This window comes from Lissotriton helveticus, chromosome 6 (genome assembly GCF_964261635.1).
Source record: "Lissotriton helveticus chromosome 6, aLisHel1.1, whole genome shotgun sequence".
In the NCBI taxonomy this organism is placed as follows: Eukaryota; Metazoa; Chordata; class Amphibia; order Caudata; family Salamandridae; genus Lissotriton; species Lissotriton helveticus.
Genome location: NC_136067.1, coordinates 1,483,557,273 through 1,483,629,361, shown reverse-complemented (window position 1 = coordinate 1,483,629,361; position 72,089 = coordinate 1,483,557,273).

Sequence of the window (72,089 nt, the reverse complement as noted above, 5' to 3'; positions counted from 1 at the left end):
TCATCTGATGCTGAAGGGGAGTTCATTCCAGGTCTTGGCCATGATGTAGGAGAAGGGTGGGCCTCCTGTCTGGTTCTGTGGATATTGAGGATTTTGGCCAAGGCCTGGTCAGCGGTGTGGAGGTTTCTTTTGGGGGTGTAGAAGGAGATTGAGGTATTGGAGTCCGGTGTTGTGGAGGGCTTTATAGGTGTGTTTTAGCAGCTTGAAGGTCACTCTTTTTTGACGGGAAGCAAGTGGAGAGCTCGTTTATGCTGGGTAATGTGGTCTTGTGGGATGCTGAGGATGAGTCTGGCTGCGGTGTTCTGGACAGTCTGAAGTTTATGGAGTAGAAATGTGTTAATTCGGGCATAGAGGGCGTTCCCGTAGGCCAGCCTGCTGGTGATGAGTGCTTGGGTGATGGTCTTCCTTTATTCAGGGGTGAGTCTATTTGAAGGTCTTGCTGAGTATGTGGAGGGTGTGGAAGCTGTAGCGTTGGCCTATGGGTCTGTCACATGAAACATGTTTATCCACTTTAAATCTGAGTTGTGGAGACTTACTGCTGTGGTAATATCATTTGTGGCACACAGCATGTAATGATTTGAATTTTACTTGAATAGAAGTATTTAATATTGATAAACGTTTTCCTAGCATTCTGCTGATAACTTCGCCTGGAATTTTATGGTGGTTACTACTGATAATATTGCTTTGGATGGTCATAGTGTAATGTTAATTCATACTCCCAGTACCACCCCTGCACTTCACAAACACCACTACACTACCCTAAACCCTACAACATTACCCCCTGCATGAACTTAAATATTACATAAACACCACTGCACTACTTTAAACACTAAAACACTATCCCCTACAGTAGGCGAACACCACTGCACTATTCTAAACCTTAAAACACTACCCTCAGCACGACCCCCTACACTACACAAACACCAGCGTACTACCCTAAACGCTAAATCTACTACCAACACGACCCCCTACTCTACACAAAGAACAATGCACTACCTTAAATCCTAAATCTATCGCAGCACAACCCGTTCAGTACACACACACCACTACACTACCCTAAACCCTAAAACACTACCCCTAACCCTTATACAAACAGCACTTCATTTACTCATATAGATAGTAACTCATAGTTAGTGTTATAAAATCACTATTACAAGTATACCAGTATCCATACAGGTATTGATGCAATCACTGAGTCATATGTATACTTCTTTATATACAACAAATGTCACACACACTGCCTTTTATTTTTGTACTTTATTGCACATGTACCATTGAGAGATATATTTGCTCCTTACCACACCCATAAAGATATTAACTCACCCAAACAATTGTTATAACATGTAGTCTTAACTTCATATACCTACTGAATCAAATATTCACACATCTTTGGGCAGTCAGACACCCCCCAGCGAACCACACACACACATTCACTCTCCCATACAAATACTCAGTTAATTAATCAATAACTAATATAGACTTTCACGTAGTTAGTAACCAACTGGTGCAGCATTTTACAGAACAACTGACAAAGTAATACAGATATTCACACAGTTTGGTCACTATCTAATATATTTAGTGAGACACTATAAATTAGTCAAGTAAACAATCAATTACACTGCTACTAAAACCTTCATCCAGACACTTATACATCCACTCATTCTTCAATGCAGATTGCTATATGTATAATACAAATTGACATATGGAACCAAACCACATTCACTGGATGATGTCATCAGTGATGTTATTTGAGATGTCATCAGTGATGTCATCAGTGATGTCACTGACCATGTTATGAATGATGTAATATGTGACATCATCACCAGTGGATTGCGGGCCTGAGAGTTACAGTTAGTACAGTTAGTACAACTAACTATAACGGAGGAATTTCAATGGTTTTGTATGAGTGAAATGTCCAGCTAACTATAACACCCCTAAAACCTATGGTTTTGTCAGTGAAAAAAATAATATATATATATATATATATATATATATATATATATATGTATATATTTATATATATATATATATATATATATATTACCTACTGGCGGTCGCCAGTAGGTATATATAGTTAGGATTTTTTCTCTATGGGTTTTTTGAAAATTCTATGTCTAATAACTTTGGCGTTTGTGGACGGAATCGGCTGAAATTTTCAGGAAAATGGCACATTTTGTTTCTGAGCAGCCCTTGAAAATTTGGGGGGGGTTCGTCCAGTGGGGGCCGAGAAAAAAGGGGGGTCCCAAAACGTGTTTTTAACATTGAGTTTTCCATAGGGCGGTTGGCCTCACTTTTAGCCCGAACGGCTGAATGGATTTGCACGAAACTTGGCAAAATTGTAGGGACTGGTAGCCCGATGTGCCTTTTGTAGGTCTCAATATATGTGCTCCAGTGGATTTTGAGAAATTAACGTTTAAAAAAAGATATATATCTGTAACAGCGGACCGGTTAGCGCTCTGGTTCGCGGACTTTTCGCGCAACGGAGCTTTGTGAAGCGAAGCTGATTGGTTCTCCGGCGTCTGTCAACATTCCAAACAGTCCGTAGCGGCCGCCATCTTGTCTCTCGGTAGGATCGAGAGACAAGAGGAGGTCAATACAAAGGGGGAAATAACTATAAGGGGGCATAGTAGATCCTCGCTGACCCCCTAGGTTTGATGTGGAGGTTTTAAAAGGGCCCCGCGGGGCAAAAAAAAATAATAAAAATAATAATTGAACGGCTGAATGGATTTGCACGAAACTTGGCAAAATATTAGGGACTGGTAGCCCGATGTGCCTTTGCTAGGTCTCAATATATGTGCTCCAGTGGATTTTGAGAAATTAACGTTCAAAAAAAGATATATATCTGTAACAGCGCTCCGCTTCGCGTAACGGAGGTTTGCGAAGCTGATTGGTCATTCTGTCACTGGGCTATAGTTGGGCTACATCTGGCTGATATTTGGGCTACATTTGTTTTTTTGTGTGTCTGGCGGCCATCTTTGGGCTACATTGGGCTACATTGGGCTTCATTGGGCTACATTCGGCTAATTAGCAAATAGCTCATCGCAAACTAGGAATGGTAAAGAATCGCTATTTATTCCTTAAAGTTCGCTATTTAGGAAATGCAAATAACTTTGATGATACATATGGCGGTTCATCTCTAACAAGATAAGAAGCATAGGGATAGATTTATGATGACTGGCGCATCACCAGGGATGTGTTAGTCATTCTGTGCCGCTGTTCCGTCACCTATGGTGTGCTGCATTTACAATGCGGCGCATCACGGGGCAAAAACAGCACAGATGCGTGATGTATCTGTGCCGTAAAGGTGGCGCATTGCTGGAGTTGTATCGCAAGTGTGATGAAGCTCCAGCAAGGGTCGGGGGTGCCCCTGTCGCAGGGTTTCTGTTCTCACACAGAACTGTGGACAGAGGATTGGAACCTCGGCGAATTAGGGTGTCCCAAAACTCACGTTAGTAATCAAAAACTATTTAGCAAGCTAGGTACAGTGTCACATTGGATATAACAAACTCTCAATGTTTAGACAATCCAGAATATGAACTTATAGTACCTCAGGATACGTGGAACTCATGAACAGTCGGTCGTTATATATTTCTTAGAAACCAGAACATGGAGTTAAGAAGAACACATGTGTATTTGAAATGTTTATTTACTAATGCCGTCTTCTCAGGCGTAGTACCTTAGATAATAAAAGTACACATATTATCAGTAGCAAAATTACCAGCATAGTTACTAGTACATAAAAAGTGAATGGTGATAGTATGTTAACATGCTGTAAATGAATAAGAGTTAGCAACACTTATAAGCAGCCGCGGGCCGTGGAGGGAGTTACGGTGAGGCAGGGAGGCGGGGAGGGGGAGAAGCAGGGTGGAGAATACAAGTACACATATTATCAGTAGCAAAATTACCAGCATAGTTACTAGTACATAAAAAGCGAATGGTGACAGTATGTTAACATGCTGTAAATGAATAAGAGTTAGCAACACTTATAAGCAGCCGCGGGCCGTGGAGGGAGTTACGGTGGGGCAGGGAGGCGGGGAGGGGGAGGGGCAAGGTAGAGAGGGCTCCACCCTGCTTCTCCCCCTCCCCGCCTCCCTGCCTCACCGTAACTCCCTCCACGGCCCGCGGCTGCTTATATCTCACCCTCCCTAATACACATATTATATTATTTGCTAAGAAGGTCTCTTTGTGTTGGTTTAGGGCGTGCCCATACTTTAGTGTCTTAGATTTGAAGGAATCACATCAGCATACACCAGCTCTCTCTTCATGTGAACCGCATCAACTGTTGTGTATGTGTGTTCGGCAAAGCAATATAAAACCCGCCTCATGCCCAGAATTGGCAGAAGTTGCACTTATGTTATGAGTATGAAGTCGTGGAGATCAGACCTCATAACAATTCTGTATCGTGTTGTTCTTGAAACTTTAGCACTCGCTGTACAGATATAGTTTAACAAGTAAAGCAGATAGTAGACCAATAACATATTATTCTCATGTAAACCACGATGAACTACTAGGTGGAAAGCTAAAGCAACAACTAAATGTCGTGTGCAGAAGTTGCAAAAAAGGAAAAATGGCGTTTAAACCGGTAATGAGCCCATGCTAACTTAACACGGTGTAAAGATATCCAGGACCTAGATGACACCTCCCCATGATCCGGAAACGAACTGAATAAGATAATAGAAGTGCCATCTCATGAGAGCAGATTGCAAGTTTATATGTGGACGGTCCGCAAGGTAAAGCATTAAAAACTAGGAAAATTCAATGCTAAAGAAAAATAAAACAGCCAAGTACTTTATCGAGTCTTAAGCCAATAGGCAAGGTAAATAATAAAAACTTGACAATTAAGTCAATGAATTGTCAATGAAATGCTAGTACTCAGCATATGAAACATGAAAAAGGTCTATGACATAACTGTGTATGCAAAATAAGCTGCAACAGCCTCCAACAGGAAGTCACCGTCTTCATCCGAAAACAGTTCAGCCATCCAATTTAAAAGCGGAAAAGAACATACGTGCTCTCCCAGCACCGGATCCTCTATCACCATCAGAGGACAGCTCGGTGGGTTTTCAAGAAAGCTGTGTTCCAAGAAAGACTGTGCTGCCGCCAGTAAATTCCAGGGACCAAGTAGTCCATGCATCAATGCCACAGCCATAATCCTTTCGCCAGGACAAACCAACTCGTGAGTAATGATAGGAGTCATCAGCTGATTAAAGTCGACGTCAGGAGAAACCGGTCCGCAGAGACACAAATCAATGGCCCAATCGAAATCACAGGTCAGGCAGTGAAATACAGGCTGGACACAGGTGAAGTAGGAGAACCGAAAAGATAATCCATATGCCGTGCTTAATATCGCCAACGGCATTGTGCCATAATATTCTAGCATGCGATTGCGGAACAGTGTCAGCAGCTGCAGGGTCGGAGGTTGCATAGGAGGGACATCCATATTTAAAAATGTAAAAAAGCACAAGAGCGTCCGCTGGTAATGCAAGTAAAAATGCAATCCACGAACCAGAGTGGAGAAAATGGAATGAAAGGGAGCAGGGATGACTCCAAAGATTTTCTCAAATGAAGTCACGAGACCACTGGTAACAACTTTAAAAAAGTGTGCCAGGGATTTTGTGGAGGATGCGTTAAAGATAGTCGGAAACATGTTGCTGAAATTGAAAGGCAAACCTGTGTACGGGTGTTTGCTATGTGAAGTACGAAAGTTTCACGGGCCGAACTCAAGGCCACCTCTCTCTGAGACAAAAGAGCTCTTATTCTTGTCATGCCGTTGAAACGTGTCCCAAGGTTGGTATTTGTGGCCAGATTGAAAACTCCCTATGTTCATGTGTGGGAGGAAATAGAACATTTCTGCAGCAAATAACCCGTTCACTTACTGTTACGATAAAAGGAATACTTTTAATTAACTCAGAACAATCTTCATTATTGAGCATCAAATAACTACCATTTTCCAACAACTTGAACGTGGGGATGATAGCAGGAACTGGCGTGCCTTGCAACACGCAAGCCATATTTGGTCGGTGTTTGTTGCATGAATCGTGTAACTGTATGTGCCTACACATTAGTGAATGATCTGGCGTCTCAGTGCATTCCTCTCCATTCAGATAAACTTCTTGATCATCTTTGAAACATCTGTATGTGTATGGAAGCGACCAGACCTCATGAACAAAAGCACTACCTAAAGGTTCATAAAGACCTATTGGTATATATTTCATACAATTTGAAAACTTATATAAAGCAAAAGGCAGCGTTATTAAACCGTGGATAAGGCATGTTGCCAAAAAACCCGCAATCCTCTGCTGATGATGTCACTGAGCATGTCATGAATGATGTAATATGTGACATCATCAGTAGTGGATTATGGGTAATAGTATCTCTAGTTTACTCCCCTATAGCTGTCTTTCTTTTAACATAAGTGTGTGTTTCCTTCCCTTATACTTACTGTTTTTGGTTCGCTTCCAGTTCGCGTACCAGCGAGCGAACTAGGAAGCGAACTAAGAGAAATAGAGGTTGGCACAGTTCCAAATATTGTACCAATTTTTTAATAACGGGGAGGTAGTTCTGAAAAGAACTTTTTTTTTTATTTTTCTGAACATTTTTTTAATGTTTTTGAATTTTTCGGAACAGTTTTATATTTTTTTGGGTTTTTCTTGGAGGGGGCAATGAAAACGATTCATTGTAAAGGGCTCAACAGGAGCAACAAAACAAAAAAAAGAAGTATTTATTATTTTGGGCGTTTCGGACAAACTTGCATATGATAGTCAATAGCTCTGTTGATCAGAGTGATGCTTCTTTCTCCGTAGGAAATGAATCCATCGCAAAATACGCAGGTGTGTTTTACTTCACCAAATCTCATTTGTATATTTGGCACCATCTCCCTGCCCTCTGGTCCCGTTACTTCCGGTACAACAGATCTTCTGGCCATAATAGGGAGATTATCTAGGTCGTTCCGAAACTGTGCAGCACTGTAGTTGTTAGGATGCCACCTAGTCATATGGCGATGCATTGTGTAGTTTCCGAAACTGTATTTTTTGTCGGTCCCTCTGGACAGTCTATCTTGACATATAAGGCAAGTTACGTATCTTGCATTTACTTTTTTCTGACCTTTGGGAATTTTAAAAAATTGCCAAATGAAGTTTTCTTTCCGGTGAGACGTCCTGGGCTGCTCAGGCAAAAACTGCCTCTCTTCGTGCTCGTCCTCCTGTTCCTCTTCTTCTTCTTCTTGTTGAATTACAACTTGAGCAGGTGGTCCTCTCTTCCTTGGAGGTGGTCCTCTCTTCCTTGGAGGTGGTGGAGGTGGTGGGGAAGCACCAGCTGAAGCTACTAAAGAAGCCATTGCTCAGTGATCACAAAGGGTCTTTCTCTCACAATGATGAAAGTCAGAGTGAGGAAAGAAGGAGGGATTTTCATCATTTGGGAAAAACAAGAGTTCTCAACCAATCAAAAGTGTTCATTTTAGATTATATGACCTAGTCTTACATCATTAGGAAACCAAAAGTGAAATGAACCAATGAAAAGTGTTATTACCAAGTCACATGACTTGCTGTGTTTACGTTAAGCGCTTTGCAGGGCCTCCCGGTTTGCTTCCAGAAACCTGCGCTTTGGCACTCGCTTCGCGTACCAGTTCGCTAACGTAGCACGTCATATGACGTATCACGCGACAACGTGGAACGTCATGCGGACGGGAGGCGTCACGATGTTGTTTTCTAACGCGGCACTTGCGGTAAAGAAACGTTTACCGGCTCGCGGTCTATTTCGCGGCATCAAGGTCAGCTAACGGGAAGCTTCCCGATTCGCGAAGCGGGAACGAAGAAAAAAAAATATTTAAAAAAAAAATTATTCATAAACATATAAAATATATTTTTGGATTTAAAGAAGAATACATTTTACAGCTACAGATATTAGCTGTTAAAAAACCAATGAAATTCACAGAAAAAACCATAGGTTATAGACCATATATAGTTAGGAATTAGCATTTACAAAACCTTGAAAATTCACTGAAAAAACCATAGGTTATAGACCATATATAGTTAGGAATTAGCATTTAGAAAACCTTATTTTACTCACACAAAACCATTGAAATTCCATATATAGTTAGTTGCACTAACTATATATCGCGCACCCGCAATCCACTGCTGATGATGTCACATATTACATCATTCATGACATGGTCAGTGACATCACTGATGACATCACTGATGACATCTCAAATGACATCACTGATGACAACATCCAGTGACTGTATGTTTCTGTAAAGTTAAAATATGTCTTAGATATTGAAGAATGAGTGGATGTATAAGTGTCTGGATGAAGGATTTAGTAGGTGCGTGACTGACTGTATGAGTGAGTGATTAAATGTGTCTCACTGAATGCATGGGTTAGTGACTAAACTGTCTTAATTTGTGCATCATTATGTCTGTTGTGATGTAAACTGCTGCATGTGTTGATCATTAGCTATACGAGAGGCTATATGTGTTATTAATTGGTTGCCCAAGTATTTCTATGGGAGATTGAGTTTGTGTGGGGGTGGCTGGGAGGTGTGTGACTCTGTGCATAGATGTGTGAGCAGTTGATTCACTAGGTGTATGAGTTCAAGAGTGCATGTGGAAAAAGCTACATGGGCGGTTGACTGTGTGCATGAGTGTATTGATGAGTGAATGGATATCTCAATGCTACATGTCATAGTAAGTACATATGTAAAACACAGTACATGTGAGAGTTGGCATATATAAATAACTGTGCATGAGAGCCACTGAATGTGTGAGTGGCTGTATGGATCATTGTGAACTTGTATCAGGGATTGTATAAGAGAGTAAATATGTGTTAGTATATGTTTGAATAAGTAAGGTGTGTATAACTGTATAGTTGAGGAAATGGAGGTGAGATTGTTTCTTTGCATGACTGACTAGGTGTGTGAGTAACTCCATGGATGAGTGACAGTGTGTGAGTGTCTGTATACACTGAGTGTATCTAAGGTTATATTAGAGTCTGAAGAGGTTTATCGTATTAGCACAAGAATGATGTCAAATGAGATGTCATCAGTGATGTCATCAGTGATGTCATTTGAGATGTCATCAGTGATGTCATCAGTGATGTCACTGACCATGTCATGAATGATGTAATATGTGACATCATCAGCAGTGGATTGCGGGTGCGCGATATATAGTTAGTGCAACTAACTATATATGGAATTTCAATGGTTTTGTGTGAGTAAAATAAGGTTTTCTAAATGCTAATTCCTAACTATATATGGTCTATAACCTATGGTTTTTTCAGTGAATTTTCAAGGTTTTGTAAATGCTAATTCCTAACTATATATGGTCTATAACCTATGGTTTTTTCTGTGAATATATATATATATATATATATATATCTATATATATATATCTATATATCTATATATATATATATATATATATATATATATATATATATATATATATATATATATATATATATATATATATATATATATATTCACTGAAAAAAATACATAGGTTTCAGGGGTGTTATAGTTAGCTGGACATGTGATCAAGGGCGCAGGGACGCACGAAACGCGTAAGGAGAAACTCACCGGCATGATAAACATTTGTGCTTTTACAGTGTTCGAGCTTTGTTGCCTTATTGGAGTAAAGAGCCCTACCAAGTGCGTGGCCTCCCAAGTCTGGTCTCTTCTTTGTCATATTGAATTGCGGCCTGCCAGGGTCGCGGGAGGCCCCCCCGCGCACACAGCGGTGTCCAGCGCCTCACCTTACAGCGCAGCATGGAGCTTGGCTGGATCCCTCTTGCCTCCGGGATTACGAACATTGCCACAACTGCAGAATTAACAAATACCTACCAAGGTGAATATACTGTTTTACTGTGGAGCAAGCAGCCGTTTTCATGCAAGTACTATACTACCAGTAGAACTCCAACTACCAGCATGCAAACTGCAGCCACGCCCCCGGGCGGGGTAGAAAATTTATTAGCTGGAGGAACGGCATTCTGCCCTCCACTTTGCCAGAGTCCTGTGATCAAGGGCGCAGGGACGCCCGAAACGCGTAAGGAGAAACTCACCGGCATGATAAACATTTGTGCTTTTACAGTGTTCGAGCTTTGTTGCCTTATTGGAGTAAAGAGCCCTACCAAGTGCGTGGCCTCCCAAGTCTGGTCTCTTCTTTGTCATATTGAATTGCGGCCTGCCAGGGTCGCGGGAGGCCCCCCCGCGCACACAGCGGTGTCCAGCGCCTCACCTTACAGCGCAGCATGGAGCTTGGCTGGATCTCTCTTGCCTCCGGGATTACGAACATTGCCACAACTGCAGAATTAACAAATACCTACCAAGGTGAATATACTGTTTTACTGTGGAGCAAGCAGCCGTTTTCATGCAAGTACTATACTACCAGTAGAACTCCAACTACCAGCATGCAAACTGCAGCCACGCCCCCGGGCGGGGTAGAAAATTTATTAGCTGGAGGAACGGCATTCTGCCCTCCACTTTGCCAGAGTCCTGTGATCAAGGGCGCAGGGACGCCCGAAACGCGTAAGGAGAAACTCACCGGCATGATAAACATTTGTGCTTTTACAGTGTTCGAGCTTTGTTGCCTTATTGGAGTAAAGAGCCCTACCAAGTGCGTGGCCTCCCAAGTCTGGTCTCTTCTTTGTCATATATATATATATATATATATATATATATATATATATAGATATATATATATATATATATATATATATAGATATATATATCATGTGAACAAGGCTACGTTTAGCCGAAACGCGTCGTGGCGGACTGGTGCTGGGTTTGAAAAGAATAAAATAATTTTGCACCACATCTTGGGTCTCGTTGGTTCCTGTTCGCGTGTGTGGCAGATTGCAGCGCTAGTGGGCGAAGGAACTTGACATACCTCATATATATATATATATATATATATATATATATATATATATATATATATATAGATATATATATATATATATATTCACTGAAAAAAAAACATAGGTTTCAGGGGTGTTATAGTTAGCTGGACATTTCACTCGTATAAAACCATTGAAATTCCCCGTTATAGTTAGTTGTACTAACTATAACTTGCGCGCCAGCAATCCACTGCTGAGGATCTCACATATTACATCATTCATGATATGGCCAGTAACATCACTGATGACATCTCAAATGACCTCACTGATGACATCACTGATGACATTATCCATTGAAAGTGGTTTGGTTCGTTATTTAAATATGTGTTATATATATATATAGCAATCTGCCTTGAAGACTGAGTGGATGTATAAGTGTGTGAATGGAGGATTTAGTACCGTTGTGATTGACTGTCTAAGTGAGGAATTTTAAGTGTCTCACTAAATATATGGGATAGTGATTAAACTCTATGAATACCTGTATCACTCTATCTCTTGTTGTGTAAACTACTACATAAGTTGGTTACTACCTATGTGAAAGTCTACATTAGTTATTAATTAGTTAAATGAGTATTTGTATGCTATAGTGAATGAATGTGTGTGTGGTTGGGTGGGACGTGTGTGACTGTGGAAAGATGTGTAAATAGTTGATTTAGTAAGTATATGAGGTTAAGACTGTATGTGGAAACAGTTGTTTGGGAGGAGTGAATCTCTTTATGGGTGTGGTGATGAGTAAATATATTTCTCAATGATATATGTCCAACAAACTAAAAATATAAAAGGCAGTGTATGTGACAGTTATTGTATATAAATAAGTATACATAATACTCAATGATTGTATGAGTGATGTATGGACAACTGTATACTTGTAATACTGATTTTATAACACACTAAGCATGAGTTACTATCTATATGAATAAATAAAGTGGTGTTTGTATAAGTGTATAGCTAAGTAAATGTAAGTATGATCAATTGTTTGCATAAGTGAGTAGGATGTCTGCATAAAGGAATAGGATATGTGCTGGTGTGTTGTGTCGATGTAGGTATATAAGTATATTTAATAGTGTTCTATTGATCTTTGTTAGCATGTATGAGTGAATCTATAGGTAAGTGTTTAGATGTGTGTGTAGATGTAGGAATCACTGAGTGGGTTTTTAGAAACTTGTACTGAAATGTCAATGTTTCAAATATGGTACTTCATATTTTATAATGTGTGTTAAAAGATTATGCTACTGTATGATCAGGTGTATCAGCTTGTCACATGGATGATGTCATCAGTGATGTCATCAGTGATGTCATTTGAGATGTCATCAGTGATGTCATCAGTGATGTCACTGACCATGTCATGAATGATGTAATATGTGACATCATCAGCAGTGGATTCCGGGCGAGCGAGTTATAACGGGGGAATTTCAATCGTTTTATACGACCAAAATGTCCATTTAACTATAATACCCCTGAAACCTATGGTTTTGTCAGTGAATTTCTAAGGTTTTTTAAATGCTAATTCCTAACTATAACTTATTTGAAACCTATGGTTTTTTAAGTGAATTTTAAAGGTTTTTAAATGCTAATTCCTAACTATAACATGCCTGAAACCTATGTTTTTTTCAGTGAATTTCAAAGTTATTTATAAATGCTAATTCCTAACTATAACAAGTCTTAAACCTATGGGTTTTTTTCAGTGAATTTCAAAGATTTTTTAAATGCTAATTTGTAAATATTTATTTTTCTAACTACATTTTTTTATCTCTTTATTTTTAGATTTTATTTTTAAAATTACATTACACATTTAAAAAAAAAAAGTTTTTCCATAAAAATATTTTTTTTCATTATTTTGTATTGTTTACAATATAATTAAATTATTTTTATTATTTTTTTCTTTTTTTTGCAGTGGCGCACCCTACGAACACCCTACTCATTTACTGCGCGATACGTGTCCGCCATTTTAGGGTCATTGTCTAGGATCCGCGAAGGGTGTGCGACGTGTACAACTTTTCCCACGCGGTTGCTATGGGACTTGTGCGCGACGCTTTGCGCATACGCGAGATGTACGTATAAGGCAACGTGACGGACGCGCGGTAGCGCGTGACGTCATATACATATCAGACGCGGTGTGTGCGCGACTTCCGCAATCTTTTTAATATTGAAAAACGCATTTATATATATTTAATATAAATATTAAGACAAGAGATTATCTGAGGTTATTATTTTAATAATTTTCTTTAACTTTCTTAAAAAGTACATCACTGTTATCCTATGGGTAGAAATTCACTTAGCAGGTAAATAGTGTTATCGTTCCCTTTTCTTACTCAATGGTGGATCCTGGATACATCACTGCTGCATCTCCTCTAAACAGTTGAAAGAATGCAAATGTCCAAAGTCGCGCGGAAGCCCGCGTCTTTTTAAAAAAATATCGCTAGAATGAGCGGATCATACGCGCACACCACGATTTTTCCCCAAAAAAGAAAATAAAATAGGGGCCCTGGGAGGTCTTGTGGGACCCCCTGAGGAGACCTAGAGGATCAGGGTGTGTCTGCCCTCCCCCTTTTCACGTTTTAAACACACATTTCACACGCTTCTTCAGCCTCCCTTGTACTGAGACATAAAAAGGCTGCCAACAGTTTCTAGTTTTGAGTGTTGACAACCACGTGACAGCCAATTAGCCTTCAGCGTGTGATCCGAAGGGTGCGCTTATGGTACGATGACAATAAGCGGAGTATACGTATTCAATTTTTTTATGGGAAGTGGGGCGTGTGGCCCCCCTCCTGTGCCCAATTCCGGGCACCGGGGTCCCCAGCCCCCGAGGCATGACTAATTATATATTATTATTTTATGGAGGAGGGCTACAAAGCCCCCCTCCTGAAGCCACTTCAAGACCACGGGGACATCCGAAAACCATCTATGTATCCCATTGGAGTTGCCTTCACTTTGCGCATGCATGTTTGTGGTCTTGCATGCATGTTAATTTTACACATGCGCACAATATGTCCCAGCGTCTGGCTATGTACCCCTAACGTATTTCAGTTTATTTGCGCATGCTCAATTACAACATGCCCAATCACATCTCTCACACCCAGTGACATCATGCTCAACCAATCATCCTTCTGCAAAGCATTTATAAGCTGCCAACCTTCTTGAACTTTTCCTATTCCACAGTCACAGCCATTGAGAGTGTTTGTATCCACTTCTTCGTAGGTGAGCACTTTTTTTAAGAGTAAATTAAATTAATTAATCTGAACAATCTTTAAATACTGGGTGAATGCAAATTTATGTTCGATTTGGCAATGCTATTTTTAAGCATGCTTTCCTGCTTTTTTATATCGTTAAAGTTGACTTCGTAACTTTGATTTCCGTGCAAATCACTTAATCCTGGTGCGTTTGTTTAATTTGTCATGCGCCACGTGGCCGCTCCTACAGCAGTGTGCTACGTGCTGTTCAAGTGAATACGATGTAGTTTTTCTCGTGTAAGTAGTGCGTCACGTGCCCCATGCATTGCAAAAGTAATGTTTTCAGCAAAAGTGTATTTTAGCACGGTTTACAGCTCTTATAACTTAAATATTTTGCCTTGGTAGGCTATGTTTCTGAGCAAATCACTTAATCCTGCCGCATATAATTTTTTAAGTAGTGCGTCACGCCTGCTGCTTCCTCCCCATGCACTGCACATGTAATTGATTGGTCAATGTTGTCTTTTAGCACGCTTTCCATGTTTTTTAATAACCTTAAACTTCATTTGCCTCATGTTCTATCTCATTATACAGATATCTCAACCATGAGACGTACTGGTTGCCACAAGCTGTCCTCCCCATACACTATACCACGTGGTGGTGAACAACTCGACACACCAGATCCACTGACTGCTCTCCATATGTTATCAGCCGAAAATTGCAATGGATCTAATGGAGTTATAAGGTTTGTTTTCAACATTTCATGATCATAAACCATTCTGAGATAAGCACTTGTGTATTTCATGTGTTTGCAGATGGATAACTGTATTATTGTCATGTTTTACTAGAATTCGTAGGCATTCTGAAATCAACCAAACGTAAAAAAAGCATGTCCTCATGATTTTATTGCCCAAATATGTGATTTAAAATTGAACAATGTATGAGTTATCATTTTTCTTGCTCCTATAAATATTTTTATAAAATATAAATCTGCATTGTGATAGTCTTATAGACGTTTCTTTCTGAAACCCATTTCTCATTTTAATGCTCGTTACACGTTTTCAGCCTGTACTTCAGATACAAAGTAAAAATGTTTTTTTTTGTAAACTTGTCTTTTAATTTTCCTTGCTATTTATTTCTGAATTTCTAGATCATGGAAGTCCAAAAAGAGTTCTATCAGATCAAGCCCAGGAGTTTGTGAATGAAGTGAGTTACCAATCTCGGCCTAACATTTGTATAATGCAATACTATTTCCTATTTTGTTGTTCAAATATAACCTCTGATGATTACTTTTCATCCCCAATCATATCGAGAACAATTGTTTTTATGAACATTAAAATTAATCTTGGACATATGTATATATATATACACAAGTTCTCCTTTCGCCTCCCGCCTGAATGGAGCACAGACCCAATTTTGCGCTGTTAAAGTATTTTTTATTCAATTTCAACAAACAACGACAGCCATTACGCGTTTCAGCCCCGGAAGGCCTTGATCATGGGCGCGCTTGTAAGTTGGCACGTGATTTTATCCCATTTTTTTCAGTGTGTATTTAAAGTGACAAGTGCATGAATAGCTAACATTGTGGCTATGAACATAGAAAACACACTATATATCCTTATTACAATGTTTTTTTCTCTCTTTTACATTGACCTTTCATTGGTTACGTTGTTCATATCTGTTGTAGCAATATGTAATTGATATTTCGCTATCTTAATAGATTTGTGTTTCTAATACCGGTATAAATACCCGTTGTTAACATGGTAATGATATCCTTCACAATAGTCAATCTTTGTAAATTGCGAATATAAATATTAAAACTCAGTTAAAAAAAACATATAAAATTCATAAGAGATGTTGATAAAGTGCTTAGGGCAAATTGTGCAAAATCAGCAAATTACAGTACATACAACCTTTGAACAAAGTAACACTGATTTAATCCAAAAGCACAGTGCTTTTTTTTCAACAGTTCTTTTCTGTTACTGTCTTCTATGTAAACATAAGCCACTAGTGTAAATATTGCATATAATTGTCTAAAGTGTACAAGTGCTAAAATTGTGTTTAAAAATAGAAAAAAGATAAAATTCATCATTTGTGCAATTTAAGAACCTAAATGTTCTAACTATTTGACAGAGATATTGTGTGCAGCTTTTAAGTCTCTCTTACTTTTCTACAATTCTAATGTAACTATCGTCAGTTGTTTTGCTTTTATGCTGTCCCATCAGGGAACTTGATAACCATGTGTACAGGTCCTCAGTCATGTTTAGACCCCCAGGGTGTTTGGAATGTAACTCAAGAATGTACATACTTTCTAATCTGCGTAGGGCCTTTTCTCTGTTGCCTACCCATTTGTTGATAGGTACTGTATCGATTAGAGAGTATCTCAGGTGGCTGGGATTGGACTCATGTTTATCACTGAAATGTCGAGCCACTGGATACATTTGATCTTTATTCTTTATGGCTCTAATATGTTGCAATATACGTTTGTACATACCTTAACCCACAGGGGCTTTCAAGAACATATACAACAAAATCGGTTTTACATGTTAATGCTTTTGTGATGGGTTTCTCCTCTTTGCTGAATGGAGTTGTGTGGATATTTTGGAAATTCCCTGTTGGCATGCCTTACAGGCTTTACATTTCCAAAATCCTTTTCTCTGAGCCAGCGATGTTGTTGGCATTTTATCATCTGGGTTGTTCTGTACCAAGTCATCCTTCATGGAGGGCGCCTTGCTATATGTAATAGAAGGTCTGGTGGGCAACATATGGCCAATGACAGGATCAATCGGCCAATTTCTACGTATGATTTTATAAATTTCCTTATGTTGTCCACTGTATCTCATTATTAATCGAAAAGTTTCACCCTCACTTTCCATTCTCTCATTATTTGAAAATTGTGTTGTTGAAGGTTTCTGCGTGTCCTTAGTTCTAAGTAGGTCAACCCATGATAATTTCTGGCTTTTGACTATGGCTGTATCGATACATTTGCTGGTATATCCCCTCTCCATGAATCTTGTTCTGCTTGCCTGTTGTGCTAATATTAGGTCTTCAGGATTACTGCATATACGTTTTAGTCTTATCATTTCCCTGTACGGAATGCTTTGAATTAAATGGTGAGGATGAGCACTGGTTGCCTGCAAAACCGAGGTACCTGCTGTGGATTTTCTGTGTGCTCTGGTCTCAATCTTTCCATTCTGGATGTATATTTCTACATCCAAAAAGACAACTGTACTGGGGCTCATAGTTGCAGTAAATTCCAAGTTCAAATCATTGTTATTCAGACTCATGACAAAATGTTCTGCATCTGACATGGTCCCGTGCCAGACTACAAACAAACCGTCAATGTACCTCAACCAGGTTACTACATTACATTTTAAAACTGATTCATATTCCTTCTGTAGGACCAGCTCCTCCCACCAACCCATGTGGAGGCCCGCATAGCTGGGGGAGAAGCTGGCCCCCATAGCTACTCCACAAAGTTGCTGGTACAATGCACTCTGAAATAAAAATATGTTGTTATTCAAGCAAAATTCAATCATACTGATTAGCATTCTATTGTGTTGTTCAAACATTGCTGATCTCTTTCTTAAGTAATGTTGAACCACTCTTATGCCGTCATTATGGTTGATGCTTGCATAGAGTGCAGTGATCTCCATTGTTATTAGAAGGAAGTCTTCCTGCCACGCAAGGTCCTGAATTTTTGACAAGAAGTCGCTGGTATCTCTAATATAGGATGGCAATTGCTGAACATGTCCTTGCAGGTAATAGTCTATGTATTGCGAGGTCTTCTCTGTGAAACTATTGCATGCTGATATAATGGGTCATCCTGGCGGCTTAGTGGGGTTCTTAAGCAGTTTAGGGATGAAGTAAATTACTGGGGTTGTTGGAGTGTCATTTTTCAAGAATTTATATTCATCCATTGTCAGCAATCCGGCACTTTTCCATGCTAAAAGTTTGCTGTAAAACATATTATATGTTGCTTTTAGGGACATCGTGTCTGTTTTGCGATAACATTTGCGATCTGGCAATTGTCTGTTTGCCTCTTCCACATAGTCTTTCTTTCCCCAGATGACCAAATTCCCTCATTTATCTGCGTTCCTTATTATTAGTTGTGGATCATTTTTCAGTTTTTCCATAAGTTGATGGTATTGGACATCTTGTCTGTGTGTTTAGATTTTTTCTCTGACCTTATCTTATGATTTAATTCCTTTATTCCCACAATGACTTGGTCATGAAAAATATCTATTGAATCTCTGATCATGATCGGGGTAAATGTAGATTTTGGTTTGAATCTACCCTTAATCATTGGCTCATATTTCTCTGTGCCTGTGGTTTGTTCAGCTGATGTTGTTGTTATTGGATGTGGCATAAAATGTTCATTTCCCAGTATTTCTAGGTCTCTTAATAGTGGTAGATCTGAGGCTGTCAGATTAAAAGGAGGTGATGCTTGTGAAGTACTTGTTACCACGCTACTTTGTGTTTCCTCATTTGTTCTCTGTTTTAGCATGTGAAATTTCTTCAATTTTAGTTTGCGTATTCCTTTAAATACTTCCATCCTAGTTGATGCATAGTTGAAGTTGTTTCTGGGGCAATAAGACAAGCCTAACGTCAGTATTTGTTTCTCTTTTTCACTTAGTTCCACATTGGTGAGATTCACAACTGTTTTGTTCACACTTACACACTTTGTTATCAATCAATCAATCAATCATAAAATTTGTATAGCGCGCTACTCACCCGGAAGGGTCTCAAGGCGCTTGGGGGAGGGGTCCGCTACTGCTCGAACAGCCAAGTCTTGAGTTGTTTCCTGAAGGCGAGATGGTCCTGTGTAAGCCGGAGGTGGATGGGGAGGGAGTTCCATGTCTTGGCTGCCAGGTAGGAGAAGGATATTCCTCCGGCGGTGGCTCTTCGGATGCGTGGTACGGCGGCGAGGGCGAGGCTCGTAGAACGTAGCTGGCGGGTGGGCGTGTAGAAGGTTAGGCGGTCGTTGAGGTACTTGGGGCTCAGGTCATGGAGAGACTTGTGTGCGTGGGTAAGGAGCCTGAACGTGATCCTTTTGCTGACGGGGAGCCAGTGCAGGTCCCTCAGATGGCCGGAGATGTGGCTGCGTCGGGGGATGTCCAAGATGAGTCGGGCTGAGGCGTTCTGTATGCGCTGGAGTCTTTTCTGTAGTTTGGCTGTGGTTCCCACGTAGAGGGTGTTCCCGTAGTCCAGTCGGCTGGTGACGAGTGCCTGGGTGACCGTCTTCCTGGTTTCGGTCGGGATCCATTGGAAGATCTTTCGGAGCATACGCAGGGTGTTGAAGCATGATGAGGAGACGGCGTTGACTTGTCTGGTCATCGAGAGGGAAGAGTCCAGGATGAAGCCCAGGTTGCGTGCGTGGTCTGTTGGCTTGGGAGCGGAGCCCAGGGCGGGAGGCCACCAGGAGTCGTCCCAGGCGGAGGGCGATGGTCCCAGGATGAGGACTTCCGTCTTGTCTGAGTTCAGTTTCAGGTGGCTGTTCTTCATCCACTCGGCGAAGTCTTTCATCCCTTCGTGTAGGCTTGTTCTGGTGGTGGCGGGGTCTCTGGGGAGGGAGAGGATCAGTTGGGTGTCGTTGGCGTAGGAGATGATGTTGAGGTTGTGTTGGCGTGCGATGGCTGCAAGAGGTCTCATGTAGACATTGAAGAGGGTGGGGCTGAGTGATGATCCTTGTGGCACGCCGCAGATGACTTCGGTGGCCTCGGATCGGAACAGGGGGAGGCGGACTCTTTGTGTTCTTCCGGCGAGGAACGAGATGATCCACTCCAGTGCCTTTTCTTGGATACCGATGTTGCTGAGGCGTTGAACTAGGGTGCGGTGGCAGACGGTGTCGAACGCTGCAGAGAGGTCCAGGAGGATGAGGGCTGCTGTTTCCCCGTTGTCGAGCAGGGCTCGGATGTCGTCGGTGGCTGCGATGAGGGCGGTCTCGGTGCTGTGGTTGGCTCGGAAGCCCGACTGCGAGGAGTCGAGGGATCCGTTCTTCTCGAGGAAGGCTGCAAGCTGTCTGTTGACGGTCTTCTCGATGACTTTGGCAGGAAAAGGGAGGAGCGAGATGGGGCGGAAGTTTTTGAGGTCGGTGGGGTCCGCTGTTGGTTTCTTCAGTAGGGCGTTGAGCTCGGCATGCTTCCAGCTCTCCGGGAAGGTGGCGGTGTTGAAGGAGGAGTTGATGACGTCCCTAGGTTGGGGTGTGATGATGGAGTCGGCCTTGTTGACTGCGTTTCCATTTTCGTGTGTTTGGTCATTTTTGTTCTATGTCTGATGGCTTGTCTCCTTTCCCTTCTTCTGTTTGTGCCGTTCTTCCTTGTTTGTTTGATTGGGGTTGTGGTCTTGAGGACTGTCTGCATTCTTCGCATAAAAAATCCACTTCCTGAACAGGTGAAAATACACGCAGTAAATGAGGAAAACACAGTCCAGATTTGGGGACATAGTTCAGTTTCCACGTACCCAGCACAAAATAATTCTCTCACCCCGTCAGCTCTCAGGCTGCATTCTCCCCACTGCGGTCAACAGACGGTGATTTGGCTTTCCTCCAATTGCCCTTTCAGCAGGCAATCTGCTGCTCTTTCCCCAGTGTACCAACACAAGGGCTGCTGCTAGGGGGGCTCTGCGATGCGTACCCTCATACGCTCACTCCAAAGTTTGTCGGCTATTCGCAGAGCACCAAACCAAGAGGCGTGTCAGTCTTCAAGCACCAACTGCTTGACACACACTCCACCAATCCCGCTTCCGCTAAAAACGGGCTGACACATGCTCAGGTACGGTAGAGAATAGCTCTATTTTCACCATCCGGGTACATCTTGCTTAGATGAAAATTCGCCACTGCTGTAACACCTGGCAGACGCGTTTTGGCTTGTTTGCCTTCCTCAATGCCAGCTCTGTGTGACAGAGAAACACGGACAGGGATTTTAAAGTTCACACCTCAACTCCCATTGGAGGAACCTCATAGCCATAAACAGAGGACTGCGGGTTGCGGATAGGACTCACTCCGCCTGTTATTTTTTGTCCCCCTACATATATATATGCCATGTGCCTGCCTATATTTACAAGGCCACGTAAAGTCACCCTGTGTGACTTTTCATGGCCTTGTAAATATGGGACCCTTTCTTGCATTACTTTGCGTGGAAGGGGCATTCCATGAGTGTTGATGTGGGTGTTCCGACGCAACACCTATGGAACCTGACACATTCCCTGATTTACAAAGTGTTTCAAACCTTGGAATGCGTCAGAATACTATGCCTCCCTTGGGGAGGCATAGGAGTAGGACAAGCAGAGAAATACTTTGATTTCTCCTTGTTTTTGCTCTTTCTATGTGTGCTGCATCTGAAGCACACAAAGAAGGAGCAATACGCAAATAATGATTGTCTTTGTGCAGGAAGGTGTTCCTTCCTTCACAACAACAATCAACCCTGAAACACATGCAACGTTGCACCATGTGCAAGAGTGTCTGCTTTGGGGATCGGTTGTTGTTTAAGCGCGGGTGCTAGGGAGAAAGATGGGGAATGCTCCGTATCTTGTAGATACTGTGCATTCCTGCCCTTTCTCTTTCATGCACAGCAGTGCGAAAGGCTTGCTACATTAATGTGTGTCAAAATATTGTAAATGAGACCCATGATGCATAATCGACACACCTGCCGTTTGTCCTGCACACGGCGCTGTTGAGCGCTAATGGGTATCTAGTTGGAGTTAACAACATGAGCTTTTTCTCCACATTGCCCTTTTTGGTGACTGACCCTGTAGGTCTTGATGTTCCTGTATGTCCTGGAAGGCCTGCCACCAACTCCTCTGGAATGAGAGCTGCCACCCGCTCCTCCAGGACATCCAACTTCTCCTGTTCCTCTGGTCTGCCTTTTCTCCTTTGTCCTGCGCGGTATGTCATGCCAGATTTTCTATAAGTCGGTCACTGCCCTATTTGCTTGTCCCATGCTGTTGACCGTGGCCCGTATGAACTGTCAAAGGGCTTCTTCATTGATAATGGCAATTTTACTCCTCACTGAAGTTGGATTACCTCTTCGTCTTCCCCAGGAAGTCTGCCTGGACATCCTGGCTTGTGCTGGGGTTGTTGTTGTTGTTGTCTTGGCTACTGGTATCTTCTCCCTGCTCCATGGCTTCCTTCGGTGTTATCTGGTTTATTTGATTTCATTTGCGTAATTTGTAAAAAATAAATGACATTTTCAGGCAGTACAAAAGTAGCGCATTGGTTGTTTGACTCGGGTTGTGTGACGCTATTCTGCCTTGCAACAGTTTTGCGGCAGATGCACCTTGTTTTGCAGTGCCAGAATGCCGGCACTAATGTAATATTTTCTTACAACTTACAACAAGGTGCACCAATTCCGTAAACATAGCGCATTTATGCCGCAAAAAATTGCTCTGCGTTTCATAAAGGATTTTAACGCATCGCTGAGACATCGATGCATCATCTCTTGTAAATGAGGCCAACAAGGCACATAGGTTTATATGAAGAAAACATGTGGCAATTTGCTCCCAGCTAAATCCTCCTAGCTCTCATCAATGATTTATAACAGTTTCTCTGCTTTGACATTGACCTATGCTGGCCTCTATTAGTAATCTAGTACTTTTAGTTGGTCACTTGGTTGTTACTTTTTAAGCATGGATTTGGCCAGTCTGAGGTGCTTATTTATGAGGCCATTTGCATCACTCTTGAGCAACGCAAACCGTAAGACGGATTTTTGAGGGAATCAAAGCCACTTTGAGAGGCTCTGAGTGGTTCCAAAGATCTGGAGTGATGCATGCAGTGCAAATTGCCACTTTTGCATTACTCTGCTCTGAGAAGGCTTTCCATGGCCGTTGTGTGAATGTTCCCATACAACTCCGATGGATTTGACGCATCCCTAGAGTTACAAGAACTTGTAATCCTGAGGATGTGCCAAATTCTTGCTTCTTCCCAGGGGTGGTATAACGAGGGATATATCTATTATTTCTTTTTGTTCTTCCTCTTTCTGTTTGCGTTGCGTTCTCAGGATTGCTTTTGTGCAGGAAGGTGCCCCTTCCTGCGGGAAAAGGCAGGAATGCACTGTATTCTTTTAAATACAGAGCATTCCTGCCTTTTCCCTGTAACACAAAAAAACAAGGTGACTTGCTGTGCTGCATTGCAGTACTTTCCCATAAATATGACCCTGAGTGCCTACAATGTTGCTTCCTTTATTTCGTTTTGCCCAAGACTGTTTTGCAAATGTGTTAAGTAATTTATATCACAAAGCAGAGGACCGGATGCCATATACTGAGTTTACCACCTGACTTGTGGTTATCTCTAAAGCCTTCTGATGAGCCTCTGGTGAAGCTGTTGCTCTTGTGGCAGAGACATTTTGCCAGCTATTGTAATATTTTTTTTGCACACTCTGACTTCATTATTTTTATTTTTCAATAAAGAACTATGAAAGTGGGTGTTTGTGGCTGAAAAATTATCCTGACGCACGGGACATTTTCTCCCTGCTGGTTATGGCCATTACTTTATTTACCTGCCCAGGACTACTGTGCCTTGCATGGAAACCTAATGACGGTCATCCCCCTATCATAGGGTGAGAAAATATCACTGTGGCCTGGGGGCCCATTGGTGATCAGGACCCAGCTGAGTTTATGCCAGTGGAAATCCTGCAGTTACTCTACCGAGGTGTGGGAATCACAATTTTCGCAGAATGGAAAAACTACCAATTTGTAGTGGTTCACCACTTTGCCAAGCCTAAACTGACTCTTTATTTTTTTTTATAAATCTTTTTATTAAACACACATCGGTTTCAATAAACAATACAGAGGTATCAATAAAATTATAAATTGTAAAGAGGCACAGGAGGAGCGTTTTTGCATCATTACAGAGTATAAGAGGGGGATGTCACTGGGTTAGGGAGTCATCTTGCTTCGCACTTCGGGGTGGCACACAAATCTCTCCGCGGTATGCGTTCCAGGCACTCCATATACGGGACCATTTTTTGGGGCATCCTGTGGCCGAATGTACAGTTTTCTCTCTAAACATACACCAATCGAGGTCTCTTTCCCAGGCTTCAAGAGTGGGCGAGTGGGCTGCTCCCCATAATTGTGCAATGTTTCTTTTGGCAATCATGAACCCTAGTGTAGCCCACTGAGTCTGGTGAGTGTTCAGGTCTGTGGGTTCCCATATATTCAAGAGGCAACTACGTACCTCTGGGCGAAGACAGACCTGCAGCACCGCGTTAATGGTGTCATGGACCTTGCTCCAATGGAAGCTAATGCAGTCACACTCCCAAATGATATGCATGAATGTCCCCTTATGTCCGCAACGCCGCCTACAGTCCTCATTATCGGATCTTCCCATAAGCACCAATTGGGGCCCTGTGATATATATTCTATGAAGGATTTTAAGCTGCACCAACCTTAGGCGCGCTGGAATGGCTACCACTCTAGGGGATGACACTGCCTTCTGCCAATCCTCGTCATCTATTTCCACTTCTCTCACAATGATTGGAGGGGATCTACCATGTTATTAATACATTTCTTGTAGATTAAGGAGATAATTTTTTCGGGGAGATGACCATCTAAAATGCTGTCCTCTAAAGGTGATACTTCAGGAAGTAAGGTTCCCCTGGGTAGATGAGACTGGAGCGAATGCGAAATCTATGTATATCGGTGCTTGCCAGCTCGTACTCCATCTGTAATGTGTGGAAGGATTTGACCCCTCCCTCTCCCCAAATGTCTTTAATATTGGAAATGCCAATAAGGTCTCATCTATCGAACCCCTTTGATTTCCATAAGTTGCCCAGCTTCTCAAATTGACTCTTTAATCTGTTAAATTCCAATTCGCACAGTATGAAAACTCAACACCAACTGCAATTTTCTTGCTTTAAGTAGTTGTATTTTTTTTACTTTTTGAGGGATCACAAACATCTGAAGAAGTACTCCTGAAAATCGATGATTTTCATAAGTTCTTTTCTTGCCCAATGTTTATTCTTGCATGTTTTGACTAAATGTAAAATAATATTGAGCAAGAGAGTAAAAATGCACATAAATATATGTTGCTTCTTTTTCCAGTTTCCCCACAAAAAAAAAATATTTTTCCTTGTGAAACACCTCCCCTCATACTCACATAAAATGAAGGAATAGTGAGGACTTTTTCCTACAGTGACCAGTGCTCCGCAAACCATTTCCGAGTGTTTCTACCAGGGCTGGACAAAATATTTGTGAATGCCCAGAAATTTACATTTGCTATTAAATTGTGTGCCACCCATTTGCATGTCTACGTCCATGCTCTCTCCCAAAACTATCTTATAAACAAGAAGTACTAGATGATCTGCAATTCCATGGATTGTCTTATAAATTTGTTAGGCAATTTAGTCATTCAGAAAGACAAGCATTAATGTCACACGTCTTTATTAAGTTAGATTTATGGGTTGATGTGCAAGAGGCATCCTATTTCATAAACATCAACTGAGCAGAAACCATTCTGAACCTTAATTTTGACCACCAGATTTTCTAAACCCCAAAATAAAACTGTGACCTTTTGGAGAAAAGAGGAACTGGCAGTTGTCTTTCATCTCTCCCAGCTGAGCACTGCTGACATGGTAGGCATATTAAGAGTCAGGAAAACCTTCCCATAGATTCTCCCATCTGGAGGTGCTGTAATTGAGCCCCACCCTGAATCTTCACATCAGTCCATGCACAAGCAATGATACTTTATCAGACATCCCTATTAAATTAGTCTAATCGACAAGTAAATTAAAACTAACTGATTAAAGATGTATTTTATGAATTTATTTTATGGTTGGGACCCCCCTGCTGCATATCTTTCATGCCATCAGGCCTGAAGTTGGAACCTATATTTTAGCATCCTTCTAGCAACCCCTGCATGTGTATCATTTATTTTGCTCTTGTACATGGTGGTCTATGGAGCCATGAGAGGTTACATCATGGAAAGCTTCTGTTTTGCTACTTTTGTGATCTGTGCTCCCCTTCTGGTACTTAGCAAGCACGTGAGCATCATAACTGGACAAAGTGAAACAATAAATCAATGTGTTGAATCATATTCGTAAGATCAAGCCTTTTAACTAGAAGAGGATTGGAGTAAGAAGTTGCACTTAGCAGAGCTGTCCTACAATAATATTGAACATTCATCAACTGGAATGTCACCTTTCTTTTGTATATATGGCCATTATACCCACATATTACTATTAGATCAGCCTATATCTACAACAGTTTTTTGAATTAGTAGATGTTCAGAAATCAGCAGATACAGCCTTAGGAAAACCTACAGAGAGTTATAAGTTTTAAGCAGATCGTAAGAGAAGTTCGGCACCATGATATTCTATAGGTGAGAATGTATAGTTTCTCTCAAAAATATATTACCAGAGGCCTCAATTCGAAACAAAGCTTCTTTTCACCCTGATATATTGCAAGTGAGAATGTATGGTTACTCACAAAAATATATTGAAGAAATTTCTAAGCTGCAACCCAAATTTGTTGAGCCATTTACTAATGAACACATTGCGAATCCAGTTGCCAGGCTGTTGAAATTGCCTCAGTCTCTGAAACATTTTCCTGAATTCCATGTATTTTGTGTTCTGAAAGTACATGTATTGATCCTAATCCTATGGCACTTGAGGTGAATGTTGAAAATGAATATGAGGTTCATAGGATACAGAAATTGACAGAAAATAGTTGTAATACCTAGTTTATTGGAATGGTTTTGGCCCTGAGGGATGATCATTTGATCCAGCTTCTAATCTTTTATTCCCCACATTTATTACATCAATTTTGTGTAAGACACCATGAGAAATCAGGAGATCAGCTGCAGAGACAGTGGCTACTGAGGAGGAAGGTAGTGTCAGGACACATGTCTGAAGGCATGGCTTACTGTGCTTGACCTTGCTGGGTATGGGAGTGCAATTGTTTAACTGTGCTCATACCACCTTCATTTCAGAGAAGGAAAAACTGGCACTGTCATTGCTGCCGGGTGTAAGTCTTCATGTATGCGGAGAACACTATGCAACAGTCATTCTCCCCTCTGAAATCGTTCTCTGGCATTCTCCTATATGGCCCCCTGGGAGCACAGGGGCAATTCTGTAGTTTGTTACTAGAAACTATCCTCTCCCTGGCCAGTACCTCATCCTACTTTACTATTCTTGGAGACTTAAATCTCCACTTCGATAACCCTCTGGACAAAGTGGCTGGCAAACTAGCACTCAACCTTGCAGCCTACGATTTACACCTTATGATCCATCAACCAACACATGCAAAGGTCACCTTCTAGACCCTATTTTTTCAAACATAACTGAACTAAAAGTGATGGAACCCTCAACCGTTCCGTGGTCAGATCATTTTTTAGTAACATTCATCTGGTACACTCTCACCTAGAGCTCCCACATGCCAGCTTCACACACCCTAGAACGGCCTTGGCCCAAATTAGCCTTAAAGGACTGGAGGCGTGAACTGGAATTAGCCATACCCACATATGACCCTGACCCATCAGTAGCAGATAAGAAATTCTCCTCATGGATCGAGAACTCACTGGACATAGTATTGCCCAGAAAAATCTTCTCAAAAAAATGCGGAACGAATAAATCCCCTTGGTTCACCCCTGAACTCTGTAATATAAAAAAACAATGTAAAAGATTAGAATGAGCATGGAGGAAAGACTTTGCCAGCAATAAAAAAACTGAATATAGATTATCCATCATATCTTATAAAACTGCCCTTAAAACAACTCAGGCCGCCCTCTTCGAAGAAAAAATATGAAGAACAAATTCTATCCTCCGCCAACTCCTCCAGGGAAACATTCCGCATTGTTAAAAAACTCCTTAAAGTCCCTGATCCACCCCCCGACCCCTCCGGTCGCTGTTGCGATGAATTGGCAGAATTCTTTGCCATCAAAATTCAAAATATCCTAAAACTCCTCCCACCCAACAATAATGACCATTTACTAGAACCCCAATTACCAGAATCTCAGAATAAGTACCTCTGTCTAGAATCATTTACCCCTCTCACAGAGCAATTACTTCTTCCCATATTAGAATCAATAAAGAGCGGTCCCCCGCTCAACCCAGCACCGCTTAACATCCTGAAGTCAGGGGCACCTATCATCAACTCCCCCATTACCAATCTGATCAACTCCTCCCTTTCACTCGGCACTGTTCCCCTGAACTGGAAAAGGGCCATAGTAAAGGCACTATTAAAAAAAAAATCTTAATCCGACTTAGATGGACAACTATCGTTCCATCTCACTACTACCAGGAATCAGTAGTGTGGCTGGAAAATTTGTCAACCGCCAGCTCTCCGCTTTCCACGAGTCCGGTGAACTTCTACACTATTCCCAGATGGGTTTCCGCCCTGGTCAGGGCACTGAAACCGCATTGATTTGAGTTGTGGAAGAGGCGAGAAAGATCCTTGACACGGGAGGATCCACAGTGGTGATCCTCCGGGACCTAAGTGCAGCCTTCGACACGGTGAACCACCGTACCTTGGCATACCGGCTCAACAGAGTAGGAGTTACTTGTTCTGCCTTGTCCTGGCTGAAATCTTTCCTGGAAAACAGAGCCTTCCAGGTTCTTGAGGGTAACACTCGATCCCTATCTGTTCCACTCCACTGAGGGGTTCCCCAAGGCTCGTCCCCGAGCCCTACACTTTTCAATGTGTATATGTCCCCACTGGAGGAAATAGTAGCCCCTTTTGGAATTAAACTGGTCACTTACGCTGATGATACCCAACTTATTGTATCACTGGGGGGCGCTAGAGGGCGCGCTTGCGGAATGGCTGCCTGAACCTGCAGCTCCCGCTCCTTGGTCATTGATCCTACTTAGATCCTTCGCCACGGGGTGCCACATCGGTCCCTGACGACCGGATTCTGCACCGGAGGGGTGCCCTCTGCACTCGTTCCAAGTTTGGAATGCCTGCGAGCCCTGGCGCCGAAGTTACAGGCTGCTGAAGAATGCCCGGCACTTGCTCTGGAGCTACTTGAGGCGGACACACGGACACTGTCTATACGCGAGCCCGAGGCCTGCCACGAGGCTCCCAGGCCGCACGAGACCTCGCCTTCCTGATCCTTGCTGGGACGGCGTGCGGAGGGGGCTGTGAAGGTAGGCGGCCGCTACGGACACTCGCCTTGGGTCTCCCCCCCCCTCTCCCCCCAGCCGTCACCTTGCTGGTTCCGTGAGGAGAATGCTCCTGTTGTGACGCCTGCTGCCACGGCTCCTCAAGACCGCCACACCTGCCGCCCATAGCGCTGCGGACCCGGACTTGCGCGGCGCTGTCCGCCAGGACTATCGACCGGGGGCTGGGGTTGCCCCCTGATGTGCAGAGTCCCGCTGTCACCACCCGCAACACCCGCCTAGGGAGCGCTGTGCACAATTGGGAGCCGGGTGCGTTGGGGGCCATACACGCGCGACACAGCCACCATTCCGAGTGGCGCCGACCGGTGAGTCGTGACGCCCCGCCGCTGTGCTGGCAATCTGCTCCCTTGGATCTGACCCTGCAGCCAGCCCTGAATGCCGGTACTTTGACCCATATATTGCCTGGCGTCCACGCAGCGAGTGCATGACGTTACAGCCGGTTGCCCAGGCCTGGACATACTGCCATTACTACTGAGCGGTTGGTCACCACGCAGCGCCACTGTTGAGCACGACCATATTGCGATACCTAGAAACGCACCAAGCCCGACACCTACCTGCCTGCTGCTGGCTGGTACTTACCTGCAGTGTGCTGCCATCCCTCAGCTTCGGCGTCTCACCTAACTCCGGTCACTGCCATGGGGCGACCTGAGACTCGCCAGCCGAAGCTGAGCTTCGACAACACCCGCAAGAACGCCACGTCGACACAGATGAACCCGGGACCCAGCGTACCGCCTCCGCAGCCTGCGCCACCTTCTGCTCCTGCTGCGGACCTTACCAGCCTGATACAGGAGATGCGTCAAGGCTTCGCCACCGTAGTGGAGAAGGTAGATGGCGTCACGGCTCGACTGGACGCCCTGGTTCACAAGGTGGATCGCCATGAGGAGCGCCTCACAACTGCGGAACAGAGAATCTCTGACAACACCGATGCCGCCACGGCCCACACGACGCAGCTGGCAAGAATGGACAATCTCCTCCGCATCATAGCGGCAAAGAACGAGGACTTGGAAGCGCGCAGCCGCCGGAATAACATTCGCATTACCAATGTGCCAGAGTCCACTGCCACGGGCAGGATGGAGGTATATGTGGAGAAATTGCTCAAGGGCTCAATTGGAGAGGAAGCTTTCTCGCCCCAGTTCATCGTGGAGAGGGCCCACCGCTCCCTGGCACCCATACCCCAGCCTGGCCTGCCACCGAGACCTATAATCGCTCGACTTCTGAATTATCGCGATCGCGATACGGCCCTCAGAGCTGCCCGGACTCAGAAATCACTGCGGTATGAAGGCATCACATTCTCCATTTATCCCGACTTCACGCCGATGGTTCAAGATGAACGGCGCAAGTTCCTTCCAGTGAAAAAAAAACTGCGGGAAGCCCAAATAGACTATGCCCTCTTATATCCTGCGAAGCTTAGAGTTACCCACCAAGGCAAACAGCGTTTCTTCACCAACCCGCAAAAAGCTGAGGACTTCCTAAAGACGATCCGAAGAGCGCGCAGGGACGACCATGTGCCTGCGGACGAACAGGAGAATGCTGATCTACCTCCAGAGCACCATGAAGACTGATGGACCTATCGTACTTTGAACTGCATGAGCATCATACCGACCTACAAGCTGGCAACGGCTCACCACCTGTGGGCTGGGGAGATACAGAAGCGGCAAACTGTCTGGACCTTGCACCCCAGTGGTAACGTATACCAAGGACCACTCTTTCGGCCCTAGACTCCACCGAGGGCGGTACAGTTCTGGAGCTATGGGCCGGATAGTGGCAGTGCGTACTTTCTGATGTACCCCTGTCGGGTGTTCCCCATTGACTTGTTGTTTCTTTGGCTGTTTGCCTCACCACAGTTGGGGGGGGGGATAGGGGGGGGGGTCACGTTAGGGGGATCCATGGCTACTGGCATGTTTGGGATGCTGGGGTGGGTGGGGGGGTGTTAGATTTCGTGAGGTTGCAACTGCATAGACTGTGTATTTATTTGCTAACTTGGTGTGTGGTTTGGGCCTGCGGAGGCGGATGTGGACTCAAGATTTGGCCCCTTTGGGCATTTCCGCCTCTACTGTCACTATGACCATGGCTGCTATAAACACAACTGCGCGACTGACATGTTTGTCTTGGAACGTCCGAGGGTTGAACGATGCCAAAAAATGCAGGAATGTTATTGCCTACTTAAACAGACATCATGTACAGATTGCCATGCTGCAGGAGACACATATGCCCATGGGTAGGGTCACATCTTTTGCATTGAAATGGGCTGGTACCCGCGTTTTTTTCTCCTATTCGTCTTATGCGAGGGGTGTGGCGATTCTCGTTGCCCGTGGCGTACCTTTCCACCGCTTTGGGGAGGAGGTGGACGGGGAGGGGCGGTATGTTTTGCTATGGGGTAGGGTGGGACATGACACCTATTTATTTGTCTCAATGTATGCGCCGAATGTTGACTCACCTGCCTTTTTTTCCACACTGTGGGGTAAAATTGTCTCCATTGGGGCGCGGCACATCGTCTGGGGTGGTGATTTTAATCTGGCGCTGGCGCCCCACCATGACAGAGCTGATGGTGTCAGCTCCTACAAGCATCGTGCCAGGGAAGCTTAGGAGGGTGTGGTAGAGGAGGGTGGACTGTTCGATGCCTGGAGACACCTACATCCCATAGGTCGAGAGGGCACACATTTCACATCTCACACCGGGACATGGGCGCGCTTAGATTACTTTCTGGTCACCCGAGATATCACCAGGGGACTATTAGGAGTTGACCACTTGCCCAGAACCTACTCAGACCACAGCCCTGTTAGGTTGCAGTTCCAGACCCCTGGGTGGGACAGTCCGAGACCACAGTGGAGGTTAGGCCCCGATGTGCTCCTTGACGATCTCTTCCGCACTGAGTTGGGAGAGGAGATCAGAGATTTCTTCCCTAGGAACAAGGGCTCGGTCGAGTCGGTTGAGCACATATGGGAGGCTTTCAAGGTCACTATCAGGGGGTTCTGCATTTCCAAAAGCCACGGGGTACTACGAGATATCTTGCGCACCATCACCACACTGGAGGGGGAGCTGCGGGACCTAGAGCTGCAAATGGCGGCGGATACTGACCCACGCCTACAGGTAACCTTTAGGGAGACATTGTCCAAATACGAGGAAGAGGCTGCCAGGGAAGCGAAGTACCGGGGCAAACACTGGGTGGCCCGGAGATATTGTGAGGGGGATAGGCCTGGAAAAGTACTAGCTGCACTCACACGTGTACCACGAGCACACAACACTATATTAGAACTTACCGATGCGACTGGTGCCACCATTAGAGACTCAGATGCGATACTCACTGCTTTCACAGCACACTACTCGACATTATACACATCCACAGCAGAGGCGGACGCACCATATGCCGAATATCTAAACGACGTAGCACTTTGCTGGCTTAGCGACGGGGATAGGGAGTTCTTAGCAGCGCCTTTCGAGCTGGACGAGGTTCGTGAGGCCATCATGTCCCTCAAAAATGGTAAGGCTCCGGGGCTTGATGGCATTCCGGCCGAATTTTACAAAGCCTATATCGATATAATGGCACCCGTGCTAAGTGAAGTCTTTACCGAATCCCTAACTGATGGGAGACTACCCTGCTCTATGCGCGAGGTAGTTCTCACCTCCCTCCTGAAGCCGGATAAGGAGCCCACCTCCTGTGACTCCTACCGTCCACTTTCCCTTCTAAACTGCGACGTCAAGATCCTAGCCAAGATTCTAGCTACACGTCTCTCGCTGCTCATGACCAGAATTGTCCTACCCGACCAATCTGGATTTGTGGCGGGCAGGTCCACGTCCCATAATCTCCGCACCCTTTTCTCCCTGCTCCGCACGATCCACCCTGACGTCCCAGTGGCGGCGGTGTTCCTAGACGCCACCAAGGCGTTCGACTCTGTCGAATGGCCCTACCTCTTCTCGGTCTTAGCCAGTATGGGGTTCCCTGAACTGTTCTTGGCCTGGGTGCGCCTCCTATACACGGACCCTACGGCAAGAGTACTAATAAATGGAACACTGTCACAACCCATCAACCTTACGAGAGGCACCCGTCAGGGATGCCCGCTCTCGCCTCTACTATTTGCCATTGCGGTCGAGCCTCTGGCCTGTCGCCTGCGTCAATTACACCGAGCAGGAGCGATACAATGCCTGCAGCGGCAAATCGATGTGTCCCTCTATGCAGATGACATCACGCTGTACGTTAAATATCCGTCCCTACACCTCAATCCCCTGCTTCGTGAATTCGTCCTTTTCGGGGGGCTGTCTGGTGTTCACATCAATTGGTCCAAATCGCAATTCTTTCCTCTTACAGACGCGGTGCACGACTTCCCCCTAGATTATCCACTGGTATGGTGCCGAGACGATCTTCGCTATTTGGGGATCCGTATCGCTCGGGACAGGGATGAGACACTCCGATCTAACTATGGAATAGCCGTGACCAAATTGACTGCCTCCGTCGATAGGTGGATCACGTTGCCACTCTCCATGGCTGGAAGGGCCTCCCGCTTCCTATACCTTTTCCTAAATATCCCCTATTACCCTGGTGCCTTCTTCTTCAAGACACTCCGCACAGAACTGCGCAGACTCTTTTGGGGTGGCAAATCTCCCCGATTAAAGTGGTCAACGCTGACCCTTCCCTATGACCAGGGAGGGTTCGATGTCCCCGATTTTGAAACATACTATTTGAGTGCACAGGCGCATTTTGCCTATCACTGGATGGCTCCCACTCCCTTCATGCCACATATAGCGGTGGAAGACTGGATAGTACACCCGCTCCCGCTGAATGGCCTGCTACACTGTCCCGAGACTTCCATCGACACTGCAGATACCTCGGTATCCTGCACATTGGATGCATGGCGCCGCATCGCTCGGCGATTATTGTGCGTACTGCCCTACTCCCCCGGGCTACCGCTTACCTATCACCCGCGGCTTTCCTTGTTGTCGGAGCTGGGGTTCCAGCGGCTATGTGACAAGCTTCTTATCACCCGCTGGGGAGATCTGTTCCAAGACGGTCATTTTAAATCGGCTGACCTTTTCTTCAGAACGCACGAACATACACCCCTTGAACTATTTTACTATGTTCGGCTGCGAGCCGGGATGCGGAACATCCTACCCGATTACCCTGATGAGCCGGCGACCCTGCCGCCACTACACTTCCTTCTAGGGTCACAGGATGGGACCCATTTGGTCTCTGGGCTCTACCGCCAAATCCGAAGTGCTGCCCCATTGCAAGCCTCTGCTGCCCGCCTGCACTGGTCTGCGGAGCTTGGACTGGAGCTTTCGGACGACCAGTGGAAACACTGCTGTGCATTAACCTCCCGCATTTCTGCCAGTTGCAGATTAAAAATTATACATTACAAATTTCTTCAGAGAATATATTACACGCCGGTCAGGAAGCATAGATTTGGGCTGGCCGATAATGATCGCTGTGAGCGTTGTCGTGCAGAACATGCTGATTTTCTTCACCTGGCGTGGTCCTGCCCCCAGATTGCCGACTACTGGCGACAGGTCATCGAAGCCGTTGCGGAGATGGTAGACGAGGAAATTCCTGCAGACCCACTGGTAGCCGTCCTCGGATACACCAAGCAGTTGCCCAGAGAATACAGAAAATTCATTGACATGGCGTTGCTTCTGGCCAAGCGGCGTGTTGCTTACCGTTGGAGCAGGGGCAGAGCGCCCAAGTTCAAGGACTGGCTGACTGACTTAACATACTGCCAGGACCAGCATACCACCTTTGCTGAACTGCTGCCTCTTTCGTGCCGACCCAGGGACGTTTGGGATCCACTGGTACACTACTTGCTTAAGCGCTCAAACGACGATGTGCAGTCGGATGACGTGCCTGCCACTCCCCAGCGCCACTGACATTCTTCCCATACATGTCCTGTGATCTCGGGACGGCTTCGCAGACTCCCCTCATTGGACATAGGTCACTGCCCCCGTAGATTCCCCGTAGAGTGAGCTGCCCTACCTGGGCGGGAGTGCCCTCTCTCCCCTGTCCGTGCCTACACGTCCCCATCGCCACCACGACGCGAGATCGCCTCCTCTGGCGAGCTGTGTCCTTCGTGCCCCATGGCTTCTAAGACTGACAACCCACGAACACCAACGGCCCTTGAGAATTAGCACTGGACACATCACTACCCACAGCGCGCCTCCTGCTGAGACCACCAAAATACACCATTGACACACATTTCCACTACGCAGTCATACACCACCTCTTAGTTGTAACCTGGTTGGGGAGTTTCTTGGTTCCTGTTATGCAATCTACAAAAAGGCAGTGAGAGCCTTCTCTTGCTCAAAAAAGCCTGTTCGACTGCTGCTAATCCTAGCTTGGCCTACGTCATCGGACGCAGAGGTTACGCTGTTTCAAATTTTAATATGCCGTCGGGCCCCCAGGATGCCGACAAACAGGCTGTGTATTGCATTTCCTCTTTCGCTGCCGGCCTCCGGGTTGTAGGCGATCCAAGCTGTGTATCTTACTATGCCTTTTTTTCTCAATAAAGCAGATTTGAAAAAAAAAAAAAAAAAAAAAAAAAACTTATTGTATCACTGAATCAGGTGGATCAATCCCCGGAAGACCTATGCTCCTGCCTCAAAGAAATTACTAGTTGGCTGAACAGTTCACACCTTAAACTTAACGGTGAATAAACAGAGCTCCTAGTGCTGAGCAACCAGTCAAAAGTCACCCCTAATTCTATGTGGCCAACCTGTATGGGACCAGCACCCATTCCTAAAAAAGAGATAACAAGCCTGGGCATCTGGCTCAAACAGGATCTCACTTTTAAAACCCAAGCAGGGAAAACCGCTGGAGTCTGCTTTGGTCTGCTTCAAACCACACAGAAAATACTCCCCCTTTTACCTACCCACTCTAGAAAACTCCTTATTCAGGGGCTTATCCTCTCCAGACTGACTATGGCAACACCCTTTATTTGGGCACCCCCAAAACAGTCATCTCTAAACTCCAGGTAGTCCAGAACTCGGCTGCCAGACTTCTCACAGGCACTAAAAATCGGTGCTCAACTAAACTCGCTTTAAGATCTCTCCACTGGCTCCCGATGCAGGAGAGAGTCAACTTCAAAACCCTGTGCATCACACACAAAATCCTTCAGGGTACGGGCCCCCCTATCCTAAAAGCCCTGATCAAGCCACACAAAGCCAATGGAAAGCTACGCTCCGACCATCTCCACTTAGCCTACACCCCCATAATCAAGAAGGCGCGGACAGAGGGCCATCTCTTCTCCTACAACGCTCCTAGGCTTTGGAATTCCATGCGTCTTACCATCCGCAGTGAAACCAAGCTACTAACATTCAGCAAACACCTGAAAACCTGGCTCCTCCCGTAATTACATCTGTTCTCTAGTCAACTCCGCAGCGCTGGGACGCCTCCGGGCAGCCATGCGCTATACAAATCTCTTTTCATTTCATTTCACAGTGCCCCAACAATGAACTAATTTTCACAGCAATCATTGAACTCTCCTATTATTTGAAGATGGTGCCTTCTTGGATCACCAGGTAAAACATTTCTACATTTTTCACAGAGTCCTGGATTCCAGGTTTTTTTCTGTAAAGAACAGTTGCTTCCTTTGAAGTTTGCAGAAGAACAGTTTTGGGATTACATAGAACAATTGTGAAAATCAAGTTGAGTGGAGAAGCAAACTTTGAACTATTTTGAAAATGTTGCTTTAATCATTGTTAAAGACTTTACAAATGTTCTGTGTTTACACTTGAGGTTTGTTCTTGTGAAGGAGCATTGCATTAGAATATTGTCTACTAATAAAATGAATAAGTAAATATTCTGTAATGTGCAAGACGTTATTAGCAATCATAAATGCATTACTTACAATATTTACCATATATTGGAATGTTGGGAGCTCCATTGAAAACAATAGAGTGTTCCGGGCTCATCAGGGCTGGTATAAGCCTGGAGCTCCAACATTCCAATGTTTCTTTGTTCACAGCTCTGGCTGTGAACAAAAGCTTCAAGGAGCCTGAGGGGATTCCAATCCCCTCACGCTCCTATAAGGCTTTGTTCTTTTTTGTTAGAACATTCAAACATTCTGCCCTCTAGTATCAGAATGTTCTAATAGCCTTACAGCCCTTCGTAGCTGGGCTATACCGGCAATTAAAGTCCCTTTCCCTTGTTTAACACTGGAGGGGGACTTTAAAAGCCGGTATAGCCCTCTATGGCGGGCTATATGGCTATAATATTAATGTCTGTTAATTTCTTGTCCAGTTGCGCAAGAGTCAAGTGGAAACTAACCTTCTCTTCATTAGAGGGTGCATAGTTATGAGGCTTCAGATAGCTACCTAACCAATATGTTAAATCCTATGCTTCCTAGTCGTGGCTGCTCAGCCTGCATGAGTGTGATGTCATAGAATGTTGGATTTGTCTGCATGCTTTGAATGAGTGATCTGTTAGATTGAGTGGGGCTGAGCAGCAGGATGCACACACTTCCAACATTCTATGACATCACACTCATGCAGGCTGAGCAGCCAGGACTTGGAAGCATAGGATATAGCACAATAGTGAGGACGTATTGATGAATATATATAAAGGTACTTATCGTTTGTTGGGTTTTCATTTTCAGGAATATCAGCTTCATACCAGAATACAGAGAGCCTGTTAAAAGGTATTTCTTTTAAGGTCTATCCTTCCCACTGTTATGGATGGATACAGAACTTTTGTAGCAGGTTACTAAGATATCTCTTATTATATGCTGACAATTGGAGTTTTCCAGTCTTTGATAGAAACGATTCACTGTTGCATAACATTTCTGTGAGCAAATGAAGAGGCTGTTTGACAGAAAGTCACACACCTTCTCTGGAAAATGTATTGCTACACTTGAAAAAAGACCATCACGTTTTTCTGCTTTATATTACCACATTTAGGGCTAGATGTAGGTAATAGCAAATTACCGAATGGTAAATACCGAATTTTACCGATTCGGTATTTACTAATCGGTAATTGCTATGTAGGAAAAAAAATCGGTAAAAATACCGAATCGGTAAGATTTGGTAATTACCAATTCGGTTATTACCGAATCAGTATTTGCCATTGAATCCTATGGGCCTTGAAGCCCATGGGATTCAATAGCAAATACTGATTCGGTAATTACCGAATCTGTAAAATTACCGAATTTACAAGGGGGACAGGGTGTCACTTTGACTCCCTGTTGCACCCCTGTTTCTGGCTTGTGTGTCACATGGCACAGGTGTACATGCACAGATGTGCATGTACACAGAAATTCGTAATATACCACCCAATAGTATTGGGTGGTAAATAACGAATTTCTAAGGGCCTGTGGCACTGTAAACTGTGCCACCTACATATTGAATTACAGAATTGGTATATTTACCGATTCGGTATTTTACCGATTCGGTAAATTTACCGAATCGGTAAATATACCGATTCTGTAATTTTCTAGCCCCCTACATTACAATACCAAAATACCGGTCGGTAACGGCCGAAATCGGCCGTTACCGACCGGTATTTGGGCTCCCACATCTGGCCCCAAATCATTTACCAGTAGAGACTGGTTGGCCTGAAGAAAAATAAGCATTATTATTTTATCAGGGGTTACATACTGAATTAGAGTTTGTTCTGGCAATAAAAAAACGCATCTTAGTCTACAGAGGTTACAAACTTAGTGGTGCAGTTAGCTCAAAGATTTTTCTAATGTTGTTCAAAGAAACTAAGGGAGAGATAAACGTATTAGTAGTACATCCAAGGTTAGAATAGCAAACTTAAGACATCCTTTGCATATACAATTAAGTAATATTAACGGTCCCATTTCAAATGAGGAAAGAGAAAGGAGACTAATACATTGGGTATTGGTGTAGTGAAGAAGGTCAGGTCAATTGTTAAGGAATGTTGAAGGGAGCAAAAGTTCCTAGGAATAAAGTATTAATTCGGACACCCATTGAAAGTATGTAGCCGGTGGAATGCAAAGTTCCTCGATAATGAAAGGAGCTTCTCTTTGAGTGAAGAAATTCAGTCGCTTTCAAATAGGGTAGTGCACAGCATAGTCTTCAATATCACAAACGATCGTACAAATGATTCTGACTGTTTCAAATGGATAAGAAAAAAACAGTTCTTCACTTCGAGATTCAAGAACTTCAGGAAAGTACATGGATAGTAGCTTCGCTGGCCAGAGCAAATACAGGAATTGAGAAAATCGTTCCTGAGGAAGTGACCTGTAGGGTTCTACACTCATTTGTTTCCTTTGGTTTGTTTTGGAAACCATCAAAAAATATTTATTCTGATCTAACAGATACTCAACAGTTTTAAATGATTCTCTTTTTTTTATTTAAAAGGTTTTATATAGCGCTGGCTAGACCCGGAGGTATCAGAGTGCTTTACATGAGTATCAGACCACAATTGCAGGTTACATCGTTACAAAGGTTACACAGTTATTAGAGCCTAGCAACATAGTGACAAGTAAGGTCGAGACAAACAAAAAGGACATATACGTAAGGGAAAAAGCAGGCATGGGGAGAGATTCAGGGGATGGGGTAAGAGCAGGGGAAGTAGACAGTGAATGGAGGAGGGAAGGAGGAGGGGAGGGTGAGAGACACAGCATGGAAAGAGGAGGGGGAGGGTGACGGGGACACAAACCGGTAGACGAGTCAGGGCTGCGTCCAAAGTCCAATAAGTTGTGATCCCATGGGAAGTGGTCTCAATTCCCCATTTCTGTTGCGAGGGGCTCCCTATACGCAGTGGACTCTCTCAGAGGGGTCTCTGAGACTCCAAGGCCTACATACTGGATCCTTCCCCAAAAAGGGGAGAGGGAGTGCTTTGGCAAGGGGTGCCATACCATACCTCAACTGTGAGTGGCTTCCTAGGTGCTGTGGACTCTCTCAGCGGGTTCGCTGAGACTCCAGAGTATAAATATTGAATCTTTCCCCAACAAGGGGAGAAGGAGTGCTTAGTCAAAGGGCACAAAAGGACAGGGGGCTAGGTGGCGTAGCGAGCAAGGGGAAAGATTCAGGTGAGAGGGGATAGGAGTAAAGAAAGTAAGACAAAGAAAGAAAGAGTGCTAAATGGGAACAGATAGATAGATAGATAGGAGACAAGGAAAAAGCAGAGTTACAGAAATACGATGGGGGGACGGGGAGAAAAACTGTGCCCAAATTCCGGCTGGGTAGGTGACGGTCAGGGGATGAACCAAGGCCGATCTCCTCAATAGCTGAACAGAGCAGCTCCAGCGGGTGTCGGACATAGTGCTCGGACTCCGCTGTCAGGATGGAGATCAGGAGTACTCAGAGATTATCAGATTGGGGGGGAAACCATGGTCTGAATGAATTACAGATGCCAGCTTGAGGTCAGGCACAGTCCTGGTAGGATTATGTAAGGAAGATTTCAGCTGGGGGGAAAAGTCACAACTGGCGGCCATGTTAGGGTCAGGCGCCCATCAGGTCCAGCTGCGACCCTGTTGGATTGTGAACTAGTAACACTTAATTAGGGCTCTTTGAAGGCAAGACACTTGATAGGATCACATTTCAGGCCTTTTTACCAAGAGCATCTCCACAGTGGAGCCACCATCTCAGGTATCAGTGAACAGGTCAGTCCAGGCAGACCAGATTCGTGCACATCCAAAGGAGATTGTTTAAATGTCGCTGGCATACAATGTGGATTCTGAACACAACTGCATGCATCCGCTTTATATTAGGGCTCTGGCCATGCACGTGACTGTAATGGAAGCCGCCATAATAGGTCCTGGCATTGGGGTCAGGCAAATCAGGCGGGAAGGATTGGTTGACTATCGTGAACAGAGCACAATGAAATAGGTATAACTTTGTAATAGGTTATAGCCTGATCAAGGGTTACTCCTTGCCCCAGGATATGCTCCCCTCTTTCCACTGCGCTGTCTGTGTTAGTTGGTGCCTGTTTGGGTCTGCTGGCCAACCGCTGATTTCAGAAATCCCTCTCCGAGCTGCTTCTCACTGTGTAATGATGGCAAAATACTTTTCACCTATGATCTGTGACGCAGATTTGCACGCACGAACTCGGCGCCCCTGAGGCTCGTCCTCGATCCTCAGGCTCTCTACATCTCTGGGGTCCGGATGGGTCCTCTGCCTCAGGCACTCACTTCATTTCTACACGTCCCTCGTTACTCTGCTTGCCGACCAGGTCGCCTCCCCTCGCAGCGGCCCACACCGCACCAGTTTGTCACCCCTCCACGTGTTCCGGCTCAGTGCCCCTGATCTCCGCTTCAGCCACCAGACTCACCTCACTACTCGGGCGTGCGTCCTCAGTTGTTCCAGGGTAGCTCGATCTCACTCGGCATTGTAATCCCGTCCTTGCATGGCGTTTGCAGTTCCTTCTATCAGTCGGGCCGCTACATGGTGATGCCGGTGGGTGTTTTGCCACTAAGACTCTGTCTCTGCTCTATTTCATTCTGTGAGGGGGGTGGGGCGTCCGTTACCACTCACTCATTCCTCAGTCTTCTCATCACGATGCTCTCGACTCGAACCCTCGAAGCTCAGGGCGGCATCTTAGAGTCAGGCATGAGGGATCATGCAGCCCAGAAAAGAGCTGGTGCAGCGTGAATGTAGGTTTTCCAAAGCCCGTTGGAATGTAGTTTTTCCGCGTACTGCACGGCTTCCAGCCCCCGGGACAGATCTTCCGCGCCTCTGTACTTGTCTCCCCCTCCTCACCTTATGCACCAGGAGGGGAAGCCTCCCAGGAATGCAGTGCTCCCCGTTACTGACCGCGCGTGCAGTTCCACACTACCGCGGTCGATGGCAGCCTCCCGCCTCACTTATTCCTTAATTGATTTATCATAAAATAGTAGCTGGAACAGCACCATTGAATTCAGATTATTATCAGGCCAGTTGTTTGAGATCTTATGAATCATTGAAGGATCATTCTTCTAAGGCTTTAGCAGAGATCACAATTTCTCATGTTATTGAATATGTGGCCTTTTTGGGATCATGGTACAAAAGCTTCAGTGATATATTTGCCAAAAAAGCAAGCAAATTTACTCCATATCTGAGCTATGATTGTAAAATAGATTTAGAAACTGGTGTAATGCAATCTTGTATTCATATATGTGAAGCCGAAACATCATAGACAATACTCAGATAAAAATATTGCCAATGGGTTTGTTAATCCACCACCCAAAAGCACCAGCCTCCTCACCTTAGTTTTTTCACCAAAAAAGAAACATTGGTGTTACCAACCTAGGGGCATATTCTCACAGACTTATCGCTGAGTTAGCGGCACTTTTTTGCAGCCAAAGTAGTGATAAATATATCGCCCTCTTCACAAGCTGGTACTAACAGCTGGTATTACCAGTTTTCCTGCGAGAGTAGCCGCAAAAAACATCGCCACAGATGACACCGGCAACTAATGCTAATGAGATGCAGAGTAGGCGTTCCCGTGCAAAAAGCCGCAACAACATCACTCTGCAACATTCTCAACGACCAGCCAGATCGAGGATAAGATCCCAAAACAGGCGATAAGGCGCATTAGCAACAGGGATTTAACACGTGTTCTTACCTGGTGTCAAGTTGGATGACAACCAGCATCATAAAAGGGAGCCCAGCCCAGACCCACACCTGAAGAACAACAGATGCCATGGAGCTACTGATCATGCAGCTCGGAGCCCCAAGAGGGCCACAAGACCCACCACCACCCCCAGGCCCGCCCCTCCCCCGGAACCACAGAGGCAGCGCAGACAAAGACAGCGGAGCTTCAGAAAATGCACCAGCCTCACAGACCTCACACCAGAAGATGTCATTGCCCACTACAGGCTCAAAAGGACAACCATCGCATCCTGATCATCATTGCCCACAGGCTGATAGTACCAACACAGCGGACAACCAACATCCCTCCGCAGACAAAGCTGCTGGCTGTGCTGCATCTGTTGGCCTCTGGTACCTTCCAACCAACAACTGCCAGAGTCGGAGGAGTCTCACAGTCAGCCATATCAAAGTTCATCACAACTGTCTTGGATGCCATCATCAGCTTGGTACCCCAGCACCTTTACTTCCCCAACACGGTGCAGGAACAGCTGGAGACCAAGGAAGGCTTCTACGCCATAGCTGGCTTCCCACACGTGTTGGGGGCAATCGACTGCACACATGTCCTACTTGTGCCCCCTGCCGACACTGCACACAATTACCACAACAGAAAGCACACACATTCCATCAATGTGCAGGCAATAGTGGACCACCGGGGACTCTTCACCAATGTCGTCGCCAACTACCCAGGCAGTGTGCATGATTCCTACATCTTCCGACAGTCCATCATCAATCCGTGCTTCAAGGATGGCACCTATGGAAATGCGTACCAAAATGAGTACCAAATGAACACACCACACACCTCAACTCCACAATCATGCAACTCACAACTCTGGGAATACACGTGGTACAAACTCACATACAACATGCCAAACAACATGCCCCCCTACCAGACATGACAGCACAACTTACTGCGGTAACCTGGGCAAGCCATGTACATAAGCCATCAGCAGCATGGCACCTCAGCCACACAATAGCAGATTGTGGGAAGAGGTGGGAACCAGGCATGTGCGAAGGAGGCAAGTGACCCATGAATGAGAATGTACACAATGCCAAGTGTGGCGTGGATGTGCTGGCCAGACTGCAGTATGCAGACTACAGACATGTCCATGTTGACATACACTGCTGGTGTTTGGACAGTGGATGCAACTATGTTACCTCAGCCAGTGGGGAAGATTGCGGAAATATAACTTGATACATCCCCCCTCTGTAAGTATGAGCAGAGTGGGCTGGCCCAGTATACGCCAGGCCAGGCCTAGGGGTGTGAATAAAAAGCCAGTTGCGTTGGGTGAGGTTCTCTTATGGAACGGCCAATGTATCTGCCAGAGCGGCACCTCTCACCCCACCATGAGGCCGATGCTGTGAGCGGTGTTGCCTGCGATCCTGTGCGCCTGCTGCACCCCAGGCCGCTGGTTCCCAGACCCGTCTTGCCTGCCCCTGCGCACCCAGGCCTCACTGCTCACCTGCAGACACTGGCGTGTGTCGGAGAGGGCCCACCATGTGCCGGTGCAAGCTCCAAGCCCGAGGCCTGCGATCTTGGCAGCCTCCTCAGACCATCACTGGCGTCCGTAACACAGGCCCCCAGCACTCATTTCTCGTTGATGTACTCCACCGCTGCCTCCGGCCTACACTGTGGTCCAGTAGGTCTAACATTTGGAACTGAGTCTTGATTTAGCAATGGCCAAGTTCATATCATTGTACGCAAGGAGAGGAGTAAGAGAAAGATGTGGTACAGTACAGTGGAAAAAAGGATCATCGTTACGGAGGTGATCGAACACTACCAACAACTGCTCTGGTGCCACTAACTCTGTGCATCGCAAGCCAACGTCACGTGGCTGTGGGCCCGTGCTGACCGCTGCCTCCGGCCTACACTTTGGTGGCGTCTGAGTATATGGCTTAGGGGTTGTATTCATCATCATGTAGCTGATACTGACTCGGTGTCTGTAGCATTCATCTCCTCCATATTGCCTGTTTCTGCTTGGTTCTGCCCTCTGCATCATGCCCTGGAAGATCACCTTCCACTGTCCCCTGAAACCCTCCGCTACATTCTCCTTGGACATCGAGGACCCGCTCAGGTCTCATGGCCCTACCTCAGTGCACCGCAGGACACGGTCTCGTGGTGCAGTGCCTTTGCCGGCCGCAGTGCATCCGGGGCCACTAACTCTGTACAGCTCAAGTCATGAACACTTCTTGATTGAACTTTGAACTTCTGATTGTTTGATCACTGTTGTAGTTGTAGCCAGCACCAACCACTCCCTGAGGGCTGGCTTATACTCAGTCCACACCCATCTAGCACAGGAATCACTGGATATGTGACCCTGGCAATAAAAGGGGCTGAGCGCACGTGCCCATAGCCAGTTCCACGAACTATCTAAGTGTGTCCGTGTGGTCTTTATGTATGCATGAGGGCCCAGGCCCTACCACATAACATTGTGCTGTGTACAGCGGATGCAACCATGTCATCTCAGGCAGTGGGAAAGACCTGGGACATGTAGCTGTGTCGTACCTCCCTGTAAGCGTAAGCGGAGTGAGCTGGCGTATGACAGTCCAGCGTAGGGTTGTGGTTAATCAACCCGGGGCCCTGGGCGTGGTTAAGTTTTGGCCATGCCAAGGAAGTAACTAATGCGTGTGTCTCTGTTGTAGTGTCGGCTCCACCCATTCCGCAATGGACAATGTTGCAATGTAGCATGCCAGCGGAGTGTGTGCTCGGCTGAAGGGTTAAATGAAGGAGCGCAAGCCACTCAGGGTCCGGGATCATACATGCCAACTGCTGTGTGTGTCGCTATTACCACAGCATTAGCCAAAGGTCTACCCTCAACCGCATCGCGAGTTCAGCCAGCCATGAACTCCACATCTGTTTCCACCCTATCCTTGCCATAGGCCTACACACACATGGCCTCCCACCTTCAACGCACAACATCACAGTGTCAAAGTCAGGCTTGTGGACATGCGCAGACAGGCATGACATTGGTGTGCCGTAGGAGTGCAAGTGATGCAACCGCACTGCGCACACTAGTAAATCGGCTCAGGGGAGGGAGGAGCAGCAGTGAGGCTACATAATACACATTGATGCCGCTCATTCGCAAAAAGCAGTACATGTCAAACAGGAATCACTAAGTCACACATACCACACACCAATGAACCAGTGAGCCTGCCAACTCATCATGCAGGACCAACTATTGACTCATGTCTCTCTGCACTGTCACAGGTGATCAAGGATATGCACTCTGCCCTTGGGATGATGACAACTCTACGAGCTCCGAACACACAGTCCCAGAGGCTGTACAATGCGGCCTCCAAATGCGCCAGGAGCATCGTGGAGTACACATTTGTCATGTTGAAGTCATGTTTCAGGTGCCTGGGCATCACAGGTGGAAGGCTCCTGTACAGCCCAGACATTGTGTGCAAGATGATCATTGCATGTTGTGTTTTGCACAACATATGTGTATGCACAAATGCCTCATGGATACAAGTGCCAGATGCACCGTATGATGATGAGGAAGATGAGGCAGGTGGACCACACCCCACTGCAGCGGCAGCAGGAATAGCCCATAGGAACACCAGCATTGACAATTTCTTCACATGAGCATGTCAGATTGTCACAGTCCTTAGCAATCATGGGACAGTACAAAATGACCACTGGCACAGCATGTGAAGATAAATTCATTCCAACACACATTCCCTGAGTGCATGTCACTCCTCTGTACAGGCATATCACTCTGACAAGTGTAAGTGAAACATGTAGTGCTAACATTCTCATTATTTTAAAATAGATGGTGGGTGTGTCACCTCTGTACAGAGAGGCTGTTTAGGATGTCACGTATTCAAAATTCCATTTCTGTGTGTCAAAGATATTACGGAATCCCACTCATCAGCGTTTCACATGTGTCCCAAATCATTATATATAGGCTGTCATTTGTGACCTACAATTGACAACAGGCCTTCTTTTGAGGTCACATATGTACCACCATGATGCAGGGATGCACCCTGTGACTCAAGTCCAAGAACATGAGCAACATGGACTTAAGGGGGAATCACTGCCCCTACATTCGGCTATGCTTTCATACTTGATTTATCATAGACATGGCACGTCTGGGTGTATTAGTATGTATTATTCACATTCAGTGGAGTGTTGAAACTTTCTTACTTCTGGGCCATGCAGACAACACATTACAATGTTGCCATGTGGAGGGCCAGCCAGAGTCCTTTGGGATTGACACATTACTCGGAAGGGGAAGAGTCCAGTCTGCAGTCTGATTGCTGTGTCATTGTAAAGCAAAAAAAATATGGCAGTCCATGTCGAGGTCCAAGGTAAGTGTCGCAGATTGTATCGGGGGACGGTGGAAGGTGTTCTTCCAGGGCATGATGCAGAGTTCAGAACAAAGCAGAAGCAAGCCACATGGCAGAGATGAGTGCTACAGCTTCCTTCTTACCACTAAGGCAGAATCCTCCTCATCTTCATCCTCTGATGTTTCATGTGCCTCACATGTGAGTGGTGGTGTTTGGTCTGCAGCACTGTGTGACACTGACACTTAAAGGCCAGAGATGTGGATGTAGGAGTAGCAGCAGCATTCATCTGCACACTGTCATGTGGCATCACTCCCATGATGAAGATCTGCAGGGCATGGAAGATCCAATCTACAGATTTCTCGTGTTCAGCCGTGTTAGCCATTCTTTTCGCCTGTATCCGCTCCATGTTCTCCATGACCCTCCTTATGTTTCCCAAATCATGAATGACATCGCTGTAGCCACACTGACTAGGCAGTTGTTGTTGTCTCCGAGTCATGACTCCAGCAACGCCAGCTAGGATTGTTGAAGGGCATGGGGCAGACTGTGGGGGTCCATTAGGGAGTGTAAGTGGTCCCTGATGGGACTTAGACACCCACATATGGCATCTAGTTTGGCTGCCATGAGGCCGAATTATTACACGTTCTTGAGAATATCCCCCCCTAGTGTAAAGACTTTATAAATCACTCGCTAGATTCACATCAACAAAGAAAAACTCTTCCCAACGCCCCTCACACCTGTTCTGCTTCAGGAAGCATATCCAGTGATGGGGCTTATCATTGTGACTTAGCATGTAAGGGGCACTGTGTTCAAAATGTTTCTGTGCCACATTTGTTTGCTGTACAAAAGGGGGTGGTGATGGACGGAGCATCAGAACCAATCAAACACTCACACCCAGTCAAAAGATCTGGGTTTGATCCATCACCGTTCTTTAGCCCACTCTGCCACCCCAGTTCAGACATGGCTATATGCAAATCAGTCTGACCCTGCGCCTCATGGGAACAGTCCAGCCCGAACTGCCAAGCCATGCCTTCCCTGGACCGGAAACAAGCTTCCGAGGACCGGTTTCTGGCATTCCAGCCGTCTTCAGCCCGGCTTGCTTGAATCCAGTGGCAAAGTGAGCAAGGGACTCACGTCTGAGCATACCCTGCCACACTTATGGTGGCCAAAGCAGTACAAAAGGGGGTTGTGATGGAAGGAGCATCAGAACCAATCAAACACTCACACCCAGTCAAAAGATCTGGGTTTAATCCATCACCGTTCTTTAGCCCACTCTGCCACCCCAGTTCAGACATTGCTATATTCAAATCAGTCTGACCCTGTGCCTCATGGGAACAGTCCAGCCCGAACTGCCAAGCCATGCCTTCCCTGGACCGGAAACAAGCTTCTGAGGACCGGTTTCTGGCATTCCAGCGGTCTTCAGTCCGGCTTGCTTGAATCCAGTGGCAAAGTGAGCAAGGGACTCACGTCTGAGCATACCCTGCCACACTTATGGCGGCCAAAGCGGTACAAAAGGGGGTGGTGATGGACAGAGCATCAGAACCAATCAAACACTCACACCCAGTCAAAAGATCTAGATTTGATCCATCACCGTTCTTTAGCCCACTCTGCCACCCCAGTTCAGACATGGCTATATGCAAATCAGTCTGACCCTGTGCCTCATGGGAGCAGTCCAGCCCGAACTGCCAAGCCATGCCTTCCCTGGACCGGAAACAAGCTTCCGAGGACCGGTATCTGGCATTTCAGCCGTCTTCAGCCCGGCTTGCTTGAATCCAGTGGCCAAGGGGGCAAGGGACTCACGTCTGAGCATACCCTGCCACACTTATGGCGGCCAAAGCGGTACAAAAGGGGGTGGTGATGGACGGAGCATCAGAACCAATCAAACCCTCACACCCAGTCAAAAGATCTGGGTTTGATCCATCACCGTTCTTTAGCCCACTCTGCCACCCCAGTTCAGACATGGCTATATGCAAATCAGTCTGACCCTGTGCCTCATGGGAACAGTCCAGCCCGAACTGCCAAGCCATGCCTTCCCTGGACCGGAAACAAGCTTCTGAGGACCGTATCGCTTTGTTCGCCATAAGTGTGGCAGGGTATGCTCAGACGTGAGTCCCTTACTCACTTGGCCACTGGATTCAAGATAGCCTGGCTGATGAGGATTATGAATCCGAAACCGGTCCCAGGATGCTTGTTTCCGGTCCATGGAAGACATGGCTTGGCAGTTCGGGCTGGACTGTTTCCATGAGGCACAGGGTCAGACTGATTTGCATATGGCCATGTCTGAAATGGGGTGGCTGAGTGGCCTAAAGAATGGTGATGGATTAAACCCAGATCAGTTGACTGGGGGTCAGTGTTTGATTTGCTCAAACGCTCTGTCCATCATCCCCTTTTGTATCGCTTTGTTCGCCCTAAGTGTGGCAGGGTATGCTCAGACGTGAGTCCCTTGCTCACTTGGCCACTGGATTCAAGATAGCCTGGCTGATGACGATTATGAATCCGATACCGGTCCCAGGATGCTTGTTTCCGGTCCATGGAAGACATGGCTTGGCAGTTCGGGCTGGACTGTTCCCATGAGGCACAGGGTCAGACTGATTTGCATATGGCCTTGTCTGAAATGGGGTGGCTGAGTGGGCTAAAGAATGGTGATGGATTAAACCCAGATCAGTTGACTGGGGGTGAGTGTTTGATTTGCTCAAACACTCCGTCCATCATCCCCTTTTGTATCGCTTTGTTCGCCCTAAGTGTGGCAGGGTATGCTCAGACGTGACTCCCTTGCTAACTTGGCCACTGGATTCAAGATAGCCTGGCTGATGAGGATTATGAATCCGAAACCGGTCCCAGGATGCTTGTTTCCGGTCCATGGAAGACATGGCTTGGCAATTTGGGCTGGACTGTTCCCATGAGGCACAGGGTCAGACTGATTTGCATATGGCCATGTCTGAAATGGGGTGGCTGAGTGGGCTAAAGAATGGTGATGGATTAAACCCAGATCAGTTGACTGGGGGTGAGTGTTTGATTTGATTTGATCATCCCCTTTTGTATCGCTTTGTTCGCCCTAAGTGTGGCAGGGTATGCTCAGACGTGAGTCCCTTGCTCACTTGGCCACTGGATTCAAGATAGCCTGGCTGATGAGGATTATGAATCCGAAAACGGTCCCAGGATGCTTGTTTCAGGTCCATGGAAGACATGGCTTGGCAGTTCGGGGTGGACTGTTCCCATGAGGCACAGGGTCAGACTGATTTGCATATGGCCTTGTCTGAAATGGGGTGGCTGAGTGGGCTAAAGAATGGTGATGGATTAAACCCAGATCAGTTGACTGGGGGTGAGTGTTTGATTTGCTCAAACACTCCGTCCATCATCCCCTTTTGTATCGCTTTGTTCGCCCTAAGTGTGGCAGGGTATGCTCAGACGTGAGTCCCTTACTCACTTGGCCACTGGATTCAAGATAGCCTGGCTGATGAGGAGTATGAATCCGAAACCGGTCCCAGGATGCTTGTTTCCGGTCCATGGAAGACATGGCTTGGCAGTTCGGGCTGGACTGTTCCCATGAGGCACAGGGTCAGACTGATTTGCATATGGCCTTGTCTGAAATGGGGTGGCTGAGTGGGCTAAAGAATGGTGATGGATTAAACCCAGATCAGTTGACTGGGGGTGAGTGTTTGATTTGCTCAAACACTCCGTCCATCATCCCCTTTTGTATCGCTTTGTTCGCCCTAAGTGTGGCAGGGTATGCTCAGACGTGAGTCCCTTACTCACTTGGCCACTGGATTCAAGATAGCCTGGCTGATGAGGATTATGAATCCGAAACCGGTCCCAGGATGCTTGTTTCCGGTCCATGGAAGACATGGCTTGGCAGTTCGGGCTGGACTGTTTCCATGAGGCACAGGGTCAGACTGATTTGCATATGGCCATGTCTGAAATGGGGTGGCTGAGTGGGCTAAAGAATGGTGATGGATTAAACCCAGATCAGTTGACTGGGGGTCAGTGTTTGATTTGCTCAAACGCTCTGTCCATCATCCCCTTTTGTATCGCTTTGTTCGCCCTAAGTGTGGCAGGGTATGCTCAGACGTGAGTCCCTTGCTAACTTGGCCACTGGATTCAAGATAGCCTGGCTGATGAGGATTATGAATCCGAAACCGGTCCCAGGAATGCTTGTTTCCGGTCCATGGAAGACATGGCTTGGCAGTTCGGGCTGGACTGTTCCCATGAGGCACAGGGTCAGATTGATTTGCATATGGCCATGTCTGAAATGGGGTGGCTGAGTGGGCTAAAGAATGGTGATGGATTAAACCCAGATCAGTTGACTGGGGGTCAGTGTTTGATTTGCTCAAACGCTTTGTCCATCATCCCCTTTTGTATCGCTTTGTTCGCCCTAAGTGTGGCAGGGTATGCTCAGACGTGAGTCCCTTGCTCACTTGGACACTGGATTCAAGATAGCCTGGCTGATGAGGATTATGAATCCGAAACCGGTCCCAGGAATGCCTGTTTCCGGTCCATGGAAGACATGGCTTGGCAGTTCGGGCTGGACTGTTCCCATGAGGCACAGGGTCAGACTGATTTGCATATGGCCATGTCTGAAATGGGGTGGCTGAGTGGGCTAAAAATTGGTGATGGATTAAACCCAGATCCGTTGACTGGGGGTGAGTGTTTGATTTGCTCAAACGCTCCGTCCATCATCCCCTTTTGTATCGCTTTGTTCGCCCTAAGTGTGGCAGGGTATGCTCAGACGTGAGTCCCTTGCTCACTTGGCCACTGGATTCAAGATAGCCTGGCTGATGACGATTATGAATCCGATACCGGTCCCAGGATGCTTGTTTCCGGTCCATGGAAGACATGGCTTGGCAGTTCGGGCTGGACTGTTCCCATGAGGCACAGGGTCAGACTGATTTGCATATGGCCTTGTCTGAAATGGGGTGGCTGAGTGGGCTAAAGAATGGTGATGGATTAAACCCAGATCAGTTGACTGGGGGTGAGTGTTTGATTTGCTCAAACACTCCGTCCATCATCCCCTTTTGTATCGCTTTGTTCGCCCTAAGTGTGGCAGGGTATGCTCAGATGTGACTACCTTGCTAACTTGGCCACTGGATTCAAGATAGCCTGGCTGATGAGGATTATGAATCCGAAACCGGTCCCAGGATGCTTGTTTCCGGTCCATGGAAGACATGGCTTGGCAGTTTGGGCTGGACTGTTCCCATGTGGCACAGGGTCAGACTGATTTGCATATGGCCATGTCTGAAATGGGGTGGCTGAGTGGGCTAAAGAATGGTGATGGATTAAACCCAGATCAGTTGACTGGGGGTGAGTGTTTGATTTGATTTGATCATCCCCTTTTGTATCGCTTTGTTCGCCCTAAGTGTGGCAGGGTATGCTCAGACGTGAGTCCCTTGCTCACTTGGCCACTGGATTCAAGATAGCCTGGCTGATGAGGATTATGAATCAAAAAACGGTCCCAGGATGCTTGTTTCCGGTCCATGGAAGACATGGCTTGGCAGTTCGGGCTGGACTGTTCCCATGAGGCACAGGGTCAGACTGATTTGCATATGGTCATGTCTGAAATGGGGTGGCTGAGTGGGCTACGAATGGTGATGGATTAAACCCAGATCAGTTGACTGGGGGTGAGTGTTTGATTTGCTCAAACGCTCCATCCATCATCCCCTTTTGTATCGCTTTGTTCGCCCTAAGTGTGGCAGGGAATGCTCAGAAGTGAGTCCCTTGCTCACTTGCCCACTGGATTCAAGATAGCCTGGCTGATGAGGATTATGAATCCGAAACCGGTCCCAGGAAGCTTGTTTCCGGTCCATGGAAGACATGGCTTGGCAGTTCGGGCTGGACTGTTCCCATGAGGCACAGGGTCAGACTGATTTGCATATGGCCTTGTCTGAAATGGGGTGGCTGAGTGGGCTAAAGAATTGTGATGGATTAAACCCAGATCAGTTGACTGGGGGTGAGTGTTTGATCTGCTCAAACACTCCGTCCATCATCGCCTTTTGTATCGCTTTGTTCGCCCTAAGTGTGGCAGGGTATGCTCAGACGTGAGTCCCTTACTCACTTGGCCACTGGATTCAAGATAGCCTGGCTGATGAGGATCATGAATCCGAAACCGGTCCCAGGATGCTTGTTTCCGGTCCATGGAAGACATGGCTTGGCAGTTCGGGCTGGACTGTTTCCGTGAGGCACAGGGTCAGACTGATTTGCATATGGCCATGTCTGAAATGGGGTGGCTGAGTGGGCTAAAGAATGGTGATGGATTAAACCCAGATCAGTTGACTGGGGGTCAGTGTTTGATTTGCTCAAACGCTCTGTCCATCATCCCCTTTTGTATCGCTTTGTTCGCCCTAAGTGTGGCAGGGTATGCTCAGACGTGAGTCCCTTGCTCACTTGGCCACTGGATTCAAGATAGCCTGGCTGATGACGATTATGAATCCGATACCGGTCCCAGGATGCTTGTTTCTGGTCCATGGAAGACATGGCTTGGCAGTTCGGGCTGGACTGTTCCCATGAGGCACAGGGTCAGACTGATTTGCATATGGCCTTGTCTGAAATGGGGTGGCTGAGTGGGCTAAAGAGTGGTGATGGATTAAACCCAGATCAGTTGACTGGGGGTGAGTGTTTGATTTGCTCAAACATGCCGTCCATCATCCCCTTTTGTATCTCTTTGTTCGCCCTAAGTGTGGCAGGGTATGCTCAGACGTGACTCCCTTGCTAACTTGGCCACTGGATTCAAGATACCCTGGCTGATGAGGATTATGAATCTGAAACCGGTCCCAGGATGCTTGTTTCCGGTCCATGGGAGACATGGCTTGGCAGTTTGGGCTGGACTGTTCCCATGAGGCACAGGGTCAGACTGATTTGCATATGGCCATGTCTGAAATGGGGTGGCTGAGTGGGCTAAAGAATGGTGATGGATTAAACCCAGATCAGTTGGCTGGGGGTGAGTGTTTGATTTGATTTGATCATCCCCTTTTGTATCGCTTTGTTCGCCCTAAGTGTGGCAGGGTATGCTCAGACGTGAGTCCCTTGCTCACTTGGCCACTGGATTCAAGATAGCCTGGCTGATGACGATTATGAATCCGAAAACAGTCCCAGGATGCTTGTTTCCGGTCCATGGAAGACATGGCTTGGCAGTTCAGGCTGGACTGCTCCCATGAGGCACAGGGTCAGACTGATTTGCATATGGCCTTGTCTGAAATGGGGTGGCTGAGTGGGCTAAATAAATGGTGATGGATTTAACCCAGATCAGTTGACTGGGGGTGAGTGTTTGATTTGCTCAAACACTCCGTCCATCATCCCCTTTTGTATCGCTTTGTTCGCCCTAAGTGTGGCAGGGTATGCTCAGACATGACTCACTTGCTAACTTGGCCACTGGATTCAAGATAGCCTGGCTGATGAGGATTATGAATCCGAAACCGGTCCCAGGATGCTTGTTTCCGGTCCATGGAAGACATGGCTTGGCAGTTTGGGCTGGACTGTTCCCATGAGGCACAGGGTCAGACTGATTTGCATATGGCCATGTCTGAAATGGGGTGGCTGAGTGGGCTAAAGAATGGTGATGGATTAAACCCAGATCAGTTGACTGGGGGTGAGTGTTTGATTTGATTTGATCATCCCCTTTTGTATCGCTTTGTTCGCCCTAAGTGTGGCAGGGTATGCTCAGACGTGAGTCCCTTGCTCACTTGGCCACTGGATTCAAGATAGCCTGGCTGATGAGGATTATGAATCCAAAAACGGTCCCAGGATGCTTGTTTCCGGTCCATGGAAGACATGGCTTGGCAGTTCAGGCTAAACTGTTTCCATGAGGCACAGGGTCAGACTGATTTGCATATGGCCATGTCTGAAATGGGGTGGCTGAGTGGGCTAAAGAATGGTGATGGATTAAACCCAGATCAGTTGACTGGGGGTCAGTGTTTGATTTGCTCAAACGCTCTGTCCATCATCCTCTTTTGTATCGCTTTGTTCGCCCAAAGTGTGGCAGGGTATGCTCAGACGTGAGTCCCTTGCTCACTTGGCCACTGGATTCAAGATAGCCTGGCTGATGAGGATTATGAATCCGAAACCGGTCCCAGGAATGCTTGTTTCCGGTCCATGGAAGACATGGCTTGGCAGTTCGGGCTGGACTGTTCCCATGAGGCACAGGGTCAGACTGATTTGCATATGGCCATGTCTGAAATGGGGTGGCTGAGTGGGCTAAAGATTGGTGATGGATTAAACCCAGATCAGTTGACTGGGGGTGAGTGTTTGATTTGCTCAAACACTCCGTCCATCATCCCCTTTTGTATCGCTTTGTTCGCCCTAAGTGTGGCAGGGTATGGTCAGACGTGACTCCCTTGCTAACTTGGCCACTGGATTCAAGATAGCCTGGCTGATGAGGATTATGAATCCGAAACCGGTCACAGGATGCTTGTTTCCGGTCCATGGAAGACATGGCTTGGCAATTTGGGCTGGACTGTTCCCATGAGGCACAGGGTCAGACTGATTTGCATATGGCCATGTCTGAAATGGGGTGGCGGAGTGGGCTAAAGAATGGTGATGGATTAAACCCAGATCAGTTGACTGGGGGTGAGTGTTTGATTTGATTTGATCATCCCCTTTTGTATCGCTTTGTTCGCCCTAAGTGTGGCAGGGTATGCTCAGACGTGAGTCCCTTGCTCACTTGGCCACTGGATTCAAGATAGCCTGGCTGATGAGGATTATGAATCCGAAAACGGTCCCAGGATGCTTGTTTCTGGTCCATGGAAGACATGGCTTGGCAGTTCGGGCTGGACTGTTCCCATGAGGCACAGGGTCAGACTGATTTGCATATGGCCTTGTCTGAAATGGGGTGGCTGAGTGGGCTAAAGAATGGTGATGGATTAAACCCAGATCAGTTGACTGGGGGTGAGTGTTTGATTTGCTCAAACGCTCCGTCCATCATCCCCTTTTGTATCGCTTTGTTCGCCCTAAGTGTGGCAGGGTATGCTCAGACGTGAGTCCCTTGCTCACTTGGCCACTGGATTCAAGATAGCCTGGCTGATGAGGATTATGAATCCGAAACCGGTCCCAGGATGCTTGTTTCCGGTCCATGGAAGACATGGCTTGGCAGTTCGGGCTGGACTGTTCCCATGAGGCACAGGGTCAGACTGATTTGCATATGGCCTTGTCTGAAATGGGGTGGCTGAGTGGGCTAAAGAATGGTGATGGATTAAACCCAGATCAGTTGACTGGGGGTGAGTGTTTGATTTGCTCAAACGCTCCGTCCATCATCCCCTTTTGTATCGCTTTGTTCGCCCTAAGTGTGGCAGGGTATGCTCAGACGTGAGTCCCTTGCTCACTTGGCCACTGGATTCAAGATAGCCTGGCTGATGAGGATTATGAATCCGAAACCGGTCCCAGGATGCTTGTTTTCGGTCCATGGAAGACATGGCTAGGCAGTTCGGGCTGGACTGTTCCCATGAGGCACAGGGTCAGACTGATTTGCATATGGCCATGTCTGAAATGGGGTGGCTGAGTGGGCTAATGAATGGTGATGGATTAAATTCAGATCAGTTGACTGGGGGTGAGTGTTTGATTTGCTCAAACGCTCCGTCCATCATCACCTTTTGTATCACTTTGTTCGCCCTAAGTGTGGCAGGTATGCTCAGACGTGAGTCCCTTGCTCACTTGGCCACTGGATTTAAGAAGGCCTGGCTGATGAGGATTATGAATCCGAAACCGGTCCCAGGAATGCTTGTTTCCGGTCCATGGAAGACATGGCTTGGCAGTTCGAACTGGACTGTTCCCATGAGGCACAGGGTCAGACTGATTTGCATATGGCCATGTCTGAAATGGGGTGGCTGAGTGGGCTAAAGATTGGTGATGGATTAAACCCAGATCAGTTGACTGGGGGTGAGTGTTTGATTTGCTCAAACGCTCTGTCCATCATCCTCTTTTGTATCGCTTTGTTCGCCCTAAGTGTGGCAGGGTATGCTCAGACGTGAGTCCCTTGCTCACTTGGCCACTGGATTCAAGATAGCCTGGCTGATGAGGATTATGAATCCGAAAACGGTCCCAGGATGCTTGTTTCCGGTCCATGGAAGACATGGCTTGGCAGTTCGGGCTGGACTGTTCCCATGAGGCACAGGGTCAGACTGATTTGCATATGGCCATGTCTGAAATGGGGTGGCTGAGTGGGCTACGAATGGTGATGGATTAAACCCAGATCAGTTGACTGGGGGTGAGTGTTTGATTTGCTCAAACTCTCCGTCCATCATCCCCTTTTGTATCGCTTTGTTCGCCCTAAGTGTGGCTGGGTATGCTCAGACGTGACTCCCTTGCTAACTTGGCCACTGGATTCAAGATAGCCTGGCTGATGAGGATTATGAATCTGAAACCGGTCCCAGGATGCTTGTTTCCGGTCCATGGAAGACATGGCTTGGCAATTTGGGCTGGACTGTTCCCATGAGGCACAGGGTCAGACTGATTTGCATATGGCCATGTCTGAAATGGGGTGGCTGAGTGGGCTAAAGAATGGTGATGGATTAAACCCAGATCAGTTGACTGGGGGTGAGTGTTTGATTTGATTTGATCATCCCCTTTTGTATCGCTTTGTTCGCCCTAAGTGTGGCAGGGTATGCTCAGACGTGAGTCCCTTGCTCACTTGGCCACTGGATTCAAGATAGCCTGGCTGATGAGGATTATGAATCCGAAAACGGTCCCAGGATGCTTGTTTCCGGTCCATGGAAGACATGGCTTGGCAGTTCGGGGTGGACTGTTCCCATGAGGCACAGGGTCAGACTGATTTGCATATGGCCTTGTCTGAAATGGGGTGGCTGAGTGGGCTAAAGAATGGTGATGGATTAAACCCAGATCAGTTGACTGGGGGTGAGTGTTTGATTTGCTCAAACACTCCGTCCATCATCCCCTTTTGTATCGCTTTGTTCGCCCTAAGTGTGGCAGGGTATGCTCAGACGTGAGTCCCTTACTCACTTGGCCACTGGATTCAAGATAGCCTGGCTGATGAGGATTATGAATCCGAAACCGGTCCCAGGATGCTTGTTTCCGGTCCATGGAAGACATGGCTTGGCAGTTCGGGCTGGACTGTTTCCATGAGGCACAGGGTCAGACTGATTTGCATATGGCCATGTCTGAAATGGGGTGGCTGAGTGGGCTAAAGAATGGTGATGGATTAAACCCAGATCAGTTGACTGGGGGTGAGTGTTTGATTTGCTCAAACACTCCGTCCATCATCCCCTTTTGTATCGCTTTGTTCGCCCTAAGTGTGGCAGGGTATGCTCAGACGTGACTCCCTTGCTAACTTGGCCACTGGATTCAAGATAGCCTGGCTGATGAGGATTATGAATCCGAAACCGGTCCCAGGATGCTTGTTTCCGGTCCATGGAAGACATGGCTTGGCAGTTTGGGCTGGACTGTTCCCATGAGGCACAGGGTCAGACTGATTTGCATATGGCCATGTCTGAAATGGGGTGGCTGAGTGGGCTAAAGAATGGTGATGGATTAAACCCAGATCAGTTGACTGGGGGTGAGTGTTTGATTTGATTTGATCATCCCCTTTTGTATCGCTTTGTTCGCCCTAAGTGTGGCAGGGTATGCTCAGACGTGAGTCCCTTGCTCACTTGGCCACTGGATTCAAGATAGCCTGGCTGATGACGATTATGAATCCGAAAACGGTCCCAGGATGCTTGTTTCCGGTCCATGGAAGACATGGCTTGGCAGTTCAGGCTGGACTGCTCCCATGAGGCACAGGGTCAGACTGATTTGCATATGGCCTTGTCTGAAATGGGGTGGCTGAGTGGGCTAAATAAATGGTGATGGATTAAACCCAGATCAGTTGACTGGGGGTGAGTGTTTGATTTGCTCAAACACTCCGTCCATCATCCCCTTTTGTATCGCTTTGTTCGCCCTAAGTGTGGCAGGGTATGCTCAGACGTGTCTCACTTGCTAACTTGGCCACTGGATTCAAGATAGCCTGGCTGATGAGGATTATGAATCCGAAACCGGTCCCAGGATGCTTGTTTCCGGTCCATGGAAGACATGGCTTGGCAGTTTGGGCTGGACTGTTCCCATGAGGCACAGGGTCAGACTGATTTGCATATGGCCATGTCTGAAATGGGGTGGCTGAGTGGGCTAAAGAATGGTGATGGATTAAACCCAGATCAGTTGACTGGGGGTGAGTGTTTGATTTGATTTGATCATCCCCTTTTGTATCACTTTGTTCGCCCTAAGTGTGGCAGGGTATGCTCAGACGTGTGTCCCTTGCTCACTTGGCCACTGGATTCAAGATAGCCTGGCTGATGAGGATTATGAATCCGAAAACGGTCCCAGGATGCTTGTTTCCGGTCCATGGAAGACATGGCTTGGCAGTTCAGGCTAAACTGTTTCCATGAGGCACAGGGTCAGACTGATTTGCATATGGCCATGTCTGAAATGGGGTGGCTGAGTGGGCTAAAGAATGGTGATGGATTAAACCCAGATCAGTTGACTGGGGGTCAGTGTTTGATTTGCTCAAACGCTCTGTCCATCATCCCCTTTTGTATCGCTTTGTTCGCCCTAAGTGTGGCAGGGTATGCTCAGACGTGAGTCCCTTGCTCACTTGGCCACTGGATTCAAGATAGCCTGACTGATGAGGATTATTAATCCGAAACCGGTCCCAGGAATGCTTGTTTCCGGTCCATGGAAGACATGGCTTGGCAGTTCGGGCTGGACTGTTCCCATGAGGCACAGGGTCAGACTGATTTGCATATGGCCATGTCTGAAATGGGGTGGCTGAGTGGGCTAAAGATTGGTGATGGATTAAACCCAGATCAGTTGACTGGGGGTGAGTGTTTGATTTGCTCAAACACTCCGTCCATCATCCCCTTTTGTATCGCTTTGTTCGCCCTAAGTGTGGCAGGGTATGCTCTGACGTGACTCCCTTGCTAACTTGGCCACTGGATTCAAGATAGCCTGGCTGATGAGGATTATGAATCCGAAACCGGTCTCAGAATGCTTGTTTCCGGTCCATGGAAGACATGGCTTGGCAATTTGGGCTGGACTGTTCCCATGAGGCACAGGGTCAGACTGATTTGCATATGGCCATGTCTGAAATGGGGTGGCTGAGTGGGCTAAAGAATGGTGATGGATTAAACCCAGATCAGTTGACTGGGGGTGAGTGTTTGATTTGATTTGATCATCCCCTTTTGTATCGCTTTGTTCGCCCTAAGTGTGGCAGGGTATGCTCAGACGTGAGTCCCTTGCTCACTTGGCCACTGGATTCAAGATAGCCTGGCTGATGAGGATTATGAATCCAAAAACGGTCCCAGGATGCTTGTTTCCGGTCCATGGAAGACATGGCTTGGCAGTTCGGGCTGGACTGTTCCCATGAGGCACAGGGTCAGACTGATTTGCATATGGCCATGTCTGAAATGGGGTGGCTGAGTGGGCTACGAATGGTGATGGATTAAACCCAGATCAGTTGACTGGGGGTGAGTGTTTGATTTGCTCAAACTCTCCGTCCATCATCCCCTTTTGTATCGCTTTGTTCGCCCTAAGTGTGGCAGGGTATGCTCAGACGTGAGTCCCTTGCACACTTGGCCACTGGATTCAAGATAGCCTGGCTGATGAGGATTACGAATCTGAAACCGGTCCCAAGATGCTTGTTTCCGGTCCATGGAAGACATGGCTTGGCAGTTCGGGCAGGACTGTTTTCATGAGGCACAGGGTCAGACTGATTTGCATATGGCCATGTCTGAAATGGGGTGGCTGAGTGGGCTAAAGAATGGTGATGGATTAAACCCAGATCAGTTGACTGGGGGTCAGTGTTTGATTTGCTCAAACGCTCGGTCCATCATCCCCTTTTGTATCGCTTTGTTCGCCCTAAGTGTGGCAGGGTATGCTCAGACGTGAGTCCCTTGCTCACTTGGCCACTGGATTCAAGATAGCCTGGCTGATGAGGATTATGTATCCGAAACCGGTCCCAGGAATGCTTGTTTCCGGTCCATGGAAGACATGGCTTGGCAGTTCGGGCTGGACTGTTCCCATGAGGCACAGGGTCAGACTGATTTGCATATGGCCATGTCTGAAATGGGGTGGCTGAGTGGGCTAAAGATTGATGATGGATTAAACCCAGATCCGTTGACTGGGGGTGAGTGTTTGATTTGCTCAAACGCTCCGTCCATCATCCCCTTTTGTATCGCTTTGTTCGCCCTAAGTGTGGCAGGGTATGCTCAGACGTGAGTCCCTTGCTCACTTGGCCACTGGATTCAAGATAGCCTGGCTGATGACGATTATGAATCCGATACCGGTCCCAGGATGCTTGTTTCCGGTCCATGGAAGACATGGCTTGGCAGTTCGGGCTGGACTGTTCCCATGAGGCACAGGGTCAGACTGATTTGCATATGGCCTTGTCTGAAATGGGGTGGCTGAGTGGGCTAAAGAATGGTGATGGATTAAACCCAGATCAGTTGACTGGGGGTGAGTGTTTGATTTGCTCAAACACTCCGTCCATCATCCCCTTTTGTATCGCTTTGTTCGCCCTAAGTGTGGCAGGGTATGCTCAGACGTGACTACCTTGCTAACTTGGCCACTGGATTCAAGATAGCCTGGCTGATGAGGATTATGAATCCAAAACCGGTCCCAGGATGCTTGTTTCCGGTCCATGGAAGACATGGCTTGGCAGTTTGGGCTGGACTGTTCCCATGAGGCACAGGGTCAGACTGATTTGCATATGGCCATGTCTGAAATGGGGTGGCTGAGTGGGCTAAAGAATGGTGATGGATTAAACCCATATCAGTTGACTGGGGGTGAGTGTTTGATTTGATTTGATCATCCCCTTTTGTATCGCTTTGTTCGCCCTAAGTGTGGCAGGGTATGCTCAGACGTGAGTCCCTTTCTCACTTGGCCACTGGATTCAAGATAGCCTGGCTGATGAGGATTATGAATAAAAAAACGGTCCCAGGATGCTTGTTTCCGGTCCATGGAAGACATGGCTTGGCAGTTCGGGCTGGACTGTTCCCATGAGGCACAGGGTCAGACTGATTTGCATATGGCCATGTCGGAAATGGGGTGGCTGAGTGGGCTACGAATGGTGATGGATTAAACCCAGATCAGTTGACTGGGGGTGAGTGTTTGATTTGCTCAAACGCTCCGTCCATCATCCCCTTTTGTATCGCTTTGTTCGCCCTAAGTGTGGCAGGGTATGCTCAGAAGTGAGTCCCTTGCTCACTTGGCCACTGGATTCAAGATAGCCTGGCTGATGAGGATTATGAATCCGAAACCGGTCCCAGGAAGCTTGTTTCCGGTCCATGGAAGACATGGCTTGGCAGTTCGGGCTGGACTGTTCCCATGAGGCACAGGGTCAGACTGATTTGCATATGGCCTTGTCTGAAATGGGGTGGCTGAGTGGGCTAAAGAATTGTGATGGATTAAACCCAGATCAGTTGACTGGGGGTGAGTGTTTGATTTGCTCAAACACTCCGTCCATCATCCCCTTTTGTATCGCTTTGTTCGCCCTAAGTGTGGCAGGGTATGCTCAGACGTGAGTCCCTTACTCACTTGGCCACTGGATTCAAGATAGCCTGGCTGATGAGGATTATGAATCCGAAACCGGTCCCAGGATGCTTGTTTCCGGTCCATGGAAGACATGGCTTGGCAGTTCAGGCTGGACTGTTTCCATAAGGCACAGGGTCAGACTGATTTGCATATGGCCATGTATGAAATGGGGTGGCTGAGTGGGCTAAAGAATGGTGATGGATTAAACCCAGATCAGTTGACTGGGGGTCAGTGTTTGATTTGCTCAAACGCTCTGTCCATCATCCCCTTTTGTATCGCTTTGTTCGCCCTAAGTGTGGCAGGGTGTGCTCAGACGTGAGTCCATTGCTCACTTGGCCACTGGATTCAAGATAGCCTGGCTGATGAGGATTATGAATCCGAAACCGGTCCCAGGAATGCTTGTTTCCGGTCCATGGAAGACATGGCTTGGCAGTTCGGGCTGGACTGTTCCCATGAGGCACAGGGTCAGATTGATTTGCATATGGCCATGTCTGAAATGGGGTGGCTGAGTGGGCTAAAGATTGGTGATGGATTAAACCCAGATCCGTTGACTGGGGGTGAGTGTTTGATTTGCTCAAACGCTCCGTCCATCATCGCCTTTTGTATCGCTTTGTTCGCCCTAAGTGTGGCAGGGTATGCTCAGACGTGAGTCCCTTACTCACTTGGCCACTGGATTCAAGATAGCCTGGCTGATGAGGATCATGAATCCGAAACCGGTCCCAGGATGCTTGTTTCCGGTCCATGGAAGACATGGCTTGGCAGTTCGGGCTGGACTGTTTCCGTGAGGCACAGGGTCAGACTGATTTGCATATGGCCATGTCTGAAATGGGGTGGCTGAGTGGGCTAAAGAATGGTGATGGATTAAACCCAGATCAGTTGACTGGGGGTCAGTGTTTGATTTGCTCAAACGCTCTGTCCATCATCCCCTTTTGTATCGCTTTGTTCGCCCTAAGTGTGGCAGGGTATGCTCAGACGTGAGTCCCTTGCTCACTTGGCCACTGGATTCAAGATAGCCTGGCTGATGACGATTATGAATCCGATACCGGTCCCAGGATGCTTGTTTCTGGTCCATGGAAGACATGGCTTGGCAGTTCGGGCTGGACTGTTCCCATGAGGCACAGGGTCAGACTGATTTGCATATGGCCTTGTCTGAAATGGGGTGGCTGAGTGGGCTAAAGAATGGTGATGGATTAAACCCAGATCAGTTGACTGGGGGTGAGTGTTTGATTTGCTCAAACATGCCGTCCATCATCCCCTTTTGTATCTCTTTGTTCGCCCTAAGTGTGGCAGGGTATGCTCAGACGTGACTCCCTTGCTAACTTGGCCACTGGATTCAAGATACCCTGGCTGATGAGGATTATGAATCTGAAACCGGTCCCAGGATGCTTGTTTCCGGTCCATGGGAGACATGGCTTGGCAGTTTGGGCTGGACTGTTCCCATGAGGCACAGGGTCAGACTGATTTGCATATGGCCATGTCTGAAATGGGGTGGCTGAGTGGGCTAAAGAATGGTGATGGATTAAACCCAGATCAGTTGGCTGGGGGTGAGTGTTTGATTTGATTTGATCATCCCCTTTTGTATCGCTTTGTTCGCCCTAAGTGTGGCAGGGTATGCTCAGACGTGAGTCCCTTGCTCACTTGGCCACTGGATTCAAGATAGCCTGGCTGATGACGATTATGAATCCGAAAACAGTCCCAGGATGCTTGTTTCCGGTCCATGGAAGACATGGCTTGGCAGTTCAGGCTGGACTGCTCCCATGAGGCACAGGGTCAGACTGATTTGCATATGGCCTTGTCTGAAATGGGGTGGCTGAGTGGGCTAAATAAATGGTGATGGATTTAACCCAGATCAGTTGACTGGGGGTGAGTGTTTGATTTGCTCAAACACTCCGTCCATCATCCCCTTTTGTATCGCTTTGTTCGCCCTAAGTGTGGCAGGGTATGCTCAGACGTGACTCACTTGCTAACTTGGCCACTGGATTCAAGATAGCCTGGCTGATGAGGATTATGAATCCGAAACCGGTCCCAGGATGCTTGTTTCCGGTCCATGGAAGACATGGCTTGGCAGTTTGGGCTGGACTGTTCCCATGAGGCACAGGGTCAGACTGATTTGCATATGGCCATGTCTGAAATGGGGTGGCTGAGTGGGCTAAAGAATGGTGATGGATTAAACCCAGATCAGTTGACTGGGGGTGAGTGTTTGATTTGATTTGATCATCCCCTTTTGTATCGCTTTGTTCGCCCTAAGTGTGGCAGGGTATGCTCAGACGTGAGTCCCTTGCTCACTTGGCCACTGGATTCAAGATAGCCTGGCTGATGAGGATTATGAATCCAAAAACGGTCCCAGGATGCTTGTTTCCGGTCCATGGAAGACATGGCTTGGCAGTTCAGGCTAAACTGTTTCCATGAGGCACAGGGTCAGACTGATTTGCATATGGCCATGTCTGAAATGGGGTGGCTGAGTGGGCTAAAGAATGGTGATGGATTAAACCCAGATCAGTTGACTGGGGGTCAGTGTTTGATTTGCTCAAACGCTCTGTCCATCATCCTCTTTTGTATCGCTTTGTTCGCCCAAAGTGTGGCAGGGTATGCTCAGACGTGAGTCCCTTGCTCACTTGGCCACTGGATTCAAGATAGCCTGGCTGATGAGGATTATGAATCCGAAACCGGTCCCAGGAATGCTTGTTTCCGGTCCATGGAAGACATGGCTTGGCAGTTCGGGCTGGACTGTTCCCATGAGGCACAGGGTCAGACTGATTTGCATATGGCCATGTCTGAAATGGGGTGGCTGAGTGGGCTAAAGATTGGTGATGGATTAAACCCAGATCAGTTGACTGGGGGTGAGTGTTTGATTTGCTCAAACACTCCGTCCATCATCCCCTTTTGTATCGCTTTGTTCGCCCTAAGTGTGGCAGGGTATGGTCAGACGTGACTCCCTTGCTAACTTGGCCACTGGATTCAAGATAGCCTGGCTGATGAGGATTATGAATCCGAAACCGGTCACAGGATGCTTGTTTCCGGTCCATGGAAGACATGGCTTGGCAATTTGGGCTGGACTGTTCCCATGAGGCACAGGGTCAGACTGATTTGCATATGGCCATGTCTGAAATGGGGTGGCGGAGTGGGCTAAAGAATGGTGATGGATTAAACCCAGATCAGTTGACTGGGGGTGAGTGTTTGATTTGATTTGATCATCCCCTTTTGTATCGCTTTGTTCGCCCTAAGTGTGGCAGGGTATGCTCAGACGTGAGTCCCTTGCTCACTTGGCCACTGGATTCAAGATAGCCTGGCTGATGAGGATTATGAATCCGAAAACGGTCCCAGGATGCTTGTTTCTGGTCCATGGAAGACATGGCTTGGCAGTTCGGGCTGGACTGTTCCCATGAGGCACAGGGTCAGACTGATTTGCATATGGCCTTGTCTGAAATGGGGTGGCTGAGTGGGCTAAAGAATGGTGATGGATTAAACCCAGATCAGTTGACTGGGGGTGAGTGTTTGATTTGCTCAAACACTCCGTCCATCATCCCCTTTTGTATCGCTTTGTTCGCCCTAAGTGTGGCAGGGTATGCTCAGACGTGAGTCCCTTACTCACTTGGCCACTGGATTCAAGATAGCCTGGCTGATGAGGAGTATGAATCCGAAACCGGTCCCAGGATGCTTGTTTCCGGTCCATGGAAGACATGGCTTGGCAGTTCGGGCTGGACTGTTCCCATGAGGCACAGGGTCAGACTGATTTGCATATGGCCTTGTCTGAAATGGGGTGGCTGAGTGGGCTAAAGAATGGTGATGGATTAAACCCAGATCAGTTGACTGGGGGTGAGTGTTTGATTTGCTCAAACGCTCCGTCCATCATCCCCTTTTGTATCGCTTTGTTCGCCCTAAGTGTGGCAGGGTATGCTCAGACGTGAGTCCCTTGCTCACTTGGCCACTGGATTCAAGATAGCCTGGCTGATGAGGATTATGAATCCGAAACCGGTCCCAGGATGCTTGTTTTCGGTCCATGGAAGACATGGCTAGGCAGTTCGGGCTGGACTGTTCCCATGAGGCACAGGGTCAGACTGATTTGCATATGGCCATGTCTGAAATGGGGTGGCTGAGTGGGCTAAATAAATGGTGATGGATTTAACCCAGATCAGTTGACTGGGGGTGAGTGTTTGATTTGCTCAAACACTCCGTCCATCATCCCCTTTTGTATCGCTTTGTTCGCCCTAAGTGTGGCAGGGTATGCTCAGACGTGACTCACTTGCTAACTTGGCCACTGGATTCAAGATAGCCTGGCTGATGAGGATTATGAATCCGAAACCGGTCCCAGGATGCTTGTTTCCGGTCCATGGAAGACATGGCTTGGCAGTTTGGGCTGGACTGTTCCCATGAGGCACAGGGTCAGACTGATTTGCATATGGCCATGTCTGAAATGGGGTGGCTGAGTGGGCTAAAGAATGGTGATGGATTAAACCCAGATCAGTTGACTGGGGGTGAGTGTTTGATTTGATTTGATCATCCCCTTTTGTATCGCTTTGTTCGCCCTAAGTGTGGCAGGGTATGCTCAGACGTGAGTCCCTTGCTCACTTGGCCACTGGATTCAAGATAGCCTGGCTGATGAGGATTATGAATCCAAAAACGGTCCCAGGATGCTTGTTTCCGGTCCATGGAAGACATGGCTTGGCAGTTCAGGCTAAACTGTTTCCATGAGGCACAGGGTCAGACTGATTTGCATATGGCCATGTCTGAAATGGGGTGGCTGAGTGGGCTAAAGAATGGTGATGGATTAAACCCAGATCAGTTGACTGGGGGTCAGTGTTTGATTTGCTCAAACGCTCTGTCCATCATCCTCTTTTGTATCGCTTTGTTCGCCCAAAGTGTGGCAGGGTATGCTCAGACGTGAGTCCCTTGCTCACTTGGCCACTGGATTCAAGATAGCCTGGCTGATGAGGATTATGAATCCGAAACCGGTCCCAGGAATGCTTGTTTCCGGTCCATGGAAGACATGGCTTGGCAGTTCGGGCTGGACTGTTCCCATGAGGCACAGGGTCAGACTGATTTGCATATGGCCATGTCTGAAATGGGGTGGCTGAGTGGGCTAAAGATTGGTGATGGATTAAACCCAGATCAGTTGACTGGGGGTGAGTGTTTGATTTGCTCAAACACTCCGTCCATCATCCCCTTTTGTATCGCTTTGTTCGCCCTAAGTGTGGCAGGGTATGGTCAGACGTGACTCCCTTGCTAACTTGGCCACTGGATTCAAGATAGCCTGGCTGATGAGGATTATGAATCCGAAACCGGTCACAGGATGCTTGTTTCCGGTCCATGGAAGACATGGCTTGGCAATTTGGGCTGGACTGTTCCCATGAGGCACAGGGTCAGACTGATTTGCATATGGCCATGTCTGAAATGGGGTGGCGGAGTGGGCTAAAGAATGGTGATGGATTAAACCCAGATCAGTTGACTGGGGGTGAGTGTTTGATTTGATTTGATCATCCCCTTTTGTATCGCTTTGTTCGCCCTAAGTGTGGCAGGGTATGCTCAGACGTGAGTCCCTTGCTCACTTGGCCACTGGATTCAAGATAGCCTGGCTGATGAGGATTATGAATCCGAAAACGGTCCCAGGATGCTTGTTTCTGGTCCATGGAAGACATGGCTTGGCAGTTCGGGCTGGACTGTTCCCATGAGGCACAGGGTCAGACTGATTTGCATATGGCCTTGTCTGAAATGGGGTGGCTGAGTGGGCTAAAGAATGGTGATGGATTAAACCCAGATCAGTTGACTGGGGGTGAGTGTTTGATTTGCTCAAACACTCCGTCCATCATCCCCTTTTGTATCGCTTTGTTCGCCCTAAGTGTGGCAGGGTATGCTCAGACGTGAGTCCCTTACTCACTTGGCCACTGGATTCAAGATAGCCTGGCTGATGAGGAGTATGAATCCGAAACCGGTCCCAGGATGCTTGTTTCCGGTCCATGGAAGACATGGCTTGGCAGTTCGGGCTGGACTGTTCCCATGAGGCACAGGGTCAGACTGATTTGCATATGGCCTTGTCTGAAATGGGGTGGCTGAGTGGGCTAAAGAATGGTGATGGATTAAACCCAGATCAGTTGACTGGGGGTGAGTGTTTGATTTGCTCAAACGCTCCGTCCATCATCCCCTTTTGTATCGCTTTGTTCGCCCTAAGTGTGGCAGGGTATGCTCAGACGTGAGTCCCTTGCTCACTTGGCCACTGGATTCAAGATAGCCTGGCTGATGAGGATTATGAATCCGAAACCGGTCCCAGGATGCTTGTTTTCGGTCCATGGAAGACATGGCTAGGCAGTTCGGGCTGGACTGTTCCCATGAGGCACAGGGTCAGACTGATTTGCATATGGCCATGTCTGAAATGGGGTGGCTGAGTGGGCTAATGAATGGTGATGGATTAAATTCAGATCAGTTGACTGGGGGTGAGTGTTTGATTTGCTCAAACGCTCCGTCCATCATCACCTTTTGTATCACTTTGTTCGCCCTAAGTGTGGCAGGTATGCTCAGACGTGAGTCCCTTGCTCACTTGGCCACTGGATTTAAGAAGGCCTGGCTGATGAGGATTATGAATCCGAAACCGGTCCCAGGAATGCTTGTTTCCGGTCCATGGAAGACATGGCTTGGCAGTTCGAACTGGACTGTTCCCATGAGGCACAGGGTCAGACTGATTTGCATATGGCCATGTCTGAAATGGGGTGGCTGAGTGGGCTAAAGATTGGTGATGGATTAAACCCAGATCAGTTGACTGGGGGTGAGTGTTTGATTTGCTCAAACGCTCTGTCCATCATCCTCTTTTGTATCGCTTTGTTCGCCCTAAGTGTGGCAGGGTATGCTCAGACGTGAGTCCCTTGCTCACTTGGCCACTGGATTCAAGATAGCCTGGCTGATGAGGATTATGAATCCGAAAACGGTCCCAGGATGCTTGTTTCCGGTCCATGGAAGACATGGCTTGGCAGTTCGGGCTGGACTGTTCCCATGAGGCACAGGGTCAGACTGATTTGCATATGGCCATGTCTGAAATGGGGTGGCTGAGTGGGCTACGAATGGTGATGGATTAAACCCAGATCAGTTGACTGGGGGTGAGTGTTTGATTTGCTCAAACTCTCCGTCCATCATCCCCTTTTGTATCGCTTTGTTCGCCCTAAGTGTGGCTGGGTATGCTCAGACGTGACTCCCTTGCTAACTTGGCCACTGGATTCAAGATAGCCTGGCTGATGAGGATTATGAATCTGAAACCGGTCCCAGGATGCTTGTTTCCGGTCCATGGAAGACATGGCTTGGCAATTTGGGCTGGACTGTTCCCATGAGGCACAGGGTCAGACTGATTTGCATATGGCCATGTCTGAAATGGGGTGGCTGAGTGGGCTAAAGAATGGTGATGGATTAAACCCAGATCAGTTGACTGGGGGTGAGTGTTTGATTTGATTTGATCATCCCCTTTTGTATCGCTTTGTTCGCCCTAAGTGTGGCAGGGTATGCTCAGACGTGAGTCCCTTGCTCACTTGGCCACTGGATTCAAGATAGCCTGGCTGATGAGGATTATGAATCCGAAAACGGTCCCAGGATGCTTGTTTCCGGTCCATGGAAGACATGGCTTGGCAGTTCGGGGTGGACTGTTCCCATGAGGCACAGGGTCAGACTGATTTGCATATGGCCTTGTCTGAAATGGGGTGGCTGAGTGGGCTAAAGAATGGTGATGGATTAAACCCAGATCAGTTGACTGGGGGTGAGTGTTTGATTTGCTCAAACACTCCGTCCATCATCCCCTTTTGTATCGCTTTGTTCGCCCTAAGTGTGGCAGGGTATGCTCAGACGTGAGTCCCTTACTCACTTGGCCACTGGATTCAAGATAGCCTGGCTGATGAGGATTATGAATCCGAAACCGGTCCCAGGATGCTTGTTTCCGGTCCATGGAAGACATGGCTTGGCAGTTCGGGCTGGACTGTTTCCATGAGGCACAGGGTCAGACTGATTTGCATATGGCCATGTCTGAAATGGGGTGGCTGAGTGGGCTAAAGAATGGTGATGGATTAAACCCAGATCAGTTGACTGGGGGTCAGTGTTTGATTTGCTCAAACGCTCTGTCCATCATCCCCTTTTGTATCGCTTTGTTCGCCCTAAGTGTGGCAGGGTATGCTCAGACGTGAGTCCCTTGCTCACTTGGCCACTGGATTCAAGATAGCCTGGCTGATGACGATTATGAATCCGATACCGGTCCCAGGATGCTTGTTTCCGGTCCATGGAAGACATGGCTTGGCAGTTCGGGCTGGACTGTTCCCATGAGGCACAGGGTCAGACTGATTTGCATATGGCCTTGTCTGAAATGGGGTGGCTGAGTGGGCTAAAGAATGGTGATGGATTAAACCCAGATCAGTTGACTGGGGGTGAGTGTTTGATTTGCTCAAACACTCCGTCCATCATCCCCTTTTGTATCGCTTTGTTCGCCCTAAGTGTGGCAGGGTATGCTCAGACGTGACTCCCTTGCTAACTTGGCCACTGGATTCAAGATAGCCTGGCTGATGAGGATTATGAATCCGAAACCGGTCCCAGGATGCTTGTTTCCGGTCCATGGAAGACATGGCTTGGCAGTTTGGGCTGGACTGTTCCCATGAGGCACAGGGTCAGACTGATTTGCATATGGCCATGTCTGAAATGGGGTGGCTGAGTGGGCTAAAGAATGGTGATGGATTAAACCCAGATCAGTTGACTGGGGGTGAGTGTTTGATTTGATTTGATCATCCCCTTTTGTATCGCTTTGTTCGCCCTAAGTGTGGCAGGGTATGCTCAGACGTGAGTCCCTTGCTCACTTGGCCACTGGATTCAAGATAGCCTGGCTGATGACGATTATGAATCCGAAAACGGTCCCAGGATGCTTGTTTCCGGTCCATGGAAGACATGGCTTGGCAGTTCAGGCTGGACTGCTCCCATGAGGCACAGGGTCAGACTGATTTGCATATGGCCTTGTCTGAAATGGGGTGGCTGAGTGGGCTAAATAAATGGTGATGGATTAAACCCAGATCAGTTGACTGGGGGTGAGTGTTTGATTTGCTCAAACACTCCGTCCATCATCCCCTTTTGTATCGCTTTGTTCGCCCTAAGTGTGGCAGGGTATGCTCAGACGTGTCTCACTTGCTAACTTGGCCACTGGATTCAAGATAGCCTGGCTGATGAGGATTATGAATCCGAAACCGGTCCCAGGATGCTTGTTTCCGGTCCATGGAAGACATGGCTTGGCAGTTTGGGCTGGACTGTTCCCATGAGGCACAGGGTCAGACTGATTTGCATATGGCCATGTCTGAAATGGGGTGGCTGAGTGGGCTAAAGAATGGTGATGGATTAAACCCAGATCAGTTGACTGGGGGTGAGTGTTTGATTTGATTTGATCATCCCCTTTTGTATCACTTTGTTCGCCCTAAGTGTGGCAGGGTATGCTCAGACGTGTGTCCCTTGCTCACTTGGCCACTGGATTCAAGATAGCCTGGCTGATGAGGATTATGAATCCGAAAACGGTCCCAGGATGCTTGTTTCCGGTCCATGGAAGACATGGCTTGGCAGTTCAGGCTAAACTGTTTCCATGAGGCACAGGGTCAGACTGATTTGCATATGGCCATGT